Source organism: Miscanthus floridulus, chromosome 19 (genome assembly GCF_019320115.1).
Source record: "Miscanthus floridulus cultivar M001 chromosome 19, ASM1932011v1, whole genome shotgun sequence".
NCBI classification, from domain to species: Eukaryota; Viridiplantae; Streptophyta; class Magnoliopsida; order Poales; family Poaceae; genus Miscanthus; species Miscanthus floridulus.
Genome location: NC_089598.1, coordinates 18990436 through 19061736, shown reverse-complemented (window position 1 = coordinate 19061736; position 71301 = coordinate 18990436). Strand labels below are relative to the sequence as shown.

At 44.5% G+C, this 71301-nt stretch overlaps 4 protein-coding genes and 3 pseudogenes across 4 annotated transcripts; 4 read left to right on the top strand and 3 right to left on the bottom strand.

The window, feature by feature from the left end:
* The first annotated feature begins 14184 nt into the window (after positions 1 to 14184).
* On the top strand, positions 14185 to 16854 carry LOC136528641 (GDSL esterase/lipase At5g45910-like). The gene is made up of 4 exons (XM_066521597.1): positions 14185 to 14538; positions 14690 to 14899; positions 15055 to 15477; positions 16455 to 16854. The coding sequence occupies exons 1-4, from the start codon at positions 14277 to 14279 to the stop codon at positions 16670 to 16672; spliced, it is 1113 nt and encodes a 370-aa protein (XP_066377694.1). The 5' UTR covers positions 14185 to 14276; the 3' UTR covers positions 16673 to 16854.
* Positions 16855 to 17531: 677 nt separating this feature from the next.
* LOC136528642 (probable beta-1,3-galactosyltransferase 14) lies at positions 17532 to 23718 on the bottom strand. Its single transcript, XM_066521598.1, has 7 exons — positions 23252 to 23718; positions 22083 to 22235; positions 21924 to 22006; positions 21750 to 21849; positions 19296 to 19409; positions 18417 to 18559; positions 17532 to 18068 (listed from the first exon to the last, which is right to left on the bottom strand). The coding sequence occupies exons 1-7, from the start codon at positions 23650 to 23652 to the stop codon at positions 17968 to 17970; spliced, it is 1095 nt and encodes a 364-aa protein (XP_066377695.1). The 5' UTR covers positions 23653 to 23718; the 3' UTR covers positions 17532 to 17967.
* A 3585-nt stretch (positions 23719 to 27303) lies between these two features.
* LOC136525660 (putative 1-phosphatidylinositol-3-phosphate 5-kinase FAB1C) lies at positions 27304 to 32215 on the top strand (annotated as a pseudogene).
* A 4510-nt stretch (positions 32216 to 36725) lies between these two features.
* Positions 36726 to 40961, bottom strand: LOC136525659 (signal peptide peptidase 1-like; annotated as a pseudogene).
* A 68-nt stretch (positions 40962 to 41029) lies between these two features.
* Positions 41030 to 43699, bottom strand: LOC136525658 (26S proteasome non-ATPase regulatory subunit 12 homolog A-like; annotated as a pseudogene).
* A 444-nt stretch (positions 43700 to 44143) lies between these two features.
* LOC136528418 (uncharacterized) lies at positions 44144 to 48560 on the top strand. The gene is made up of 8 exons (XM_066521374.1): positions 44144 to 44485; positions 44862 to 45080; positions 46811 to 46877; positions 46995 to 47149; positions 47373 to 47418; positions 47664 to 47745; positions 47823 to 47902; positions 48149 to 48560. The coding sequence occupies exons 1-8, from the start codon at positions 44451 to 44453 to the stop codon at positions 48308 to 48310; spliced, it is 846 nt and encodes a 281-aa protein (XP_066377471.1). The 5' UTR covers positions 44144 to 44450; the 3' UTR covers positions 48311 to 48560.
* Positions 48561 to 49291: 731 nt separating this feature from the next.
* On the top strand, positions 49292 to 51614 carry LOC136528869 (exocyst complex component EXO70B2-like). The gene has a single exon (XM_066521867.1). The coding sequence runs from the start codon at positions 49523 to 49525 to the stop codon at positions 51320 to 51322; it is 1800 nt and encodes a 599-aa protein (XP_066377964.1). The 5' UTR covers positions 49292 to 49522; the 3' UTR covers positions 51323 to 51614.
* The last annotated feature ends 19687 nt before the right edge of the window (positions 51615 to 71301 follow it).

Here is a 71301-nt window from a genome sequence, read left to right as displayed (position 1 = left end):
GTAACCTCATTCGAAAGCTAAGAAATCACCCCTCACTTCAAGAGTTCACTCTCTTGATTTGAGAACGAGGGTAAGGCAAGCCTTTGTGGCAAGCTCAAGCCTTTTGTGACTTCCTCAACAACGTGGACTTAGGCAAACCTTAGTGGTGAGCTGAACTATAGGATAAATCTTGTGTCTTGCATGCTTCATCTTGATTATACTTGCTGTTTACTTTGTTGCTAGCTGTTGTTAGGGTTTAGTTGCTCGATTTACATTTGTATGAAGTTTTTGTGGTACCTAGTCTTTGAACTGGATCTTGAAGTTATATTGCAGGATTAAGCAGCTAGTGGGGTCAGGTTCATATCTGTTAAATCTCAACTGTGTTAGATTAATTTCTGCAGAGCGGTAGTGCCGCCCTGTAAGGCCGGTAGTGTCGCCCTCTGTTCTAACAGAGTGTTGAGTTAAATTTTTATAGGCCTATTCACCTCCCCCTCTAGGCCTTCTTTATCTTCCTGAAGATCCTACAGAAGGATCTCATTAAACTTGTCATCAAGAACGGCACGAAGCTTATTCTTAGAAACACAGTCATTGAAATCTATAGGTGTGTCCTTGTTTCCTTGGCCGCTGCCTCCGGCTTTTCCTGACATGGTTAGTAGAAAGGAAAAGACAACACAAATAGTATTATCCCTACCAACTACTTAGGTTGTGGACAAGAAAAAATAAGGCACTCAACTCTCAAGCGTCTTACCACAGTCTTACAAGTGTTCTTACCAAAGCAACAGGCGGTGCAATCGGTCGATGACTGTGATACCATTGTAGCTTGAGTGTAACAGTTGCAAGGCGAATATGTACTTGGTTAGAAGAAAGTGGAGCTTGAACGGGCATAATATAGTAGCAAGGAATAGCAAAATTTACAACTAAATAGCAAAGCTGAATAAGTATCCCAAGTACTTGTCTTAGTTACTGGCCTACTCACGTTCCAAGTACCAGATGTTTCAAGTGATGTGAACAGCAAGAATATGATTAGGAACAAGGTAGAAATCAGCACACGCAAACACAGCTCAAATGACGCTCTCTATGTGCTCCTCTAGATATTGTTCTACTTTTGCCCCTCTCTTTTTTCTCTATTTTTGGGTTGTCGTTGTTTTTTGGGGATTCTTTGACTTTTTATTTTTTTTGATATTTTTTCTTCACTTAGGAGCACAAAAGAAGTAACCACAAAAAATATGAGCTTAAACAAGTGAAAGACGTGGCCTGTGAAATTTTTAGAAGACGTGCTCGAAATCGACAAAGACCTTATGACCACGAAAAGAGGATCTTGTGACCACTTTTTAACCAAAATAAAAATCTCTGGGAATGGACGGATCTGAAATTTTTTTCTGATCGATTTTGATATATGGAACGTTGAAATCCGAGTTCGTATGCGAAAACTAGATCGGTTTTACGAACGCACTCCGAATTAGAGGATAAAACGGGAACAATGCGCGTAAAATTAGTCACGACAGCAAGAATTTGATGGAAACAGTGAAGACAAGTGTAACAAATAAGATGGCGTAGACTAGGATTTGATGAATACAAAGGAAATTCAACAAGACTTGAAGATGTTCATGGATTATGATGAAAAACAAAGGGAAAAACACAAACTGGACTAAAAACGATCTAAAACCAGCAACAAGAACTTGACCTAGGGCACAAACTCAACAACACGAAACAGAGACGAAATTGCACGGCACAATGAGACTATAGGATAGGGAATATATGACGATGTTTTTTTTTTGCTTTTTGTGGATTATAGGAATGCAAAAACAGTAACAATCTAAAGAGAAAAACAAAGTTATACCTAACAGGCAACAAGGTCTTTGATACCACTTGATATAGACTAGACCCGATCTTCTGAAAGGTATGATAGCGTCGATTGGTGAAGACTCGACGTTCACGATCTAGGCTTCGAACCAAGACTGATTCGGACCCCCGCAACTGTTACACCACTGCTCCGTTGGTTATCAACCACGCGAACGCGATTGATCTCGCCGAGAAGGCTTTCCTGCAAGTGAATCGAGAACACAAGCAAGAACGGGATGAACGCAATCTGAAATTGCAAATAAATATGAGGCTTTTGATAACGAGAAAGAGTTCAAGTCTTTATTCGAAAAGACTAATCGCCACAGGCGAACAAGATCGAGAACTAGGGCCCTGGTTCACAGCAAGCGGCCTTGGCGGCGACAGTTGCAGCAAAACGACGTCTGTTTTATGAGAAAATCAAGAAATAAACAAAACCCAAACCCTAAGGAGAGCGACGGCTAGTATTTATAGAGTCTTGGGCGTCACCCCCCTAGACGCGCCCCCTAATGGGCCCAAACACGATACACGGTCCAACGGACCAAAAGACGGTGTCGCGGCACCCTGATAGATTCTGGACGCTGACTTGTTTCGATGATTTCCGTTGATTCCGAAGGACTTTTAACATGAAACCAATTGGGTTGGCTTCCTTATCCAATTAGCTTTCCATCCATATGTGGATCATCGAAAACGGAGTCCAGATACATCCTGGGTGACCAGTTTAAGGCAGACTAGTCCTGGAGCCCGAGCCGGACTCGAATTTGAGTTTGACTGGGCTTCCACCATGAAAAAGATGAATTGGACGCACTTGCTAGACCTCTTCCTCTCCTTGGCTTGTATGCGATGAAGTAGTGATATCCTCGTCACGTTCATCCTTCTTTACCATTTGTCGGCACTGCTGCGGTCTATGTTCTTGTCGTCGTGCGCGGTGCACCCGTTAATTCCTCGCCACGCGGCCGTGTGTCGTATGGACGTGTCGATTCAGAGGAACCCGGCCGGTTGCTAGCTGTGTCATCGTCGTGGTGGTGGTGGTCGTCTGGTCATTCCGCTAGGTAGGATCGTCGGAATTAATGCGGCCGTTCCCTCCGGGCAAATTGGGGATTGCTGGGCCGTCTTCCGTGCTGCTTCGACGACGACCTCGCATCGCATAGGAGTGAGGAGTGGTTAAAACAGGGTTCAGAATTCCCCGGCCCACTCATGTTCCACCTCCCAATTTTTCTGTGCTTGGAAAAAATAGACCGATCGCGGGGATATATCCACGCGTCTACCACGCATGTATCCATCGGTCAATCTAAAGGTGGAAGGACGTGGGAAAGAATGACGAGTAGGAAATGGTTCGTAATGCAAATATACAAGTGAGAAAGAATATACAAAAATGATTAGGATAATTTAGAAATAGTATAAGATTTCTAATGTAAAATCGTCTTCTTTATTTTAGGAGTGAATTATTGAAAACTGTTGGAGATGATCTTTTTAATTTCTTCTAATATTTTTTGGCGAGTTGGTAAACTCTATGATTTTGAGAAGAAATTATTGAGAACTCTTGGAGATGCTCTGATAAGCAACTTAAAATATTGGACTTAACATATAGCTCAAAACCACCTATCAACATATTTTCTAACTACAACCCCAGCCACAGAGAAGTTGCTTGATGCAGTTACTCGTATTCTCATGGGTACCACAAAATAAAATGGTCAAAATCTACAAAACCCCTTCGCCTCCATCAAAATACAGCCTGTTCGGGAGGCCGTATCGTATCGTGGATTATTTACTGCTGGCTGGTTTAATGTGAGAGAAAAACACTATTCCCGGCTGGAAATTTACGATCGTTTACGAGCAAGCGAACAGGCTGATAAGGTGATAAATAGTGCATCTAAAGCACCTCATATGTCTCTCTAGAGTACTTCATATGTCTCCAAATGTCACCTAGTGTCCTTCACTAGCTGACCATCAGTCGGACATGGCCGACAACCACAAACAATTATTGACACATCTAGCGATAAAAGACACTCCTTTGAGCAGTATTGATCTTCTTCCTTTCACCAAGCCCCATGTGCATCATCCCATCTTCTAGTAAATCAATAGGGCATACACTACTGGAAATGCAAATTGGCCTGTCTGTGAAAAGACCAATAGAAAAATAGCATATTGATAGAAAAATACAGACAGGGCTAGCTAAACATAGAAGTTTAATTTTTCTGTGGATTCACCTTCAAAAACAATTTCCTATCGGTAGCCAAGAAAGTTCCTAGTAGCAGAATGGACACAGGACGCAAAAGAATGGCCTCAAGAGAAGTGCCTGCAAGGAGGTCATAGTGTCAATTATATTCATCATTGTTGCCACCTGAGTTAGCCTTTTCACCTTGAGACCTAGGATCTGTTTGGCACAGCTCACAGCTCACAACATAAGTTGTTGTGAGCTGTTTTATTTGTCAAACACTTATTTTCAAAACAGCTTCATGGGTAAAGCTGTCTTTTTCCCCTTCTCACGAAAACATGAGTTGGGATGAAGTTGAAAAAAGTAGCTTATACCAGCTCTCTCCCTTATTTCTCTCTCATCCATGCATGAAGTTGTTGGTGAAGCTGTTTTGCCAAACAATTTTTCCAAAGCAGCTCAGCTTCACCTAGAAAGTTGCTCATGAAATTGTTAAAAAAAACAGCTTTACTAGTAAAGCTGAGCTGTGCCAAACGGAGCCCTAGTTGAGAAAGGCACTTTGGCAATGCCTCGAGAGATTTAAGTGTCACCCAAGGGCGCCACCATAACCAGCACCAGCATTAAGCCGAGCAAGGATCTCCTTTGATCCGTCCACTTAGATTGTAACCACCATACATCGGGGCTACTAGGCACAATTACAATGTATATGACCGCCACCCTCAATAGAGAGGAACAGGCCGATGATGAGTGTAGATCAAAGCTAAATCTTTGTCATGGATTCGCCTACCATGGAAAGGGCCAGTTGTCGCCAAAGTAGAGAAGCCAGATGCCATGAGTAGATCAACTCGCTATATGTCGTGTCCAATCAAACTCGACGATCATGAGAACAAATCAGATTGCCACGATGACAAGGGCTAGCTACTCCTAATTAGATTTTGCCAATCACGACGGTCGATGCCAAAGAATCAGCTCACCATGACATGCTTAGTCTCACCATTGACGTCTCCTCCACCACCAACGTCTTCTACACCACCATCAAGATATCGAGTGTGGGATAAGGAGGATGATGGAAGACGAGACTACACCAGATTTGGAGAGTAGGTGGGTCCCCAGTCCCCACTCCTTGCCACCGGCAAGGTTGCTAGAACGGAGGGAAAGAGGTTGCAACAATAAAAAAAAACACCCTATTACAAAAATCACAACTTTTTTTAAAAAAAAATATCTATAAAACATGCTTGGTGGTGTGTCATATATAGGTTAACCATAATTAAATCTAATTGATTAATTATGTATCAAGACCTAGATCCTTGCATAGCATTGCATATTTATATTTATAAATTTATACCCTACTCGAGTTGCTTCTTGCTTATGGATTCCTTGAATTATTTCACCTAGAAATATTTCCCCAAAACTACAACCGTATGTGTAAAAGTATGTGTGTACATGTATAGAATATTAGAAATGGAATGGAGAGGCGTAAGAAGGGAGAAGGAAGGAAAGAGAAGGGGGGTTAAAAGCCCAGCGGCCCAGTGAATCTGAGCTGAGCTGGCCCAGTGACCAAGTGTGGTCGGAGGGAAAGAGGTTGTAACAATCCAAAAAAAACACCCTATTACAAAAATCACAACTTTTAAAAAAAATCTATAAAACATGCTTGGTGGTGTCATATATAGGTTAACCATAATTAAATCTAATTTATTAATTATGGATCAAGACCTAGATCCTTGCATAGCATTGCATATTTATATTTATAAATTTATACCCTACTCGAGTCGCTTCTTGCTTATGGATTCCTTGAATTATTTCACCTAGAAATATTTCTCCAAAACTACAACCGGTATGTGTAAAAGTATGTGTGTACATGTATAGAATATTAGAAATGGAATGGAGAGGCGTAAGAAGGGAGAAGGAAGGAAAGAGAAGGGGGGTTAAAATCCCAGCGGCCCAGTGAATCTGAGCTGAGCTGGCCCAGTGACCAAGTGCGCTCGGTGGACTTGGACTTGCTTCGTAGCTGTGCCTGCGCTAAGCTATACGAAAATAATGGAACTCAACTTTTTTTTTTCATCCACTCAGAGTGACAGAATGTGTGGATTTATTTGAGTTCTCGTCACCCTTTTATAATTTCGAGTGTGACATGCAACGACAACGACGGGACGGAAGCTATAGGAATCAGAATAATTCGTTGGATCGGAACCAACTTTATTTGGCTTCCCCTGCTGCCAACAACCAGAATGATTTGTCTGCCAAAGGACCAATCACTACCCCTGCCATTTTTTTTTGGTGACGGCCATAACCGTCAGGGAAACGGTGAAAACCGTCAGGGAAGACTATCCGTGACGGTACCCATCAAGGTTGAGCCTTCAGGGATAGACTGACAGGGAAAGTGGACCTTCCCTGGCGGAAAACTGTCAGTAACTATTCCCTGACGGCTTAAACCGTCAGTAAAGACCTAGCCTGACGGTTTCCGGACACCGTCAGAAGCTATTTCCTGTCGGGTATGAAACCGGCAGGGATGCTTCCCACTTTTCGTGTCGGTTACTTTGAGCAATTAAAATTACTGTTAACAGCAACTAATTTAACCACTCAATGCAACAATATTATATAGCAAGTCATTCAACCATTCATCCATACTCAAGTAATATAAATATTACAGATGGTCTTAAAACATCGTTCAAGTTGATCATAACAAATACAACTCAATCCAAAGCTAAATTATAGTTACTGCTGGCTAGTTAGCCTTCTAGTTAGGTACCTGACAACTAGCACAATTTGATGTACAGTTCCTAGTTAGGTACCTAACAGCCATAGGTTCAAATGGCAATTTCCTAACAGACGCCTATGAAGGAAATATCTAGCTCCCAACACAACTTGCTGCTGCATAAACACACGTGCCTTCAATACGCAATCTGGCACCTATTGCTTCAAGATGACATGCCTTGACCCTTCAGGAGGCCATCTGTTGGTAGCTAGTAATCTGTTGGTACCACAATGCAGCTTTGATGGCAATATGTAGCTGTTTCTGCACAAGCATGCATAGGGTGCATAGACAATATGTAGCTGCTACTTCACAACTAGCAGTCTAGCACACATGCCTTGAGTAGCAGAAATGCAGAATCCACATTTGTTGCGCGACGACCAAAATACCTCTGTGCACATCACATGCCCTTCCAACTTGCTAGTAGTAGCCATAACCTGTAGTTCGATGAAGAAAAGACTACGGCCCACAAAATATTTTCTGCCATCACACAAATCAGGCCATCCCAGTTGTCCAGGTTAGCTAAAGCATGAGATGATCCATCTATAGCCCCTCCCTGGTTGTTGCCATAACCTGTAGTCCGATGAGCAAAAGACTACAGCTCCACAAAATACTTCCTGCCATCTCACAAATCAATGGCCATCACTGTTGTCCAGGGATTGAGAAGGCATGATCCAAAAACTCTTTTGTTTTGTCAATCCATTCATTTGATAGCCTACCACGCTTCCAACCACTATACATCCACCCACGATCTGTCATATCTTATCTGCCAACTTAAGTCAAAAAATAGGAGCTAACCAGTAGCTAGTAGAGTCACAGTAGTTGTCCAAGACTTCGAGGCCAGCTCACAGACAGAACCAAATAAAAACAGCAACAAGCAACCAGATCAAAGTGAGGAACCTGTTACCAATTCAGACATAACACAAATTACTTCAGTCAAACAAAATAAAAATTCATATACAGCTAGTAATAGAACATTAAAAGACATAATAACAAATTTCTATCCAGCTAGTACACCATAACTAGTGAATCACAATGCAAAAATAGAGCAGCAAAAGCAAAATTAGTCACTGAAATTTGTGTTATATCTAAATTTGCGCAAAATATAGCATATCACAACGGCTAGCAACCAAATAGCAACTAATTCACCACAGCAAGGCTATCACAAATGAAGAACATATATGCTAGATAATAATTCATGTAGGGAGAAAGGAAACCAGGAAGGAGAGACAAGGTGTGGTCTGACCTTGCTGTTCGACAGTGACAGGAGAGTTCTTCCAGATGAAGGTGCCAAATCTAAGTTGGTAGTCCAGGTTGCTCCCGCTAGACGTCTGCTGCTGCAAGAACAAATAAGCCCTGAAGCGAGCAGACGAAATGGGAGGCAAGATCAAGTCAGATGAGAGCTCAATCAGCAAGGGCGGAAGCAACTTAATTACAAGATGTAAAATTAATTTTCAATCTAAATAGGGAAAATCGAAGGAGGAAGAAATCGAAATCAAAATCGACACAGCACCTTTGTGGTGTTGGAGGGATCTGCTGCCTGAGGCCCACGGCGTGTGGTCGCGCTACTGGTTGAGGCGGACGGCGTGGTGGATGGGGCGGCGGCGGTGGCACTGCTGGTTGCTCAGTGCGGCGGGGTTGCTAGCCACTGGGCAGCAATGTCATGCGGCGCAGGTCGCTAGGGCGGCGGCGGTCGCTGGAGGCTTAGGCGGCACATGGCGCAGGTGGCTGGGCGGGCACATGGTTGGGCGGCGGCGCACGGCGCAGGTGGCTGGGCGGCGGTGCTGGAGACCGGCGGCGGCGCATGTGGTTGCATGAGGAGAGAGAGGATTTGGGGGAAGAATAGAAGTAAGGTCACGCCGTCGCGGGAGCGAAGCTGAGGGTCACGGGCGTCGGACGCGAGGTGAAATAATTTCGCTGCATGCGTCTCTCTCTGTTTGGTGGGCCAGACGAGTTCGTAGCAGCGCGCCAACCCAAATTCTGCGCACGAAAGGCACCGGCCAGGAAGCGCGCGCGAGTCCATTTGTTGCCTGCGAAAAGCACCAGAGCATCTGCGTGACGGTGCCCCACCGACGGGAGATACCTCTCTAGACGGTTTCGCTGCCACGCCAGGGATACTTCAATGCTGCTGACGGAGGACGCGGGGCCGAGGGGAAAGGGCTGGACCGACGGGAGAAAACGCAGCTGGGGTAGTGAATTGCCATGGCAAATAAAGAGGCGCACCCGGAGAACTTGCAACGGAAAGATTTATATAGCTAGCACTATGTATTATCGAGCTGCAGCCTGCAGCTGCATGTTGATCCAGCTAGCTTGCCTCTCTGTTAGGTATTCGGACACGTAGGTGAGGCTGACACCTATATGAAACAGATCCTAGCCTTTAATTCCTTTCTTCTTTATTTTATTTTATTATGATCCATCACTCTAACTTGCTTTTAATCAAGAGCGCGTTAAGTTGTTGCATAGGTTTACTTTCTCAACTTAGAAAAGCAACTCCACATGCATCATCGCCCCGGCTTTATTAATTAATGTAGCCAAAAGGTTTTGTTGTGACGTTGGATATACGTACGACGGGGATCGAAATTGCTCTCTCGATCGGCTGGACGACGCTCGTGTATTTTCGATTTTCATTAAGATAAGGCTTCTCAGGGTTGTCACTCATTCACTCACTACTCTCCCTCTTGCTGCCAATAGCTTGGAGCTAGCTATAGGCAGTGCGAGTAGCTTGCTAATGGCGCACGCGCGGTGACTCCTTTTCAGTTCATGTTCATTTCGCATTCAGTCAGTGATAGATAGCGATCCCCCCAAATGGTCCCCAAACGAGGGAAACTACAGCGTGGTATGTAGAATAAAAAACCATGACCGTTTTGTTGTAATCTTGGAACATTCTAAAACAGGGCCCTGTCGAGCCATGCCTGTCTTATGCTCCGCCGTAGCCACCCTCGAGCGCGCGCGGCCAAAGCAAGGCCGCCCTCCCGATCGCGATGAGCGGAAGAGGTGATTCAACTCGTGGAGAATGTGTGGACATCGTCCGAACTGTCGAGATCATGACAAGTCGAGGATGTATGTGACGCAAGTGGTGTATGCAAAGTTCACTCCGATCCTCGAACGACCGATCGAGCAGAGCTAGCTAGCTAGGTATCTAGCTCGCTAGTCACTCTTTTTGTAGCCATCGATGAGAGCTGGGAGCTAGGTCCGACGGATGGCGACGGAAATACGTACACACACGACGCCACATGGTCCAAGTGTGTTGACCGTACGTTCGTTGAGAGTTGCTGCCTTGTTGGACGATTGTCGATTGACGGATTGAGGACGTACGACTGTGGTTAGCAGCAGCACCGAGATCGATCAGCAATCGTCGTCGGTCGTCAATCAATTATTCAAAACCATATACATGGACCCTCCATCGCCGCTCCTTTTCTGTTTCCCGACTAGGTCTCTCGTGCCAAAGCGCAAAGCGGGCACGAAAGTGAGCTAGAGATCGGAACGGCATCTGGGCTAGTGCCGCCGGCCCTTTCCACACCGTGCGACGCACAAGTACGTAGTACACAGCGCAGGTCGACGAAGAGAAAGCTGGCTGGCGCACGGGTGCAGCACGCATTCTCACGCACTACAGGTCGCCAGAGAGAGCCGTGTAGCAGGTAGAGCGATGATCGAGCAAGTTGCAGGAGAAGAAGGATCCGGTTCCACCACCCATCCCGATCGGCTCGGCATCTTCTCGCGTTTCCCGTTGCATGGATGCATGCACGCAAGACTTGACAGCACAGGCCAACCACCACTCGAATGATACGCAAGCTAAGACGGCCATCGAGATATGTAGGCCGACCGCGAGGCGGCAGCGGCCGGGCGCGCACACAACACAGCAGCATGCGAGTAGGAGCTAGGAGTATTTAACAAGACCAACAGCTACGTGCACCAAACAACCTCCTCTCTGATCATGATCAATCAGCCACGTACGTCGTCGTCTGGCGGAGGTTATTAGGCCGCTGATGGCCCTGGAGGGACCCGTAACGACGTAGTGGCTTCCCATGCATAAAGCATAATGCATTCCACCACGTAGCCGATCCGAGCCGGGCGCTCTCCCGTCGCCACCCCAATCATGCGTGCGCGCGCCGGGCCATCGAGGTGGCGAGCTAGCTAGTGTGCCAGTGCCAGTCCGCGTCGATCGCCCGCCTTGCCTTGTGGATATTCCCAATAGGCTGGCCGCGGGCGCGCGCGGTAGAGAATAATGATCGGCGCGGCGCGGGCTGGGTGCGGTGGCGTCGTCGGCGTCGGCGTCGCGTTCGAAAGCAACGCCGGGCCGAACGGGAGCGTGCGCAGCGGTGCCGCTTGCGCTGCCGCCGCCTGCTGATCTGGCTGCTGCTATGTCTAGCCAGACCAGATGCATGCCCAGCTAGCCCAGCCGTGTGCCACTGGCTGCCGCCGCCGGCGGCGGATCGGATGCTAGCTAGCTTGATCCGTCGTGACTCCTCAGAGCGCGAGCGAGAGCGAGAGTGGTGGTGGACGCTGCTGCTGGGTGACAGGAACAGGGTGTGGAGTGGACGTGTGGTGTGGCGATGCCGCCACGCGGGCTTGGGTGGTGCGTGTCGCCGTCTCACACAGCTAGATGGCTTGCGACTTGTGATGACTTGGGTGCGCTGGCCGTCTCTCTCGCCCCGTTGTTGCCGCAGTGCCGCTGTCATCGTCTCCATCGGCTAATAACCGGCCCGGGATCATCAAGTTTTGCGGCCTTTTCGTCCGGCCGGCCAAAGTCGAGCGTCTTTCCACGGAGTTTACTACGAGGGAAGACGATGATGGTGGCGTTAGGATTAGTGGATCGATCACAGTGCAATGATTGATGTGATCGATGAGGGCAGTAGTGGAAACTACTAGCTAGGCTAGGATATGCCACTATGCTAGGATAGGTTCGTTTTCGCGGCAATGCTAGTATTAAGCACTTGATGATCTCCTTGCATGGGCCAAGCACTTTGGGCAGCGATTTGGCGCCGGATAACATGCATGGCCAAGCAAAAGTTAGTTATTTGTCTGCGTCCATTCCAGCTGGAGCTAACACACACTGCACAGTGCACAGTGCGAGTTCGTTACGGATGTTGGTGTGCTGGTAGTGGTAGATAGTGGCGAAGTTGCACGGGGGACTTCTCTTTATTCGACTGAGACAGAAAGCCTAATGCATATGGCTTCTGTTTAGTATCACCTTGTTAAAGTGTAATCACTGTGTTGCAAATAAATAGGCCCTAGTATATATTGTGGTGCTGCTAGCCATGCCCAAGTGGGTCTGGGTTGGGCCTGTTGTGTTCCATCGCTTTTCTCAGCTTTGGGAGCACAGACACAAAGCGTGCAGCGTATGCTAGTGCACCCTTGCTGTGTTGCAGATGATTCCTACACATGCTTGAATCAAAGCAGAGACACATTGGCAGGTTTGAGTTTAATGGTGTTGATCTTGGCCGTCCAGCAGGGCCCCCCTATCCCTCTCCTCCTCCATCATCATCATTCCATCGGTTAAGTTGTTTTGTGCTGATGCAGTGTCGGCACCGACCGGCACGACACAATAGTACTCGAGTTTAAGGCAGGTCCAGTGTACCTGTACGTCCACCTCTATATATACCGTCCTGTTCGTTTGGCTTATAAGCCATACTTTTTCAGCCAACGAACAATATTTTTCTCTCACAACAAATCAGCCAACAGTACTTTTAGCCATGGTTTATCAGCCAAACGAACAGGGCATACATCCATAGTGTGCTGCTGCTCTGTTTTGATTTGGAAACACTTGCAAGCATTTAACAAGGCTTAGCACTTAGCGACCATTCATTTGATCGGAAATTTAATGCTATGCATGGCTGGACATGGCTGTGCCGTGCGGTATAGAGAGAACGACAGGACGGGACTGGATTGGCTGAGTACAGCATCACAGCACTGTAGCACTTTGCTAGCTCTCTGGCATTTTCCGCCAATTGTTCATCTGCCGCAAGCGTCTTGCCTCCACCATGGCTCCATTCCATTGGCTAGTTTGGATAAGCACAACGAATGAATGAATGAAAAGGAAAAGAAAGAAACTAAAGATAGATAGATAGATAGAACCGGATAGAAACAAGCTGATCCAGTGTGCAGTAGATTTCAGTTGATTTCGGATGATTGAATAATGTTTTATGAGAGAGAATAAACTGAAAGAGAGCAGATCAGCCGAACACGCTGAAATTGTAGTCTACCGTACGTTCGTGTCTACCCACCGGGTCTCCGGAGGCAGAAAAACGGCGCAGGTGGAAGAGCGCGCACACACACTCCCCATTTTCAGAAACGAACACAACATTCTCGTGTCAGTTTCGTGGAACCGGCGCGGAATCACGCAAGGGATAGATAAAGAACAGCAGCAAGCATCGGTCGCAGACATCTATAGTACCATAAGCAGACGCAACTTGCTCATGTACGCGACACCACTACACCCAAAGTAGTAGTAGGTGCCGGTACCCTTTACAGGCGCAAAGAAAGTCACAAGGCGAGGTGGTGAAAAGTGAGGGCCAAGGAAGTAGACGACGAGTGCCGGTCACTCACGTCTGCCTCCAATTCTAGACCCCTATCGTGCCCTGAGAGACTGGAAACTGAAAGTAACCTACTACCAACCCAAAGTCGCGCGCGGCCGGCCAAGTTTTCAGAGAAAAAAGAAGAGGGGGGAGCAGAGCAAAGCCACCCGGGCACGGGACTGGGGCGCAGCCACGCACCGGTTAATCCTCGATTACCCGGCTGGAAAACGCCCGTGTCTCGCCATCGTTCGCCTGGGACCCGCGCCTGATTGGCCCTCCTCATCATTGCCCACCCGAAAGGCGCTTTAGAAAGCTCCCCGCGAAAAAATCACATGAAATAGGCAGTACTTTTTTTTTTAAGTCAACAAACAGTATTTTTCTCTCACTACAAATCAATCAACGGTATTTTCAGCCATAGCAGCCAAGCGAACAGGGCGTATCGCCGGTGGATCGCAAAGCGGTGGAGGAAAAGGGCAGCCACAGCGCACGAAATGTGCTGCTCATCCTCGCCGGAGGCCGGAGCGCGTGCCGGGGCTAAGTAACCACCGGAACGGACCCGTGTCGGGCGCCAGGTCCGTCGCGCTCGTTCGCTTATACTATTATTAAATTATTAAATCAAATGATGACATGTGATTAGCCCAGGTTGACAGAGCGCTAGCGGGGACGGTGGAGATGGTGTTGTAACGGGCGGATCACGTCCGGCGCGTGATCTGAACCGTCCGATGCCGATCGGGTGAGTGACCGAGTCCTGTGCCGTGGGACCCGGCTCTGCAGTCTGCACGGGACAGTGGTCGCCGGATACCGCCGGCGCAAAAGGTGAGGGCGCTGGTACATGCAGACACACCTGTATCTGCGCCAGGCAGACAGGCGAGACGCAAAAGTTTTGTTGGCGAAAGGCGCCGCGCCGCGGAGGCGTCACGAGGGCGACGCTATAAAAAGCTGCCCCAGGCCAACCGTCTCGTTCAAGCGCTCTGCTCGACTGCTCTGCTCTGCCGGTCTTCCCATTGCGTAGCGTAGCGCCGTAGGGTGAGGTGAGATGAGGAGCGGCAGGCGGATGGCGGCCAGCGCGCCTGCGGCGGCGGTGGTGGCGCTGGTGTGGTCGTCGCTGGCGCTCGCCGCAGCGGCGCAGAAGTACAATGCCATCTTCAACTTCGGCGACTCCATCACCGACACCGGGAACCTCTGCACCAACGGGAGGCCGTCGTCGATCACCTTCACGCAGCCGCCCTACGGCGAGACCTACTTCGGCACGCCGACGTGCCGCTGCTGCGACGGCCGCGTCATCCCGGACTTCCTCAGTACGACACGCCTGCTCGGCTGCCCCCTCGCTAATTAATTTCCCTCTGGCTCGATCGATCTCTTTCTCTCGCCTGGCTCCACTGTGCTGTGGGCCTGTCTGCGGGCTGTGGATGCTGATGTACGGTGGGTGGGTCCGCTCCCACGCTGCAGGCTCCAAGTTCGGGCTGCCGTTCCTGCCGCCGTCCAAGTCGACGACGGCCGACTTCAAGAAGGGCGCCAACATGGCCATCACCGGCGCCACGGCCATGGACGCGCCCTTCTTCAGCTCCCTCGGGCTCTCCGACAAGATCTGGAACAACGGGCCCATCAGCTTCCAGCTGCAGTGGTTCCAGCAGGTCTCCTCCGCCGTCTGCGGGAGCGGTGAGTACGCGCAGCCCATGCGTGCCAGGCCATGAACGACTTAACTCCTGAATGAATGAAATAAAGCCTGTCGATCTGTCATTTCTCTGCTCCCTTCCCTGGGTCTGTCTCTGACGATCGATCAATTGGCCATCACTGTCGTGGATCGAGCGCAGACTGCAAGAGCTACATGGGCAACTCCCTGTTCGTGTTCGGCGAGTTCGGCGGCAACGACTACAACGCGATGCTGTTCGGCAACTACAACGCGGACCAGGCCAGCACGTACACGCCGCAGATCGTGAGCACCATCGCCAACGGCGTGGAGAAGCTGATCGCGATGGGCGCCACGGACATCGTGGTGCCGGGCGTGCTCCCCATCGGCTGCTTCCCCATCTACCTCACCATCTACGGCACCTCCAACAGCGGCGACTACGACAGCCTCGGCTGCCTCAAGAAGTTCAACGACCTGTCCACGAACCACAACAACCAGCTACAGAGCCAGATCTCCAGCCTCCAGGCCAAGTACAAGTCGGCGCGCATCATGTACGCCGACTTCTACTCCGCCGTCTACGACATGGTCAAGAACCCCGGCAGCTACGGTACGTATATACATGCTCCTGTCATGCTCCCTCCTCCTCGTACTCGTCGTTGACGTCCTCGTCGTCCTCGACCTCGTGACCGCCCTGCCGACCGCCGGACGCACGCACATGTGGTCGGATAGGGGAGGGGACGGGACGGGACTACGGGAGTCAAGTGGTGACGAAACACGCTAGCAGTAAACGTACGTCGAGCATCCGTGACGACTGCCGGCTTGGCGGGTACTGCCCGGCGCAGGCCAGCTTTCAAACAGCGCGCTTGGCGCTTCCGGCGGCTCCCCGTGGCCCCGTCCGTCGCAGAGCGCCTCTTCAATGCGCCGTCCTGGCAGTCAGTCACCTCACCTACGCGTTTTGGCGTGCAAGCGCGTGAGAGGCCCCCGCCCGGCCGCCCGTTCGAGTAGCAATAGGAATAGGATAGGAATCCCGTCACGTGTGTAAAACCCCGTGAACTACGAAGGCATGTCGCGCCCGCAGCATGCATGTCTATCCATGTGCAGCACGACATGGTTCAGGCGGGCCTGCACTGCAGCGGCGAGACGGACGACATGCCCGTTGCTCGTGCGCTGCGGAAGCGTGGGCGTGTCGTGCGGCGGCGAATAGAAAAATGGCCAGGGCCGCGCTCGTGACGGCTGCCTGCGCGGACGCACCGGCTCGGCGTCGCGGTCGTGAGACGAGAACCTAAGCCGCCTGTGCGCGCATGTTCCCGAACTTGCCGAGACCGAGACCGGCCATGTTGCCCCCACCCAACACATGCGAATTGAACGCCGGCCGGGGCCGGGCACACTGCTCCTGCACGTTGCGCGAACGCCCACGCCCGCCGGAGCGCCGACGAGCCTTGGTAGTTCGTACGCTACGCGCCCGACGCTGGCGATGCGGCGAACAGGAGCAAGAAAACAAGACGCGGGGCTGCTGCCCGTGTGGTCTCCGTCTGCGTCTCACTCGGTTTTCTCTTTGCCCTCCTCTTGCTGCACTGCTTGCAGGGTTCAGCACGGTGTTCCAGACGTGCTGCGGGTCGGGCGGCGGCAAGTACAACTACCAGAACAGCGCGCGGTGCGGCATGTCGGGCGCCTCCGCGTGCTCCAACCCGGCGGCGCACCTCAGCTGGGACGGCATCCACCTCACCGAGGCCGCCTACAAGCAGATCACCGACGGCTGGCTCAACGGGCCCTACTGCCGCCCGGCCATCCTCCACAGCTAAGCTAAGCCCCGATCCTCAGGCAGGGGCAGCAGAGCGAGGGGGACCGATTAATTATTATTATTTATTTATTGTTGTTATTATTAATATCTGTGTTTATGTTGCCGGGGGAAAAAGTGCCTCGGCAACTGCATGCATGTGTTCCTTGTTCCTCCCTGTTGAAATATTATGTATACTGTTCTTCATTTACAAATCACGAAGGCATGTTCGCTTGAACTTATCAGCTAGAATCTACAGTATTTTTCTCTCACAACAAAACAGTTTCAGCCTTTAATACGAGCCGGGTATAGGTTTTCACGGAACAAAGGAACATTTTACTCTGGTCTGCCTGTGCGTCGCATGTGGTCGGGGCTTTTGAGAGAACTTTTGCAGCAGTCACTCTCCGACGGTAAATCCTGTCTCAGCAGTCAGGCTATCCATGTCACCCGTCAGGGCCCGTGAAGGCCGTGACAGGGGTCTTTGCGCAAAGGCTCCAACGCCGCAACGCACCGTCACGAAGGCATCAGAATGAGAATGCCACCAAAAGGAAACTGCAATACCTCGCTCCAAGTATCTGTTTCGTTTCATGATTCATCCATGTGCCGCTACCCGAGCACAGCTGCACAACAAACCTTTCAGTGCCCAGACAGCGAAAGCTGTCTGACTGATGAATATGAACACTGTTCCTTCCAAATGAAATTAAATGCATCTGAGAAAATTCGTCCAAGATGTTGGTTCAAGTGGCCTGAATTGTTGTGGACTATTCGACTTCACATCAGGAACAGCTAGAGTGACCAATCACTTTGGCTTCGCATTTAAATGTTTATCCAATCTCAGATCCATGCCACACAGCTGGAGAGAAACGCACAACGTTTCTCGCTAGTTATGAATCAGAGGAAGTAGACGACTCAGCGTTTACTCCAACAGGAGAATCTCAGGGAAATATCCCAAATTTCAGTCAGTCACAGCATCAGAAGGTGTACGTATGGTCTATCCGGCTATCAATTGCCAATGCATTCTTTCCTTCTACTTTCTATACAACAAAATTACCTTTTTGCTACGATACAGGATGAATGTTCCAAACATCGATCACGGTTCCATTGCAAAAAGAAGCAATGAAGGCTGCTGTGACAAGAATGCTGAATGAGAATGCCTTTGCTACAGTACTAGGTTATGACGCCAGCCAATATAGGTTCCTTGAGCAGTGCTCCCACAATGATTGCACCTGATGAATCAAATGAATACTCCAAACACATCTACTGAGTGAGGGCAGAGGTCAAGCTATCAGATCCGTAGTTTGTGCTCCAACCAAGAAAACATCAATCCTCAGACTCAGACACCTCAGCTGCCACAGTTGGACCACCTGGGCACTCTTTTCTTTGATGAAGCTCTAGCATTTTTACCTCTGGGTGGCATAGCCCTGTGTCACAGATTTGGACGTTAGCAAGGACCCAGCTTGGTCTTTAATGATTAAACTGTAGACATTTTGAACTGATAAAGGTCTAATAAGAAAGGGTATGAAGATCAGCTTCTATAATTCTCTAGTCTTATAAAAGCATCCCTCAAAATTATTTGTTCATAACACTAGTATCTGTCGAACCTATTTACAGGTTAGTTTAACTAATGCTTACTAATTTTGGTCTTCATATGTACATTTGATAAAAGATTCCAATGTACAATGTGAAAATATGCAGTTAGCCAAGTCATTACAAGGGAGCAAGAAAATGTACAAATGTCAATCTATCTAAGAAATAAGAAAGGAAAAGACCTGAACATTTTGGAATGTCCCAAACAGCAATTGAAGACTCCGTGCAGTCAGGTTCACAAAGGGCATGCGTGTTCTCATGGTTAACGTTCATAGCAAGCATCCACGATCCAATTGTAACATCCTCGTTGCTGAACATTCGGAAACTGGAGAAAACATATGCAGGAATATAGTTAACGGCAAATAAAATTACTCAGTCAGAGGTTTGACAGTGATGTAATAATGCTACAATGTGAGAAACTGAATCTCACAATATCTTCTGGTGTTTCTTAATCTAAATGTCAGTTTCCTTGCTATTCCTGTAGCAGTTCTACCCCATGCTCCAGGGTTTGTGACTTCAATATAGCATTAGCAACCAATGATACTTGTTTGTTGAAATAGTACATCTCCACCAGAGATAGGATTATACTGAAACAGAGAGTATAGCTTAATGCTACAACACAGATTTATACATTATAGATGAAAGAAGCATGACCACATGACATACTGATCACCAGGTACAGGTTCAGTTAAAATCACTCAAATAAATTTGAAGTAACAGAATGTTATCCTGCAGTCTTTCAGCATTAGGAGATCAAAATATTCAATCTTGCGTGAGCGATGTTTTCTCACCACGGTTTGTTTCTCAATTTCACAAAGAGACAATATAACCAAAGATGTTTCAAGTACATTTGGCAAGTAAAGAAAGTAAAGACATTTTATGTGGCAATCATTAATACAGGTATCCCAGTTATACCAGCCAGTACAGTTTCCCAGAAAATAGGACAAACAACCATATTTGCTTAGTACAATTAAGAAACATGTGTATGTAGAAAATAATTGCAAAACAAGGTAAGTTTTGTGTTTCATGATAAGATGTGCAGAACATTCACTGCAACTCACCTGTTGTTTCTCAATGCAACCAAGCTAGCCACCACATCAGCTGATAAAGCATAAATTGGCCCATATGCATGAAGGAAGTATTCCGATCCAAGTAAGAAGGATTGGGGCTCATACCTGCATCTCTCAAAAAAGTAGAATCAATCAACATAAGTAAATATTGTCTAACTGACGAATGCTTACACCTAATAGTTTTGCCATGTGTACAGCTTTAGCAAATTGCACTCAAGGCCCACAAAATTTGCTAGTTTCATCCCTGGATATATAAGTTACCACTATCAGCCTCAAGCTGCAGATTAACATACCAATTCAAATTGATGCCACCCAGGGGGCTTTATTTGCAAATTACAATGCAACTGTCGTGCCCTCAGGCACAACCTAAACACATTCAGTTGCATGTGCGTTTGTTCTCATTCATTTAAATCCTAAGTCATGCAGATTTTATTTGTCTCATAGAGTGCATGTTACCCAAATAGTTCTCTCATATTCGTTGACCATACTACCATAACATCAGCCATGCGGATAATACTTTACATTGCAACCACTAACACTTCAAGATGCTCAGGAAGAGCAATCAGGGGCAGACGAAGTATGTTTCTCATATGGCTAAGACAAAGGATTTGTAACTTGTAAGCATACCAACCCCTCCTACTATAAAATACTTAGCTCCCCTTGGATTTCACTTTTCTAATTGAACCAAACTTTCCTAATTACCTAACTTCTTACCAAATCCTTTTTCCTAATTTACTTGACTCCCAGGATGAGTACAACCCCCATCCAAGTATAAGACTTTCCTCTTGCACCAGAGACCACAGCAATTAGTAATGTTGAAAATCATGTAACCTCAAGTTGCAAGGTTAGATATCCAGAGACATAACCAATCAAATTATAGATTAAGATCCAAGAATACAACTATGGAAATTTAGAGACATGCCCATAAAAAGTTCGCAACTTGCAAGAATGACAATATGCAAGTTTAGGTACCTATTACACATTTACTGCAAAATAATGTTGGTTCCAGCAAGTTTGGCCACTTTGTCTACCTTCAATCAAATCATATTTGGCCGTTCATCCATCTGGCCCATGTGATCATTTTTTTCGTGTTTTATGGTGCGTCTGTATCTGATCTGGTTTTGACTGTGTGTGTGTGGGGGGGGGTGCCGGGCAAATTTTTTAAGGGAGTAAAGCGAGACAAGGTGACTGGTTACCGCTAGGAGACTTAAGCACTAAGGCATAAGGCGTGCCGACACCATACTAGTATGCCAGCCAAGGGATTGTGGGGGAGAACAGCACATCAAAAAGGAAAACGACAAAAGGGGAAAAGGAAAAAATGCAACCAGGCCCACAAATCTAACTGCCTAGACTAAATTCGCAAAAAAGGACAGCAGTCATCTGCTTCGTCACTGCTGGAGGGAGGCAGCCACCACCGCTGGAGTGTGGGCTGGAGGCAACAGTCCCTTTGTGCCTGGAGTGTGGACCAGAGGCAACACTGCGACGGCCCCTGCTACTGCAGCGCGAGGCAGCATCCCCTGCTGCTGGATCGACCAGAGGCGGCCTGGATCAAGGGAGGACGACAACAACTCCTGAGCGGTATCCTGCACTCCAGCACACTTTTCTCTCTGTCTCGCACTTTATTGTCCCCGCTCCCTATCTGTTTGTCTCCTGCCAGTAGTCGCCTGCTGTCCCTCCCCCCCCCCCCCCCCCCCCCCCCCACACACACACACACCTTTTCTTCTCCCGCCCCTGCCAATGACACCTCATATGGCTCCCGCCACAAGTGATTTCCCATGATTCGCATGCCAAAGCGATGATTATGGGACGCCACACCCATACGGCAGACGACATACATATGTAAGGCGAGTCATGGGGCATGGTGTCACTCCTAGATCAGCTCCTACACTCAAGCTTAAGCGACGCCTTAATAACCATGGTGCCTGGGAATGGGCATTTTGCCTATCTCCCATGTATTTTATTCTGTTCTTAATGTCAGTTTGAGAAAAAAAAAGAGAGACATTTTTGTTCCTTAACCACAGAAACGAGACTAAGAAGATGGAAATGTTAGTTTCGGTCTTTAGAATACTTGGAAAAGCTATATCTTGCCAGTGCGTAAAAACATATCATAACACTACTTTGGATGGCAAAATCCACCCTCTTGAATCATAGAACTTCTTGAAGTAAAGGTAGATAGATTAATACAATAAATGAAATGAACATTGTCAGATGTCAAAAAAGTAACGAGTGAAAGCAAAACTATTTCTAACATCCCTTAGGTTGTATTGAAGAAAGAAAGAAGATATATCTACACATCTGGGTCAATTATCACTTCAAGGCTACTTTCCACATAGCTAGCATTATACAGTATACATTTATTTTTCTCAAATAGACAACCATTTTAACTTTTCAATAAAAACAGTAAGTAGTTTGTTAAATCAAACAACACCAAATGACAAAACTAACCATTTCAACTTGGGATCAGTAAAAACAGGCCCCTTCTTCATGCATCCAATGTATGTTTGCGGATGTGACCGCTCTTTAGCCAAAAGCAAGGAAAGTCTATCTGCACAAAGAGTCAAAAGGAAGGATGCCTATTACTCAGACACTAAAAGGAGATCTTGGGCTGTTGTTACTCACCTGGTCTCAAGTAAATGTCATCATCCGCTTTAACATAGAAATCAGAATCATACAATGCATAGGCAGCCTTAAAGAAAGCTAACCTAAAACATAAGACGAAATCAGCATCCTGAATAGAGAGCATAATGATATGTAACTGTAAGTACCTCTATTCCTTACGTTTTGTATGGGAGCCTGCTATACTCCTCCTCGAGATCTAAAAGCACAAAATCATCATATTCTTCAACTTCTCTATTAAGAGTAGCCATCTTGTTCTTTGAATTGCTTTTCCCAATCACGAACCGGAATGCCAGACCAGTAGCTTCCTCTAATCTGCAATGCAGAGAACAAGTAGAACCATTGTAAGGGATATAGAAAGCATCACCAACAGACAGAAAACAATACTATAAAACCAAAGACAGTACTAATCACCAAGCATCATGATCAGAACAATTGGAAAACAAAGTGAAATTAGAGAAAATCCACGTTTCTTTTATCTTACAGCTGGTGTGGTGCTGATTTATCACAGGTAGGTGAGATTTGTCACTGAATGACTGAAATCATTACACGCTCGAAAGATCAGACATAACAACTATACCTCAAGATTCAAACTAATGAATTGCCAATGGAAGTGAGAACAAGTACGAACCAGTTCATGTGGAAGGACAGCATAGTCCATATCTGGAGAGCACTAAGCACTAGGGGGGCGTTGATGCAGTGCCTGCCTGCCTGGTGCCTAATCATAGCTAAGAAATAGACTACGCGCGCAAGCGGTAATTAAGGGCAAGTTGGAAGAGTGGCACCTATAGTGTAAGTGGCCGCTGTTTGGAAGTACCACTAAAACAATGCATATTTTAGCAAAATCATCAGATTCCATCACAAACAAAGAACATCATTGAATAAGCAGATATTTCAGAAATGCAGTTAAGGAGCAAATGATAGCATATAGTGATGTCTAAATTGCCAAATGTTTTATCCACATTGACCAATACAGTAATTCATTTACAGGTAGATCATCAGTAATTTTGGTGATGTGATCTGAGAACTAATTGGCAGTAGCAGAATATTTAGTGGATCACAGTTACGTCTAGATATAAGAAATATCGAAAATGGAAACTACCAAACAACTCTCCTATAATCAGTTTGCAACCAGTCTCACCATATTATATATTACTAATTTACTATAAACTAAGGGCAGCAAATAAGGCTACCAAATATCGAAAATGGCAAACTACCAAATAAGGCTAGCAGAAACAAAATACATCAACAGTCCGAACTCTAAAAGTCCAGTTAGATCTCGACCGGCAGAAGCGAAAACGAACTAGCAAGCCGTGATACCAGCGACTGACCGAAGTAGACCCTGGCGATCCGCGGGGAGCCACGTCCGGCGCAGCGCGCGGCGGCGGCCGATGGAGCCGAACCCGGTGAAGATCCCGACGAAGGCCATGACCTTGTGGCGGCCGCGCGATCCGGTGGCGAGCGAGGCCGGGAGCTCCGCGGAGCCCGCGGCGGAGCCATCCCCCGGGCGGCGGTCCCACGCGACGGAGACGGAGAGCGGGCGCGAGGAGTCGGGGCAGCGGCTGTGAGCGACGGACGGGGAGCGCGAGAGCGTGAGCGCGGCGGCGAGGAAGCCGGCGAGGCCGAAGAGGAGGCAGGCCGCGGAGAAGGCCGGCGTGGAGAGCAGCCGTAGCAGCGCCCCACCGCGGCGCGAGGCGGAGGAGGCGAAGAAGACCTTGGGCGAGCCCGTCATGGCGGCAGGCTGGCGGGCGGGTGGGCCGGCCGGCCGGTCCTCCTGCAGTCCTGCGCGCGCTGCCGGCACGACGGGTGGGCGGATCGGACGGAGCTCGGGAGGGAGCGGAGTGGTCTGAGGCCACGGCCGTTTGGAAGCCGAGCCGGAGGCCGGGGGGCCGCCGATTGGTGCGGCAACTTTTTTTTTTTTAAGACTTTTCCCTGTGCCATTATAAAATATCGTAATCCCATCTGTGCCTCTGGAAAAATTCACGGTTTTCAGCGCCACTACTTCAACTTTTTTGTGTCCTCCATGTCACTTCCGTCAGTTTGGGCTCTAACGCCGTCAAACTACAGGTGCGAAAAGATGAAAATACCCTTAAGTCTAAATATGTTATTATTTTTTTTTGAGCATCTTAACGACTTCAAATGAAAAAAAAACTCAAAACTAGAAAGTTGTAGATCTCGTCGAGATCTATAATTTTCATATAAAAACTATTTTCATTTAATTCTGAAAAAAAATATGATTTGATATGATTAATATATCTTAGAAAAATCATCATTTTTTGTGGAATTAAATGAAAATAAATTTTATATGAAAATTATAAATCTCGACGACATCTACAACTTTCTAGTTTTGAGTTTTTTCATTTGAAGTCATTAAGATGCTCAAAAAAATTAATAACATATTTAGATTTAAGGGTATTTTCGTCTTTTCACACCTGCAGTTTGACGGCGTTAGAGCCCAAACTGACGGAAGTGGCATGGAGGACACGAAAAAGTTAAAGTAGTAGCGCTGAAGACCGTTGAATTTTTTCAGAGACACACAAAAAAATTGCATCTTTTATAATGGCAGTCTCCTCTTTTTTCTCTTGGGGCCTGGCCTCGTGGGTTTGGCAAAGTGCCCAGGACAAAGAGGGCCATGGCCCATGTGGTGGATCATACTCCTAGTATTGAGCAGCCAGCTCAGCAGAAATTGGAATGGAGTAGGAGACTCGTATGAAGTGGTAGAGTACGGTTAGGCACGAGTAGTGGTACAAGGTCTACGAAGAGTTCATCAAGGTGTCCTTAATGAAAATTGGCTTATGAACGGACATTCATCAAGATTAATCTTCAAAGTTCGGGGGCCATGTGCTAGATTGAGGGACTCGAGGCTGACATGGCGCTACTCTTTGTTATCGACGCCTGATTTACCAAATTGTATTTTCACGATCCTTGGCTTGTTTCTGTTCCAACGACAACGAGACCATCAAGTCGGTTATTTCCCCTTTTACCTATCGCACGCTACTCCTTTTTTTTTTTTTTTTTGTCATCGTCGCTTTTCGAGTTTCCTTTCTTAGAGCAAGTACATTGGCGTTGTCTCATTGGTGGTATCACAGTGTCATATATTTTATAAGTGACTTAATAGACAACGTATATAATGGTTGTCTTTAAGTTATCTCATAATAACTCACAATATAATCCTTTAATTTATGTATAGAATAAAAATTAAAAATAAAATTGTGGGTTACACGACAACGCGACTCATACAATAGAACGATAGTTGTCTGATAGTCCTAAATTTTAGCTATGAGACAGTTGTTTCGTGAAACAACAACCTCTTTCTCTCTCCCCCTCTCTCTGCCCTCCATACCATAAAAAATCATAAATGGTACTGCATGAGACAAAGTATAAAATCGCTGATGTGTAGCGATGTACTTGTCCTTATCATCCATATGATAATATTGTTTGATTTTAAAATTAATCCCCTCGTCCCAAAAATCTTCGAGCAATGCCTAGCAAGAGACCAATTTGGACAATGTTTTTATTCTCACTCCCCTGTCTCTTCCTCTTCCCATCTACTTCCTTCATTCAAATGGTAAGTCGTTATGGCTTTTTCTTTAAATTGTGTTTGGGCTTTTGTAAATATATAGATATAGATACACATAGAAATAATGTATATTTAGATGTGTAGTAAACGTTACGCATCTAAAAAAAGACAACACGACTTATAGTTACAACAGAGAAAGTATCCACCAAGTCATTCTCCCATGACCATGAAAGGTCAATTCAAGGTTTGACCTCGATCTCTCTTTCTCCGTCCCGCTTCCTCTTCGCATGTTCATTTTGTCATCTTGTGTTAGGGAGATGTTCGGTGTACGGTCAATCTCTTGTACCTGTTCTACGTGGAGTTTTTAATTGAATTCGATTTGGTATGATGCAACTGTTCAATTTAATCTGATCCAAATGTTTTTATCACAGTTCGCTTAAACACAAGCTACACTTAGTGATCCGTCAAGCCACAACACTTGGCTCGTCGTGCACAGCAATGGGTGAAATATCAAGCTGACAAGCACCGTTCTAAGCCTTAGTTTAAGGTGGATGATGTTGCTTATGTCAAATTATAACCCTGTGCTCACAGTCAAGTCTAGCAGCTCCCGCAATTTTTTTTCTTTTGCCTTGTATATTGGTGTTGTGGTGTAGTAAAAGCTCGTCTTGCCACCATCACCACTAGCCATTGCTGCCCGTGCTTCGCTGCGGGTGATGTGCTTGTATAGGAAAAATCTTGAGAAATATGGCTCATATATTTAATATATTTTCTCATCGTGTTGGTATGGAAGATTGGTCTTAATACTATAAACGAACATAGGGGGGTCATGTGCCCAAAAGAAGAAAGAAGGGAGGGGGGTCTGGTACGGGGACGAGGACGAGGATCAAGAGCGGACCAGAGTCCGGGAAAAGGAGAAGCGTACAGTGCACGAGGACAGTGAGTGCAGCACGATATCGAGGCCATGCGAGGACAAGGTGCTAATGGGCTCGACACCGACGGCATCCGCGGGGCACGCGGTGACAGCGACCCGGCGCGCGTAGCGTGGTCGAGCTGGACACAGTGCATGGGACTTGACACCCACTCAGGCTTTTCTAAGCATTCCCTATTACCCAAGGCTAACTTTTTCCAGGTGTTCTTCTTTCCTTCCCTTCCTTGTCCACAATATGCGCCAAACTTTGTATGAAGTGAGATCGCAACAGACATGCTTCCTCCGAAACCACCTCCTCTTATTTACTTTGAGAGAATACTATTTCATCAACCCGTTGTGGGTTTCTCATTCAAACACCCAAATATTTGTATCGAAAGTGGTATGGCGGTGTAACTTGGTAAAGGTATTTGGTCAACAACCTCGATACCAGCGCGTGGCGAGCAGCATCACCATGTGGCAGCTGTTCCACAGGGAGCCCTCGGTTTCGTCACAACACCATAAGCTATTAACCAGGCAACTACTACCAACTTCATGATCGGAAGGCGGTGGGGTCATAGACCACAGAATGAGGAGAGTATTGCAAGGGAAGATTCAAACAACAAGGGTTCCCTTTACAATAAGGGACAACGAATTCAAATCCAGCGGCGGATTTGATTTAAAGAGATTCAAGTATTCTACTGGGACACCCACAATTAATCGATACAGCGTCCTATATTATTGAATCACGATTGGTTTGCTGGTATCTGAATGGAAACTTCTCTTGTAACCCACCTACCGTCGTCCTTGAAAACTCTAAGCACATTTAACGGGAATTAAGGAGATGGACGCAATAAACATAGGGAAATAAACCAAATGCATATTCTAATGGTCTTATACGGGTACATCATACTGGCATTCAGTCTCCCATTCACGACACAGCATTCACCTTTCCTACGATGGATGATCTCAATAGTACAGACGGAAACAACGGCAAGAGTACAATACCGAAAGGCAGCGAAGAACAACACTACTACTATGGGTACTGCATCTCAAGGCAACTAATCTACTTGGAACTACGCATCTTCATTCCCGGGCTTGGTAGATTCTTCAACCGCCTTGGCTATGGATCTGCATCTTCTCTTGGTGATGGCTGAGTGAGAGGAATCAAGGACGCTACTTCTAACACCTCCGAAGGTGGAGGTGCTGGCGGCACTGCAACACTGGGCCTCTTTCTTTCAGGCGGGTGGATAGGGATCCCTTCCAAGATCGGGGCATCCTGCTTTTCAGCAGCCAGCGTCCTTTGCTTGGCCCTAGTGATAAGATAGGCCTCTCGCAGCTGATGGACATGCTGATCTTCAGCCTCCTTCAGAGCTTCGGACATGGCAGCCTCCCGGCTCTCAGCAGCTGCAGCACTGGCATACGCCTCGGTGAGCTGCACCTAGAGGATTCAGGTGAAGATCTCAGCTTCCTTCGCCCGCCGGAGGCAGATCCTCAGTTCCAAGGCTTGTCGGTCATACTGCTCATCCAGGACAAGAAGGTACGCGGTCAAATGCACCACGGTAGGACTATCCTCTTGCGCATCCCGCCCTTGCAAAGCCTCTATGCGAGCCCTCCATGCCCTCTGATTCCTATCCAAAGGTGGAAAGAACCGCATGGGGGTACCAGTAATGGGCTCCTCATAGATCTGGTAGAGGTACCGTAAGCCTTTGCGGGCCACAACCTGGTAGGTGTCGATAAATCTAAACCCGGTTACGGTCACACTCCAGGCTCTAGTGAGGTCGGAGAACTCCTCACTCTTCCCGATGTAGATGATAACCTCACACCGCTCAGTGCCTTGCTCCTCATACTCACGGCCCTCATACTCAGGACGATCTTTGACTCTGAGCTTTTGTAGGGTGGCATGTAGGATTCTGGGAAAACCCTCAACGTTCAGGCAGTAACTACTAACCCAGGCTCCTGCCATTTTTGGCTGTGGTTGTGAGGAAGGTTGAGCGAAAAGATGGCTCAAAGGAAAAGCTAGGCGAGCTAAAGTGCGCCGAGTGGTGGTACCAATGGCTAAGCCAGGCTCTACTTATAAAGGCGGAGTGGTCTGTGGTCCTGATACGGTTCACTAGGGTTCCTATGCGGGATCACTACGAATGAATCAACCAAATTTCATGCGTTCGAGGCGAGCGACGTGCGGTGCCATTACTGAGTACTATGACTGCAGGGTAAGGGTCCGACAAGAGCGTAGAAAAGGGGTACGAGGAGACGTGGGTCAGTACAGGTGTGAACCACGGGCGAACGTGGAGGACAAAGCCACAGTGCGGACCTAACTCTGGAACAGGATCGAGTAGGTCATGCATAATAAGACACGCGTGACACCTATGGATGGCGTATCTGCTAGCAACGTGGCACTATAATGCACAAACAGGATATGCATGAATGCAGGTCCTATATGTCCCTGCACTGTTGCTAACATATAGGGAAACCGTTCTCAGCTTTTTGGCACATCGTTCTCTCCCTGTTGGCGACCAACCCCAACCACCGACCACCTCGGGAGCAATATGCACACAAACCAAGCTGTGTCTTAGATGCATGGTTGCATGTGTAAGTATAAATGTTCCTGCATGGTCGATGAATCATTTTTATCCGATGATAAGGAGGAGAGGCATTAAATGTGTCCACCTGCCCGACTTGTTTTTATCTGATGGTAGCATGGAGGGGAGGCATTGAATGTGTCCACCTGCTTTCGACCCATCCTGCGTAGGTGAAGATGTCAAGCACTTTTAAATTTACTGAGCGAATTTCTGGATAGCTTAGGGAATGGCCTCGGACACTGCTCGTCTCATGCGCGTAAAAATCTTGCCGGTTTCCTTTTATTGTTCTCTGCGCCAGACTAAATGGTGGATTGCGCTAGGCCCAATGACCGCTTCTCCATTACAAAAGGCCTAGCCTAGGCACTTGGTACCACCACTCGGTGAGTCTCAGCTCACCTAGCCTTTCTCCCGAGCAAGCTTCTCGCTCGATCCTTTCTTGTAAGCATCATCCACCAAGGATGGCAGGAGCAGTTTGCAGCTATTGCCTGAACACTGAGGGTTTTCCCAAAATCCTGTATGCCACCTTGCAAAAACTCAGAGTCAAGGATCGCCCTGAGTATGAGGGTCGTGAGTATGAGAAACATGGTACTAAGCGATGTGAGGTCACCATCTACATTGGGAAGAGCGAGGAGTTCCTCCATATCACTAAAGCCTGGATTGTGACCACAACCGGGTTTCGCTTCATCGACACCTACCAAGTTGTGGCCCGCAAAGCCTTGCGGCATCTTTGCTAGATCTATGAAGAGCCAATTGCTCGTACCCCCATGAAGTTCTTTCCACCTTCGAAAAAGAATCGACGAGTATGGAGGGCTCGCATGGAGGCTTTGCAAGGGCAGGACACGCAAGAAGACAACCCAACTATGGTACATCTGGCCACGTATTTGATTGCTCTGGATGAGCAGTATGACCGGTAGGCCTTGGAGCTGAGGAAGTGCCTCCACCGAGCCGAGGAAGCCGAGATCTTCTCTAGGATGCTCGAAGTGCAACTCGCTGAGGCGCACGCCAATGTGGCAGCCACAGAAAGTCATGAGACTGCCATGGTGGAAGCTCTAAAGGAGGCTGAAGATCGGCACACCCAGCAGCTGGAGGATGCTTATCTGGTCACAAGGGCCAAGCGTAGGACGCTTGACATAGAAAGGCAGGAACCCTTGGTCTTGAAGGGAATCCCTGTCCACCCGCCGGAAAGAAGGAGAACTAGTGTTGTAGTACCACCAGCACCTCTACCCTCGAAGGTATCAGAAGTAGAGTCCTTACTTCCCCTAACTCAGCCACCACCATAAGAGGAGATAGATCCTTAGCCAGTGCAGAAGAAGAACCAACCGAGGTCGGGAATGAAGCTATTTGGTCCGACGAAGTAGATGAGTTGTCCTAGGGGACATGTACCCGTAGTTAGTAGTGCTTTTCATCGCCATCCTCTAGTGGTGTAATCTCTCCATTGTATTTCATCCATAGATGTTAAGAATCATCGGGTCGTAGGAGCCAAACGATGTGTCGAGAATGGGAGAGGGAGTGCCTGTATGTTGTACTCGTATAAGGCGTTTTGGACGTGCATTTTGCTTTATCCGCTGCGTTTGTTATGTCGATTTACCCTTAGACCTCGTTAGACTTACTTAGGGTTTTCGAGGTAGAAAACAAACGGGTTACAAGAAAAGCAACCATTCAGATGCAAGTAGACCAGCTATGATCGGAAACGAATCGCAAAGGAGGTAACAAATTAAAGCCGCCTTTTCACAAACTAAAGACCTCCCACTAACATAGTGTAGGCTTTCATTTTCAAGCTGTATGTTTGACCTAAGACCGTATGCAAATTAAAGCCACGCGCACTGCCAGTGGCCACTCACCCGCGCTACAGTTAGAGCGATTTTATGTTGATTTATTGCCCCTTTTCTTGTAGATATTGCTTTTACCAGTCATGAGTGAAAGTAATCACCCCATGCAGACATCAATTGATATTCTGGAGCTCAACCGCTTGAGGCGTGGTCTTCTTCTTGATGCCTACATTTGGGATCGGAGGCTATGTCATGTAGACTCAATTCTTAAAACACATGGCCATGTTTCAAAAACCAATACAGACAACCTTGATGTTCTCTTATACACCAGACTGAAGGAATGGAAAGCTGATTTGCTTTATGGGGATACTGAGATTGGAAAATCTTTAGGAAGTCTAAGGAAATCTTTGTTATCCAGAGAGGGCCATTTGAATGATAATGAATACAGTGTTGCTGATACAAATTTAGAGATTTGTTTGGAGGGTCATCCTATGGATGATGTAGAGGATCTTGACAAAGTCTACAACAAATTCAATGGAGGGAAAAAGTGGCCTATATCTGAATCTACTGGTGGTTTGGAACCTGTTGAGAGGTTACCCTCACTTGTATCGATTTTTTCTGATAATATCAATTTGGCATGGACTGGGTCTTGTGATTTGCAGCATGGTCTTCCACAAGCTTTCACCAAAATTGATGGCAATGTATCCTTTAATTTGGACAGTCCAAACTACAACAATATAGTAACCCCTGTTAGAATTCACTCGTTTAATTCTACATTGGGGTTGTGGTAGAGAGAACGAACTGGATTAGCTCCAGCTTCTTTGCATCTACCATCATTCAAATCTGTTGAGTACTTTGGGGGTATGACAAGCATCCTGAAGGACCCAATGCCAAATATATGAAGGGCCTATTCTCAAAGGTCTCTTGGGGTGATAGAGAAATTAAATGTTGTTCTTGCATGCACACCCACATATATCTCATCTCATCTGCTTCAAATATGATTGATGATGGGGCACGGTTACTATTACCCAATTGGATATGAAGATGTTGGCGTGGCAGTATATGATGATGAGCCCACCAGTATTATATCATATGCCATGACATCAGAAGAATATGTGCAACAAGCAACACATAGACTGAATTCTAGTTTGAGTTTTTCTCATCTGCCAAATACTACTGAGATCAGCAGGCATGGACTTGAGGCGTCCTCACCCTCTCAACAAGACCATTTGCATTCGAAAGGAACTCATTTTAAGTTTTCCTTTGATGATGACTCACTGATTTCTCTAGATAAAACAAAGTTCTCTGTGATCTGCTATTTTGAAAAGCATTTTGCTGCGCTTAGAAATAAATGTTGTCCCAAAGATATTGATTACATACGTTCTCTAAGTCGCTGCAAGAGATGGAATGCGCAGGGTGGAAAAGGCAATGTTTACTTTGCAAAGACGATGGATGAAAGGTTCATAATCAAACAAGGCACGAGAACAGAGCTGGAGTCTTTTGTAGAATTGACAATTTAGACAGATAGGTTCTATGAAAGGCACATTAGCAGACCATCAAAGCAAGATTACATAGTAGGCATACGGATTCAACCAAAATCAAACACATAGAAAATAAGGCAAGGAAAAAAACAGATAACTATTCGAAGTAATTCTGGCCATTTCTAGTTATGAACAAATAATTTACACCAAATGTAAAATGAATCTACACCTAAACTAAAATAGTAAAAATAATACAATGAGATGTAATATGCTCTGTGTATATAGGAGCGAGTTGAGGTGGTGTGATGGCCACGAGTCCCTGCAGAAAGGGACATGCACCTGACGAAACCATAAGATTTTAAAATAGCTTCATCACTTGTATCAAGTAGTTTCCGTGCAATTGCGAGGCACTGCCAACAAAAAAACATAGTTATACATTGCAAGTTATATCCAAGACATCCCTAATAAAGTAAGAAATAATTTTCTCTTTCCAAAGAGAAGAGACTGTATAGACCTACCTCATAAAGCTATAGTAGTTTTCCATCCACCGTCTTGTTTATGACCTTTGGAGGTCCAATCATAAATTCATATCCTTCTCTCCACCTACAAAACTCGCATTGTTCTTAAGACAACCAAAAGTCACTGAATAAATGAAACTGCCAAATTTAAGTTCTTACATATTCTCTATCAATATTGTGAGATGCAGTGTGCCTCTGCCACTAACAAGAAATGTATCAGCAGTTTCCCCATCTTCTACTTTCATAGCCAAATTCCTTTCGAGCTCGCGATACAACCTGTCAGGGAGATTTCGGCTAGTAATGTATTTCCCCTATAATAAAGGGAATGAGAAGAAACAAATTTGTCAGTATTCTAGAAAGAGAATAAACCAAACTATTGCATTATATTTAACATGGTATAGTATTTCACAAGTGACGTAAGGACACTATCATGGAGGGCAATCATTTACACAATTCATTAAGACATAGAAGAAATTTAGCTTAACAATAACAACTGTCGATTATCAGCTTCCTTATTGTAGTTAACAAAAACTACTGAAGCATAACAATGCAAAGTACTTTTATGGCAAGCGTACAAAATACCATTCGAACACGAAAACTGAGAAAACCTTTTATCTATAATTATGGCTTCTAGAAGGTGACTGCACGAATTTAGAACAACGAATACAGAGTACAAGAGATCATATGGAGTAATGAGGGTATATTTTATGGATTTCCCAACTCCTTGACATAGAAAAGCATGTTAGAAAGCGATATAACATATTTTTTGTTACCATGGAGGATAGACATACCTCCCGTCCAACAAAAGGTGATGTATTGATGGACAAAGACATTCTGACTGTTGGCTCCGCCACTTTGATAGTGGGCAATGGTGTTCCTGTAACTTTATCAGCTATAGTTTCCCCAATATGGATAGTTCAAAGCATATAGAATCATGTTATAAGTATAAATATGAACTGGAAGATTGAATAATGAATATGAATGCACAGACACCTACCATGATACCATCCATTGCACATACATCACAAATAGCCATTGCTGCCCGCGCTTCGCTGCGGGTGATGTGCTTGGTATAGGTGACTCATATGTCTAATATGTTTTCTCATCGCGTCGGTACGAAAGGCTGGTCTATTTGGTACATTAAACGGGTAAATATGGGAAGGAAAGGTAACATGGCTTTTTTCATTACAATGTTGTAAATGAACATAGAGGTTGGCTGTCATTATATGGTGCCTATTGTAGGACAGCAAATCAATGACATGGTAGTTGAAAGAAGTATTTGATGGAGTTGAGCTCAAACAACTAAGACACTTAGATTCAAAACACAACATTGTCTAGGATTGCATTATAGGTGGAAAGAGCACAAAGTATAACACATGTATGTCTCTTAACGCGATGGTTTACAAAAGAGTAAATTAGGATCCACTCCTCTTAGGAGAAACCACAACACATTTCGTAAATCTGGAATCACACGGAAGATTACACGGCGTCGAACACTAAATTACACCGGGATTTAAAGTTACATGGTTAAGAGCAACCTAGTACAACCAAGGCTTACTCCAGAAGTTGGGATAGACGAGGGCAATGGAGAAACAACAAGATAATGATTATCCAAAACATGGCGTATGACCAACAGATCCAGAAACAGGAGACTGAGATGTAAAACATCGTTAACCCTAAGACCAAACTAACCAACGGTAGACTTGAGCTTCTTTGAAAACCAGATCCCTTCTTCTCAGATTACACCATCACCTCTGTCAGACGAACCTAGTTCCACAATGATGGCTGGATCTCTTAGCTCTACTTCGAATTCAAGAGGGACAAGGATGAAGGAGAAGAGCAAGGACCAAGGGCATCTTATAGTGGCGAACGTAGATAGGGCGCAGCACACCGGAAGTGGAGACAACATGGATGGGATACACTGCTGGTTCACGCTGTGGGGATACAGCCAGCCATGGCGTGCTTCCTACACAAGCGAGCGGAGGGGGGGATAAAGGAGAGGAGAGAGGGTTCGCTCGATTAGGGAGGCGTGCGGGCGGCCTTGTCCCCAAAAGAAGAAAGAAGGGAGGGGGTCCAGTATGAGGACGAGGGCGAGTATCAAAAGCAGACCGGAGGCTAGGAAAAGTAGAGGCGCACAGTGCATGAGGACGGCGAGTGCGGCATGATGTCGTGGCCATGCGAGGACAAGGTGCTAATGGGCTCGACACCGACAGCGTCTACGGGGCACGTAGTGACAGCGACCCGACGTGCGTACTGTGGTGGAGCTGGGCACAGTGCCTGGGACTTGTTTGTAGTGTAAGTTCGGGCCCTATGCTTTTTTGCAGTCCTTACGCTGAGACAATCTGGCCGCCGCTGCTTTTTTGCTGTGTAAGTTTGGGCCCTCTACAGGATACTTGCGAAATTAGGTTACTACAACTGTCCAGTTGTGTTTGCGTCACTAGCATTTCTCTTCGTCGTGCTTACCTAATAATTAGATTATGCCATATATGCAGTGATGCTTCGGTTTCATTTGTTTGCTATAACTAGGTCTGTCTTTTCATATACATTAGGAGAGGCATTAAATGTGCCCACCTGCTTTCGAGCTAACAGGTTTCAAATTTACTGAGTGAATTTCTGCATGTAAATACCTTTTGTTCATTTATCTGTCCACTTGATTACTGATAGTAAACTCTTGTATACAAAGAGAATAAGGCATTACATGTGTTGCTAATACTATGGTTCTGGATGTGGCATCATGTCTCCAAATTTACTGGTAGTGAATTCCTATATGTAAATACCTGTTGTCCATTGATCTATCCACATGTGTTGTTAATACTATGGTCCTAGACGTGGCGATATGTTTTCAAATTTACTGAGTGAAGTTCTGCATGTGAATACCTTCTGTTCATTTATGTATGTACTTATTTACTGATAGTTAATTCTTGCATGTAAAGAGAAAAGGCTGATAGTCAATTCTTGTATACAATGGGAAAAGGGCATTGCATGTTCTGGACGTGGCGTCCTATTTTCAAATTTACTGGTAGTAAATTGCTGCATGTAAATACCTATTGTTCAATTATCTGCCCACTTGCTCCATTCAATGTCAGTGGCGGGTGGACGGTGGGGGTAGAAATTAGTGACATGACCGCTTACAGCCTAGTAGATGGCTTCAGTACATGCTGTTCATTTATTCATCTGCTGCATTCAATGTGCATGCACCTACTTGGTTGAGTTGGTTCTGCATGGATGGATAACATGGTCATGCATCTAGGCCGTGCAGTTTTTATCCAACGTACCACTCAAATGAAGTTTACGTGGACACGCTGGGAGGCCGCCGATTCGGCGTGCCTTCGTATCTTTAATGGATGGGATTGGGAGAAGAGACAGGAGGGACAGCTCGTTTGCTGAGTTACCACTAGTCCCGGCCCTCGTGGCGCTCCTGGTTTCCCCTGTTCGTGTACCTCCAGGCTCCGGTGGTCCACCATCACCCTACTACCCTACCTCATGGTGACAGTTCGTTTGAAACTTGTAAATTTTGAAAAGTTATTAAATTGCCCTCCATTTCTTTTCTTTACAGAAACAAAAATGGTGCGAAGTTTTTAAAACTGTCACCGTGAAAGATAAAAGTTAGCTGGATTTGAATTAGCTTGACCTGCACGCTCGAACCGTAGGCTTGCAAGCTACTGCTAAGCCCAATTAATCGCCACGTATGGACCACTAAATCAACCGGCAAAGTGATCCTACTTTGTACGTAATCAATGCGATCTGATCTGCTACGATGTAACGGACTAACGGATCATGTCATTAATGCGTCGGCCCAATCAGAGTTCTGGTGAATTCCTTAACGAATCAGGAGCACGTCAGGACATCGCAAGTAAGATCTTTTTTCCCTCATTTTCCACTCTCCAGTCCAGGCCAAATAATCCGCAAAGTGAAAAAAAACTTGTATCATGTTGAACCATTTCTAAGTTCTTAAGTAAGCCGACCCGGTACTAGAGGTCATCAAGCCCGTTTAGCTGTCAGACGACCTTACACGTAAACTGTTTGTCCTGTCCTTTTACCTCCGGAACTAAATCCTGCTAGAATGCTAGTCCACCTTTTTGTTGCCTTTGGAACTATCATCATCTTGCTCTTCTTCCGCACCGCCTTCCTCTGCCTCAACTTTTGACTCGTCAAACTCCAGCAGCTGCATTTGTAAGAAATGTGGTCAGAACTCAGAAGGGCCTGCATTCTGATACATATTTTATGACAGGCCTACTTTTGTGGGAAACAAAAAGGATAAAACTTTGCAAAGCCCCCCCCACACACAAAAGATGGTACAAAAATGGAACAAACGACCAAGAGATGGAAGTACAGACCGCCATCAACATTCTTGAGTTCAACCATCAACAAATGTAATAGTAATAGTTAATACCAACTCAGCATAAGGACAAGTTCTCCATGACTAACAGCAGTTCTGATAAGTACAGGTACCCAAATGTACAAATGAAAGGGCCATACGGTGCCTGAGTAAGTCAGATAGTCCAAGTGAAGCAATCAGATTGCGAAACAAGAGCTATTTGTATTCTTTAAAAGACACTAGTTTTACACACAATACCAATCTGTAGTAACTGTTCTAAGAAGTTTATTTTTGCCATGAGATCCTTTTCTTGCATGCGCAGCACTAGTTTTTAAGATGTGACATTGTTTTGTAGTAACAGCTAAGAGACAAGCATCAACCAAGTAGAAAATTCAGGAACACAATTAGGCCCATCCAAAGAAACATATTTACTGTGTCTAATAGGACATCTTTTATTGAACTTTTATGCTACTCGGTGTCTAAGAGGACATCTTTTATTTAACTTTTATGCTACTCAAAGTTCAAGGCAAAGGATGAGTTAAGAGGCTAAACAAAACTTTTTCTTTGGAATGGTAGCCGCAGTAAGTATTTAGAATCTGACCTGTTTCACTTCTCCATACCATAGACTGGGAACAGCGATGAAACCGATCACACCAGGAACGAGGTATAGTAGAGCAGGCTGCAATAAACCCCAAAAATAATCGTAGTACTAATATTGGCGGGATGACAGAAACAAGGGGAAACAAGATAATGTAAACCTGAGTAACAGAACTCACCTGTGCAGCTTAAAGCCAGTTCATTACAATGATGGTCACCAGCACACCGACAGCATATCCCAAAAATGAACTGCTGAAGTAACGGTTCTTGATACCTCTTGAGACATCAAAGCGCAAGGCAAGTGCAACAAATATACCTGGAAGCAAAAGCACAAACACATATTATTTGCTTAATGACTTGGAAACTGTCTAAATTCATATTCAAATATCACCTTTTTTGTATGCAACTTGAATCAATTGAAATTATAGTTTCTGTTGATACATATTGTGTGGTTCTCCAGAGGCCAGGAATGGACACAAATATTGGTTATATTGGCTAACCTAAGGCTACATGCAACAAGATGGTCTAAAAGTATATCTGAGCATGGACCTAGCAGTATGGTTCAGAGCAGGATCTCAATCCAGCAGAACCAATTCGTCGCAACATTGATTCTCTATCAAGTGCTATAAAGAATACATAGATACCAAAAGTAACCCATATCACAAATATAAAATTCTAATCAATCCCCATGAATCAACAAAAGCAAGAGCTCCATTGATACAACATATCAGTAAATGCCACTTATAGACATTCTAACAATGTTCCAACATATAATAGTTTAGTACAGATAATCAATCATGTAGAACAAATTTGGCACTTGACACTCCTACAGAGGCTGATATTACCGTTCAATAGGGGGGATCCGCATCACTGAAAAGTAGAATATAACATAGCATAAGGAAAGAAATTTTTATTACTAACCAAGTATTACAATGTCACCAAGGCCAAGCATGGAGAACGGTCGTGCAGCATCTGCAGTTGGAAGCAGAAGCTGTACATAACCAAGAAAAGCTAGATCAGCTGAAGCATCAAGATGAGAAAATGGAACAAACTGACAATGGTATTAACAAAGACCAAGTTCAGTAGGAAAGAGCACCGACCTTTATCGGAGCATCAAAAGATTTAGCCACACTGACCATAACTGGAGTGAAGAACACCCAGAAAATATCATGCATAAAAAGTCCACCCTAGAAATGGAAAAGGAAAAATGCATTTACATATGAATAGATGAAAGAGAATGTTTCAGTGGCACTCAAAATGCAAGGGCCTAGCCCCAATTACTTCAGAACTATTAATCTACTAGACACCAGACAAAGGTTCCATATTTTAATATTCATTACATAATATGATCACCAATTCAAAGCTTGCTAAGAAAAACTATTTTTTCCCAAAGTTTAATAAATATATGACAAAGTGCATGCTAAAAAAACCCATCGAATTAAATTAAATTTACCAATATGGTGACACAGCTAGGACAGATATTGCAGTCAAACAAATGTTTTTTGTCAATACAGGGGAAGAAACAACAGATAGCATGATCTGAATTTTGATTATAAAGTATAATTATTGAAGTGTTAGAAAATATATTGAACTGTCATGAAGATAGGGGCACAATACAATTTGAAAAGAATAAGAAATTGTACACATTTAAATCCACATACGGACAACAAGCGATACTTTTAGCTTCCTATAGTGCATAGGAGGTAGCCCCTTTCATAGACAAATAAAGTAAAGATATGTTAAGGCCAGATGATCCGTAATAAATCATAGATATATAAAATGTTACAGTAGTGACTATGATAGTGCAGAGATAACAAAATAAGGATAGGTTTGTGACTGAAATAATGAGGATGTGTTTTTAGAAATTATAACAGAAAATAGAAATATATAGGGTTCAGGCCAAATCAAGAAAAAATTGGGAAAACCCTTACCAAGAGAATGGTTCTAGTTTTAAATGATCCCAATGACAGCATCTCAATCTCCTGCGAAATTGAAGTGTTAAGGTTCTGGGAAACTAAAAACTGATGGCGTACCCAGTGCAGAGAGCTCCTGCTCTGTGCGGGGTCTAGGAAAGGATGTTAGTGGCAAGCCTTACCCTCGCCTGTGCAATGCGAGGAGACCGCGACTCGAACCCGGGACCTTCCGGTCACAGGCGGTAAGACTCTACCGCTTGCACCAGGCCCGCCCTTCAGTAAACTAAAAACTGGTGCGTAAAACAAATCAAATGATTTTAGCTTTTATTCCATAATCTTTAGTAATGTATATTAATGTTAAACCATGCAAACAAACCTGAATATAGAAAGCCAATCCCAGAACATTGTTTGCAAGCCAATGCTTCTTTGACAAATACCACAAGCAAAAGAAAAATCCAGGTACTAAAGCAACAATCTGGGACTTTGTGAACTCCACCGAGAGCGCTGAATTAAGAAATTCATGGGCTTAAACCATCTTCAAGAATAAAGATTATAAAGGGAGGCTACTGGCATAGTTAAATCCAATGCCCCTTGTCCTTGTTCTGAATTAAGAGTCTAAGACTCATACGAAATCAAATATCAAATGCAAAGGTTGTATTAACAGTTAACACCATGACAGTCATTGTAATTGAAATTGAAATCTTGTAATAAGTCTATTTCTGAGGGAGAAATGGAAGCTTCTATATCCATAAAAATGCTGTAAACAAAGAATATACATCCATGCTAGTATTTAGAGTTTCTAATGTCACAAAAATGGAAGATTACATATCCACATGGAGAAATATCATTTTATTCATAGCAAGGTTTTTTCTTTTATAACCATTCATAGCAAGGTTGGAGTCAACGGTGAAAAAGCTCCAGTTCATTCAGTACACAAAATAATATAGAAACTCTTAGTCACCGGTCACCAAAATTTTTTAAATGTGCAGCAGTACCTAAAATACAATCAAATAGTGCTCTAAAATAGCACTGAAAACATAGGTGTAGTAATATTTCAAGATCTGCATAACTACATCAACAAGACTAAGCACCAAAGAAAGGGAGTCAGGATCATACAGTGGATAAATGGAGCCCAACGGATAAGTGGAACCCGCCAGACGATGAGATTATCATTCCACTCTTTTGGAAGAAAACGTTTTATAGAAGGAAGCAGTGTTGCACTGCATAAGAAGGGCCTCATAAGTACGGCACATAAACCCTTAACATGTCTGCAAAAGCTGTTCCAAGAAAAAATGGACTTACGAGAGAGCAACAATGCCTAGAATGAAAAAGTAGGCAGTGAGCATAGCGTTGACCACAATTACTGGATTTGTCCACCGATCCATCTTGATCTCAAACAGCAGCGGGATGTCCAGGATGATAACCTTGCATCCTTTCATCCATAGTTTTGCTATCTCCCATATTATGCCAAGACTGGGAAAAAACAAAACTAATTAGTCAAGATGGATTAGTTATCATGGTTATTATTGGTTATGACCACGTTGGTATTTTTTGATACGCAGTTATTATTGGTATACTTAGAGCCTATGACCACTTTAGGCATAGAAAGCCAAATCGTGATCAGGCACCTATGGCCCATGTCTAACCAATAATAAACAAAAATTGCGTGGATCCCTAAACTCAAAAATTGCATACTTAGAAAACCAAATCACGAATAAAAATTGTGTGGATGCAATAAAAGCTTTTCCCAATTTCAGATGACACCTGACAATCAAATAGCACGCCAGTAGTGCATTAAAGATTGAGAAGCATCACATACCGAATCATCAGTTCATAGTAGACGCGCTTCAATTCTAGTAGGGATGGAATGTCTGCAGGAGCATCCTAAACAATATTGTCCCCTTCCTTTGGTTTTTTTCCCCTTCAATGGGTCTGCTTCAAATACTCTAGCACTAATTTTCCTTGATAAAATTTGTGCTCTGACATAATCTTGCCGATCTAGGCATAGCCGGACCTGTGACAACAATAATAGAAAGTTTTGCATAAATCAGCATTTTAGTAAGAATACAAAGTGCTTAACATAATAGATTGCCATAATACCTGGTCAAGAATAAAAGCAATTTTTCCTGTCTTGGCCATGGAACCAAATGTTTCGACCTAATAAACAACTTGGTAGTAACAGTCATGGATGGTCAGAACCGACAAACAGTACTAAAGAATGATAGAAACATTGTCACATAATATGGAAGTACATGTCCTCAATTCTAGTGCAGTGCAAACTTACAGCAACTTCTTGCATCAAATCAGCAGCCTCGTCAATCTGTCCCTGCTCCTCTTTGATTTTAGTAAGTCTTTTGATCAATCTTGCTCTCTCTATCTCAATATAAATCTGCAGATGAACAACTGTCAGATTACACACATAAAAACAAGGAATCTTAAAAGGAATAAAAAATCATCAAGATGGAAAATTCTCACTTTGCCAGCAGAGACGCTGCTCAGTGTTTTGATTAGCTCGATGCGTGTGTCAATCTCTAGTGTCAAATCAATGTAGTCCATTGCTTTCTGAACCATAGCAGTTATGGCCTGCGATAAACAGAAGTGACAGCAATATAAGTGGATAGTAAACAAAACAGTAGCAAGTGGCATACATGGTTAGCGTTCCTTTCTATATGCTTATCAATTTATAGGTAAACAAATAGCCAAAGATGACTTATGAATCTGCAAAAACAAGATAAATAGTTAGAGTAATGCTTTGGTACAGCATAGGCTCCCATTTGAAAGCAAGTAATAAAGAACTACTTATATTATACTTAATAGATTGATCTAAAGTGTTCTGGTCATGGGCAAAACATTGCTCAAGATGATTGTGAATAAGACTCAAGAACTGGCAACTGTATATCCAAGCAACTAAAGGTCAAAGCAAAATGTTGCAGATAAAGATTTCACATTGTGGTTGTTCAACAATGAATAGGAACAATGCAAACTCCAGAAGTGCAATTATTCGCTGATGCTAAGAAAATAAGTACCCTAACGAACAACCAAATGGATAACAGTTCAAGCGAATTGCATCAACATACATCTAGACATCACTATGGCCATGGATGAGAGCATTCAGATTGCACACATAGTGCAATCTAAGGAATGTAAAGCAAAAAATAGTAAGCACATCATGCGCATGCTTCATAGTCAACGCGGAAGAATGGTGAGTGGCATTGCATTTAAAGGAAAACCAGTCAGCATTGTTAAATAGAACTAAATCATCAAAAAACAAAAACACAAAATGTTCTGAAAATCAATGGCCGCTGCAAGCAGAAAGAATGTATAAAAGTAAGAAATCATGTATTTCTAGCTTTCTTAATAATTACAACTGCATGAAATATTTATTGGATGGATAAACCATACTCCCACCAACCACTATATTAGTTTAAACAGGCAACTTCGATTCAGAAAGCTTTCTCAAGTACAGTTTCTTTTAACAGACAAGAGTTCAACAGATGTTTTGGGGTCAATACCTCGAACCAACACCAAAAGTACAACAAAGTTATAGTAGTAAAATACTTCAGTAGTGCGTTATGCAGCGAAAATTTGAAGCCTAAAGGCCGCTCTGCCTTCGTACAAGCAAACTAATTACTAAAGCACCTCCAAAGGGTCTCATACACATATACTAATTACAGAAACCAATCGAAGATGTAAGAGCAAGGCGGTGAATACTCGAGACCCGAACCTGCTTAAGCTGGCCTCTCCTCTTGGAGAGGAGAACGATCTGGTCATTGAGCGTCTTCCACGCGCCGGCCTTGTAGCAGAGCTCGACGATGTCGATGACGGCCTTCCGCGTGCTGGCGACATCGCCGGCCAGCCTCATCTGCTTCTCGACGTTTAGGAGCGACTCTATCGCCGCATCGAGGTTGGTGTTCCGTACCTTCGTTGCCACAGCGTCGGTGGGCGTCGCCTCCTATGCGCGGGCCTTCATCAGCGGCGGCCCGCGTCGGGGTAGGAGAGGAAGAGGGTGAGGTACCACCAGATCCAGGCGCCGAGTTTCGTCGCCGCCGCCGCCGACGGAGAGGAAGAGGCAGGTAGGGTTTCGTTGACCACACACGGACCGGCGGGACGAGGCAGCGCCGGGGGAGAACAGGGGCTCGGACGCGGCCGCGGACACTGGTGTTGGACGGCGCACCATGGCGCCGTGCCGGGGAACGCCGCTGCGCCGCGCACAGGGTGCGGGGAGCCTCGGCGGTGGCGACGAGGAGCGAGGGAGAGAGCGAGAGCGAGAGCGCGGAGAGGAGACAGAGCGCACGGAGAGGAGAGAGAGGAGGGGAGGAATGGAGGTGGGGACGGGGATGGGATGAGAACCGGAAATGAGGACTGGATGGGGCCATGGTGCACACAAATCGACGATGCATGCATGCAAAGCGAGGACGGCCCCAGCAGTATGGATGTACGCGTTAGGCACCGGCCATGCATGTCACCTGTTACTGCCTCACTTGACCAGTCGAGACGCGTTTCATATGAGCCGTAGAATTTCGATCTAACGTACTAAATTAAAAGAACTGACATGGACATCTAAAAGGCCGCCAATTCGGCGTGCCTTCGTATCTTTAATACTTGAGTCGTTGCACCCTGTCTTCCATATGGGCTTCAGGTTGGAGTTATTTACCCGCACCCTGCCATCCGATGACCAAACCGTCCACAGCCAACGGGCCCTGCCGTTTCTCTACTCTCGGGTCCGTTCCCGGCGCGACGCAGGACGCACACCGCCTCCCTCCTCCCGCTTCGTCCCGCGCTAGGGTCCCGCTCTCAGACGCCCTGGTGCTCGCCTCCGCCAGCGAGGCGTAGATCCCTCTTCCCTGCCCTCCTCGGCCGACGCAAGCGCTGGCCCGCCGGCGCCGGCCTCAACACCTGCTGGCCTACTGCCTGGCGCCGGGGTTCCGATGCCAGGACACCGCCCTGAAGCCCCCAAGCCTGGGTAACCTCTCTTCCTCCTGTATGGAGTACCTCAGGGCCGCATGCTGTGAAATTCATGTGTTCCAAACAGGCCCTAATAGGGCTACTCCCTTCGTGATGATTGCCCGTGCCGATTTTAGTTGCTGTTTACTGCCATCTCGGTGCCAGTTTAAATAAATTGATGCTAATCTGTTGTCCGATGGTTCGCAGCTGCTGTCAGTCTATTAGATATGATCACTGCATTGAACTAGATTTATTCTTTTAGAAAAGATTGAACTAGATTTATTACCTTTTCCACCACGAACTAGATTTATTACCTAATGTCATTGCTAATATACACTGCAGTGAATTGTTTTGAAGTTCCTTTGCAAAAATTGAATGGCAATTTCCTTCCACAGGCCACCTTCACCGGGGCATATTGTCAAATCAATGATGGGATCGGCAGACGAGTGGGCGTTTGGATGGGAGCCGTGGACAGCACCGGCATTGGAGGACCTGCTCCCGCAGCTCTCCTGTGAGGAGCAGGTACGGTTGCAGAACCGCTTGCGCGAACACGAGCGTGTCGTGAAGCGGTGGAACAAGAATTCTCCTCCATTATTTGACGTGTACACAGAAGGGTACGTCCTGCCCACCTGAAACAATCCCTCTCCCCCTTTCACCTCTGAAGCGGCTGCAGTCTGAAATAGGTTCACTCCCAAATTGAATTGAAGAGTTCAGGTACTCTTAAGTACAGATTTAGTTATGCTTCAACTTTAGCGGTCCCAGTCACTGAGTTACATCGAACAGGGTTAGATCCCTGCCATAGATGTTTTGACAATTGGAAATGCTTGCTATCAATTGGAAAACCCGAAGAGGAACTTGGTGCAGACAATTGGGAACGCTTACCAGTTCCTACATTAAGACTGTTGATTGAAAGTAGAACAAGCATATTCAGATACCTCTTATTGCAGCATATCGAAAGTTCGGAATACGAACCAAGTTATACAAGTCCAACTGAGGTATTGAACTTACGATTGGAAGTAAATTCAGTTACATGGTCCATGTGTGTGTTCTGTTAAGAAAATTGGAATGACACAAACTTTCCTGCGCCGTGTTATGTGCTTTGGAGCTTTAGGGATCGGGCCTGTAAAACCTGGAAGCAACAAAGTTGCAGACCAATACTAGACCTAGAAGAAAGCAGTAATTAACTTAAATATCTTATGCTATAGTGTGTTAAAGACTGCAGTTAAGTTTGATTATGCAATATCCGCTTGCACATAGCACAGATAGATCTATTTACAAGTCAATGAAAAGTTTCCTTAGAGTCGCAGCCCAAACAAAGTGTCATCCTGTTTAGTGCCCCTTTGGGTTCAAATGAAAAAAAAATCGTTCATATAACTCTGCTTTGTTGGGCTGTGTTGTAATGACAGCATGTGTCTGATGACAACTGCAGTTGAAGGGAAACCGATGTCCAGGGGCAGAACCAGGATTTAGAAATTTAGGGGTGGGGTGTTAATATTTGCCTAGAAAAAGTTATTCTTACCAATGACTTTGGAGCAGTGACTCATGATCTGTCTATCCAATAGTTAGGCACTCTTCATGAATTGAGCTTCTTCACCATTATATTCTAAAATGTGGAACTAAGGAATCCGGTCTAAAATAATGCCTTTTACATTCTATATGGGTTAGGGGATTGATTGAGAGTTATACCAGCCGCCGCAGCAGTGAGCATACGTTTCTTGAGAGCATATGGCTTTGTGCAATCACAAGGCCCTACGAGGTTGAGCAGCCGCTGGTGGCAAGAGCATGGTCATTGGGCTTCGCGGGAGGCGGCAGCAACATGTTGTACTCGACGAGAATAGAGGAAGTTGAAAAATGATGAAACAGCGAGATGCCGAGATGGCTGCCTGCTTGTATTTTGTTCAGTGTGGGAAAGGACCTGCCTAACACACTATTAGATTGGGCTTGTTAACATATTGTACTGAGAAATGTTTTTTCAAGACACAAACCTTATGTTTTTTCTTCCATGCATCAATTGAGGAAGTCCTAAGGAATAAGTTGTGAAACTATATATGATAGTCTCTGATGTGACTGAGTGAGTGACAGCCAATTGCCCTTATGATTCTTGCTCACCATCACAACATCCACAAGCTTGTTGTTACCAAATTCTGAAGCTTTCTTATTGTGTCTGGAGAATTGGGTTATGGAAAGGTGTGATATTACCCATCAGGTCCAGTTTTGTTGATAATATGGTTTACGGAGAAGATTTGTTTGCACTCAATAAGGGAGCACAGTGGATTTATTTATGTATTTTTGTGCGTACATTGAACACTAATTGATCAAATTTCTCCAATTGCGTTCGATGTAGGGAGCGTGGCAGCTTCATCATCCGCCATGTCCGCTATGCTCTCCACCATTACAATGCCAAACACCCAGTATGTCCATTTTACTTCATTCAAGTAGGAAGTCAATTATTCCTTATCAATTTCATTGCAATTTGTTCCAGTCCCAAGCTGCATGACATGACGTATATAATCGATCTTTGCCTGCAGGGTGAAGAGTTTGGTGCTGTGAAGCCTCTGATGGAATCTTGCGTGCGTTTCAAGGGCCAGATGTGGTACCATGTCAACTTCTGGGCTCGCTGCCGCAACAGCAAAAAGACCAAGCGCTTCTTTGCTGAGGTGCACTACAAGCCACCCGCCAGTCAGCCTGATCGGGAGGCCGTATCTTATCGTGGATTATTTACTGCTGGCTGGTTTGGTGTGAGAGAAAAACACTGTTCCCGGCTGGAAATTTACGATCGTTTACGAGCAAGCGAACAGGCTGAGTAACATTGTTCAACTCCCAGGAGCTAAGAAGCCACTCAGCAGCAGCTCTGTCTGCTCAGACCTGCCATTTCCAGCCCCAGAAGCTGAGAAGCCATCAAGCAGCAGCTCTGTCTGCTCAGACCTGCCATTTCCAGCCCCAGAAGCTGAGGTCCAGTTTAGTTCCAGAAAATTTTGCCAAATTTTTCAGATTCTCCGTCACATCGAATCTTTGGACGCATGCATGAAGCATTAAATATAAATAAAAAATAAAACTAATTACACAGTTTAGACGAAATTTACGAGACGAATCTTTTAAGCCTAATTAGACTATGATTGGACATTAATTATCCAATAACAACGAAACGTGCTACAGTGTATTTTGCAAAATTTTTCGCCAACTAAACAGGCCCTGAGAAGCCATCTAGCAGCAGCTCTGTCTGCTTGGACCTACCATTTCGAGTCCCCGTTCCCATAGTTGAAGCATGCATCATCATCGGTATGTGAATTTCTTTCTCTTTCCTGTTAACTGCTCTGTACGGTATGATTGATTTTAACCTGCATGCATGGTTTCAGAAGAGCCTCTTGGCCGGTACAGGAAGAGCTGCGCATTCTGTCGTGGGTACATGGACATTTTGCACCCCAAGGGTGATAAGGCTGTGTTTAGTTCGCAAAATTTAGGAATTTGGCTACGGTAGCACTTTCGTTTTTATTTGATAATTAGTGTTCAATCATAAACTAATTAGGCTCAAAACGTTGATCTCACGATTTCTAACCAAACTGTGCAATTAGTTTTTTTTTCGTCTATATTTAATGCTCCATGCACGTATCGTAAGATTCGATGTGATGACTACTGTAGCACTTTTTGGGAATTTGGTTGGGAACTAAACAAGCACTAAGAGTTTGTTTGTGGAAACGACAAGGACCGGATAGGACAACTCCTCTTGCCGGGCATGATTACAGGGGTTAAGATGCCATTCACTTGCTGCCTGGACCTGCCCACTCCCAACAGTCAAGAGAAGGAAGGGAATTTGGAACTGGCCCCTGGGCGCTGCTGTGACTAATCAAGCCTGATGATAGCAGAGATTAATTTTTGTTCGTAGATGTTGTGTAAATGTCCTGCCAAGTATGGATAGAGTCGTACCAATGTTTAAGAGCTTGGTAAAAACCCACGGTACAAATGGATTAGGATTAGAATTCCTCACTTTTCTTTTCATCGAGTCTTTTACAACAAATCTAACTCACAAGTGTGCTACGAGTATTATCGTACAAGATGAGTACGGATATAAAGTCTTGCGAGTACGGATATAAAGTCTGAAGACAGCCAACAGTGTAGGCTACTGGTTGCTGGCCGCCGCTGCAGCAGCCACCCAAAAAGCAGCTACGGCCACAGCACAGCCGCAATTTATGTACTCGCTGTCGAGAATTGTGTTTTTTTTTTTTTTTTTTTGACGGAGGGAGTATGGATATAGAAATTTTATCCAATGAAATTTACCGTACTCTACCTGTACCTTACTCAACCGTTGTCATCCACTCATCCCTACCTCGGTTCCCAGAGGCCAGAACCCCACAACCCACACTAGCGCGAAACTTCGGCAAACCACGTGCTATACCTTCAGTTTATTTTATTTTTTGACAACAACGTGCTTGACAAGGCGCTTGCACACTAGCGCGAAACTTCGGCAAACCACGCGTGCCACCTTTGTGCGTGTTCAGTTCGTGAAATTTGTGAATTTTGTTACTGTAGCACTTTTATTTTTATTTGACAATTAGTATTTAATCATGGACTAATTAGGCTCAAAACGTTCGTCTCATGATTTCTAATCAAACTATGTAATTAGTTTTTTTTTTACATTTAATGCTTCATACACGTATCATAAAATTCGATGTGATGACTACTATAGCACTTTTTGAAAAACTTTTTAGAAACTAAACGCAAAACGCAGCCCTGGTTGACAAGGCGCTTGAGATTTCGACGGTCTGCAAGACTTTGTTTATTTATTTATTTGCTACAAGTACGTCTCTCATCGATCCACGCGGAAGGTCGGAAGGACTATGCACAACGCGGTTCCTGCATTTGCTTGGCGTTTGCTAGGCCACAACTGCTACGCCATTGACCAGCCTCGCTGAGAAAATGACGCTCGCTCGATCGGCCACTAACTTGCTTCGCCTCACAAAAACGAAGTAACAATCGCCATTATTAGCAAAGTCATTATTAGCAAAGTTATCACTCGTAGCCGCGAGCTAGAGTCTGCTTACTGCAGACAGAATCGGAGATGGTGCAGTACGACGGCAGCACAGCGAGCATGCTGGCGGCGCCGGTGCCGGGGAGCCTCCCGCTGCGCACCTACCGCGATTCGATCCGTAGAGTCTCCGTCTCCGGCAGCCAGTGCAGGTCGGCGCTGCTGTTATTCACCTCGAGCAGCGACACTGAGGCGGGAGATGGAGCCTACTGCTGGTCGAGCGCGAGCTCCGCCTCCAGTCCGTGTCCGTCCTTGGATGCATGGGCCCGTTGCTCGCCCTTGTCCTCGTCCTTCTCCTCCGGCTGGGAGGCTGCAGAAGACCCTGATGGAGTCGAGGAGCTCCGCGCCATCGCGCTGCAGATGGTCCACGACGGCTACATGCAGGGCCTCATCCGAGCGTTCGGTGATGGTCGCTCCTCACCGGCACACCGCCGCGGTCTCGGCCCCGGCCTCAGAGAGAGCCTTTTGGGGAGCTGGTTCTCGGAGCTGGACGTGGAGTGGGTACTCAGTATCGGGAAAGGAGACCGGGAGCAGCTGCACCTGGAGGATGGATGCGCCTCCCTCCTGGATATGATGGAGAGGTGGATCAAAGCTCTCAAGACCATGGTGCAGGTGCTCTGCATCACGCAGCAGGAACTCCGCGCCAAGCGGCCGACCGTCGCCGTCGGCGGGGTCAGGAAGGCCATCTGGCACTTCATGCTGCTGGCCACCAGAAAAATGGACGAGCGCGAGCAGGAGGTGGCCCAGTTCGTGCGGTTCGCCGAGGCAAGCATCCTCAGGATGCTTGACTTCGTGGACGCCGTGGCTGACGCCGCTCTAAACGACGACCAGGCGCCGGAGACGCTCCCGGTGATGTTGCTGGTGTACACCTGCGTCGTGGATGACTCGCCGGCCGTCCTGGCCTTGTTCGAAGAGGCGTCCATGGCCAGCTCCATGTTCGACGCCATGAACTCTGTATTCCTACGGAAGATGAACAGGCTGAGCGATGCCATATGGAGCATGATGGAGAAGGTCAGATCTTCCTTCGTCACGGACGACAGCTGGAGAGTCTCATCGGCAGAGGCCGGTGGCGTCCACAAGACCACCAGGCTGATGATGAACTATATCATGCTGCTGTCGCGAAACGAACGTGCGCTCAGTCTCATCCTGCAGGACCAACAACAACACTTGTCTCATCAACCCGATTACTACTCAAGCTCGGTTGATATCCTCATCAAGGATATGATCTCTTGCTTGGAGAAGCAGCTGGAGAAGACATCAAATTTTATCTCCGACCCTGGATTGCGGTACATATTCTTGATGAACAACTGCAGCTTCATTTCGCAGAAGGTTTCGTCCTTGCTCCTGCCGTCCTGGACTCTGTTCGAAGATTACAAGATCGACAGGCCCAAAAAACGAGATCCCAGAGAAAGACCTCCCCCAATGGAAGATTACGTTAACCAGCCAGATCCAAATCTTCAGGAGCAAATAGAAACGGACTCAAATCTGGATGGCCTTCTCATGATCCAGAGCTTCATAGAAGCTTACCTCGACGCCTCTTGGGAGCCAGTGATGTCTTGCTTGTACCATGACATACCTCGCGGCTTCCTGAAGCTTGGCGGGAGGCTGGATAAATTCGAAGCAGAGTTCGATGAAACTTACAAGAAGCAAAAGCAGTGGAAGGTTCCAAACCCTGAGCTTAGGAAGAGATTGCGCAAAGCCATCGTTGAGAAAGTCATTCCAGGTTACAGCAAGTACTTTGCGGAGCGAACAGCCAAGGGGAAGAGCAATAGGCCACCCATCAACACTCCCCTTGAATTGGGGGAGCAGTTGGAAGAGCTGTTCGAAGGATGATTGGTGGTATTTTAATGGCGGATAATGGAACATGTTTTCATTGCTGTAGACTTGTGTAGTACATGTTGTTATTGTTTACTGTATTAAAAAAAAACAGGGGGCAATGTCTACTGTCAAATATTCTATAATCTTAGCAACTCCATTGATTGTAATCACTCGTTGGCATTATTGGCAAAACGATTATTTTGGGGGGAAGGCAGGCAGTGACAAAATGATTCATTTTCTGGTTGGTTCATTGAACTGGGCAAGGAATTGAACATTGGAATAAGAAAAGTTAACTGTCGCCCGGTAGAATTGGTACTGTAATTGAGATTCAAAGCTCATTTCTAGCTAAACTATTGTCAACTTTTTGTGACTTATTACAGATATAAACAAACCTTCCTAACTAGCGTTTCGTTCTACTTTACAATTTGGTGACTTATGGGTAAGCAAGCGGTACATCAACTGACGCGGAGCAGATCCCATTAATATTTGAGAGTAAAAAGAAGTCCCCACCCTCACTTTAAAAGTATGGAAATTACAAGAGTATCGAAAGAAATAATAAGATCAACAACATTGACTGTTAATGGTAATCTAATATCCTATATTAAATAAATTTTTGTGCAAAATACAATAGGTAGTTTGATTTAGGTGGGAAATGAAAAGGCAAAATACTTAAATAAAGAGTCAATGTAAAATACAATTAATACATATAAGCTGAGGATAATAACAAAGTTCAATTTTAATTTCCATTTCACCATTTGCATTTCATGTGGAACACCAAAATAGATAACCCATAGAAATGTAGTTAATTAATATATAGAATTATCAAAAAAATGAAAATTAATTAAAACATCAAGCACACAGTTGGGCAAGGAAAAATGTGGACGACCAATGATAGAAGCCGTGAACTCTATTAATGGTAAAGAATTAGTGAACAAAAATCTTGGGTTGGGTAATTTAGGTACCAGTTAATTCGGGTTCAGGTTTTACCGATATACCAGAAATTGATAAACTACCAATTATGACAAAATTCTAGCAACATTTTAAAGCAATAAGCTACGGTCCTTCAAATCACTTCACATCAATTATCAACAAATCGAGAGCCAAGCTAGGCTCGGGTGACTAGCGCAGTTAGGTGTGCTCGGTGTCGGCACGAGAATCGAACTCGTGTCTCTCACTGGGTTTTACCCATTAATAATTTGCAGCCTCTCCCACATGGAGCCACAAAGGGATTGCGACGCGCCCGTCGCCAACGAACCATGGATGGTCCTGGTGATCTCTAGAAGAGGACGAAGTGTAACACCCCGGGTGTTTAAATATTAAAAACAGGACATGTCATCATATGCATGGCAAGGCATTTTGTCATATTGCAAACTTTCATATGCATTCACTAAAATAAGTTTACATTTATGTTATGAGTGTTGAATTGAATTGTTTGAATCAAGTCAAAATTTGGTTTGGATTTGAATTTTCCAGAAAACCCTAATTTTCAGTATTTAAATCCTACCCTGAAAACTCATTTCAAAATCTAAGCATATTTTGGGGTTGAGCCCAAAAGCAAAAGTGTAGAGCTTATCAAGTTATACAAAGTTTGTTTTTGGAGATTTCAAAGTTGTTATGAAAAATTTGGAGTAATTCGAAAAGGCGTAATTCGTTAAATGTCACCTATTTGAATTCAAAAGTCCATTTCAAAATATAGACCGAATTAGGGGTTGGTTATAAAAGCAAAGTTGTAGAACTTTGAATTTTGAACAACTTTTATTTTTGGAAATTTTTGAGTTGTTCTACAAATTTGGGAGTAATTTGGGATTTAAGCAAATGGCAATCTTGTAAATACTGTGAACAGTGTTCACCGCCTAAGCTACATTGCCGGCGGGCCTTCTTCGGCGTTCCAGGCGCGTCGTGGCCGTCTTTGGCGTCGCGCTGGCGCGGGAACGGCTCCTACGTGGCTTCTCTTTACTGCCTGGTCGGTCTTTATAGCCAGAGCATCGTCGTCGTTCTTCTCTTCTCTTCCTCTGTTTTCTTCCGTCACCATCGTCCATCTCCGGTGAGCTTGTGCCGTCGTCTCAGCGCGTTTCAGTCGCCGCAAAAGCTTGCTACAGCTCTGCCTTATCCTTACGCGCCTAGCCAACCCACCAATTTAGCTTGATTTCGTCGGGAAACTGCTGTGCGCGCTCTTCTTCCTTGCGGCCGGGAGCGTCTCCGTCGAGCACGATTCGCCGTGGCTGGAGCTTCACGGTGCGTCTTTGTCATTGCTGAGCGTACCGTCAGCTTCGCCTTGTGCCCGTGATACTTTATCACTGGTTGATTGGTCCTTCTGTCCACAGCAGTCGCCGGAGCATCACCATCACCATCATTTGCACCGCCGTGGTTGCTGTACACGTCGACCCACCTCTCCGTTGCTCCTCCAGTCTCGATCTTTGCTCCAACGTGTTCGGGGTGAGCTGCTAATACTTCTCGTGCACTTTGTTCAATCGCTACCGGGCTCCTGTCGCTGGCGTAGCACAGCCGTGCCACCATGTCCGCCATGGCCGACGTTGAGTTAGTGTAGAGCCGTAATCGGTGCGACTAAGGACGTCTGTAGGTGCGCATAGCGTGGGGAGCACGTTGGTGCATTTGCCTTCGCCGGTAACCTCGTCGTCGGCGAGGAATCACCGGTCAGCGCGTGTGTCGCCGGAGTCAGCGCTGGAGGTTGAAGATGACAAGTGGGGTCCGTTTGTCAGTGACTCAGCGTTCAAATGGAATTTTTCTATTTTCAGATTTGAATGAATAGTGATGTAATTTGTTATTTTGTGTAGATTTATTTAGAGTTCCAAAAATTATGAAAATTTTTGTGTGATCTCTCTGTGATGTATATTATTTAAGAAAAATATGAGATGTTATTTTTCAGCACCTTTTGGATGTGATGAAAATTGCTCAATTTATTAATAAATGGATTTCCATGATTTTTCTAGGCTTATTTAATTGTCCAAAAATTATAAAATTTGTTTTGCCACTTACTTATCATGTAATGAACATTTACAAAAAATTTGAGGTCAATTGGAACAAGTTGATTTATTTCATAATTCTTAATTAATTAATTAATTCATAAAAGCAAATAGTAACCTTTAGTGATTTAGGTTTTGTTTGAATTTTTGATTGAGTGATGTCCTTGGGTCATTAGTTGGTAATGATCTTTGTCAATTGATGTTAGTATTCTGGAAAGGTTTAGTTAGTTTGACTTGTAACTGTACCGCGAAGGAAAGTTGTATTCCAGTTGTTAACTTTTGCATCCATCATCAAGCATCATGTTTCGTATTCCGCATCATGTTAAACATGGCATTGTTACTACGTGTAGTGAACGAAGGTGAACACATGATAGTTAATCAAGTTGCTGAGGAGGTTAGTCTATTTGTTTAGGTCGGATCGAATACTTGTGGAACGTAGCAGGAATCGGACTTTTCCGTCAACGAAGGCAAGCCTCGGATGCATATAACCCTACCTTGTGTTTTACAAATTAATTTCGCTTTTGCTTTTCTATACTACATTAAGTGATTAAGAGTTAAGTAAAAGCCTAATTGGTGCATTACCAACACTGTTTTTCCATATCTACCTTGATTACCTGTTTTATTCGTAAATGTCTAGATATGCTTAGTCATGCTTAGTCAGGTGATTACCTGTCGCCTAAGAATTTTAAATGGATCTTTGGTTACTTATGTGATCATAAAATATGAGCATGTGGAGTAATAAGTCTAGACCGGATGGACTAGGTGTGTGTGAGCCACAAGACATGGAGGTCTTGTGAGCGGGTCCTTTCCGCCTGTGTCGGTTAAGGTCCATCCGTTGTTGAACTGTGTGCGGTGAGACTTTGTAGTACTAACCACATACTCCGGTAAGCCTTAACTTGGCGATTCTATTACGAGAATGGCTACTCGCGCACTGGGAGTGGAGAGATGGTGAGAATAGCGTGTACCCACATGGCAATGGGCTGGAATGGTGGAGTACTATATTCTCGGGTGGCGCGGACCCATTCTTGTTATAGAGGATCCGAGGGTAGGTTGATATATGTAAGTTGGGGACCTGCATATGTCGTGTGGTCTGGAATTCCCAGCTGGGTTTATAATCGGTTCGAATCGTCGTTGCTCCTCGGTTATGGAGACTCACTTCTCTGTTCATCATCGTAGTTTAATAACTGGAACTTAAGGATGGTTTGAGAAGATGCTGGATATGAAGTTCATGATCTCATTACGGATTATGGCAGATTCATATGTGGTTCTTATAAAGTTTTATATGTTGAAATAAAGAATTTTGTTAAAGAGTTTTTACGCAAAAATAACTTTGGTCATTGCTAAAGCTATACCTTGAATCCTTGAGCCTGCATTCCTGAGTTTATCAGTTCTTATTTTGGTTAAGTCTTGTTGAGTACTTTTGTACTTAGGGTTCGTTAACCCTTGTTGCAGGTGAGCCTCATGAGCAGATCTGTTTTGGATCGTGCTGCATGACTATTGTTCGATCTGACGATGAGAAGTAAATGTGTGGCCCTTGGGCTGGGCAGTTTTATTGTGTGTTTTGTATTATATTATAATGCCACTCCACTATTTTATTTTGTAATAATCATCGAACTTAGTTGTGAGGTTTGAAACTACTGTTTTGTAAATTACGTTATTGTAAGACTTCCGCTGTTTTTACTCTGGTGTAGATATTTGAATAAATGTTATAATACTGCAATAACTCTGTAATGTGATCCTGCTCGGAAATCGTGGATGATTCGGGGTTCCCTAAGGACACCCGATAGTCTTCTTAAGTTACCGGGAACATATGCATAGATGTCAAAGGTTGTTGGACAGTGACAGGTGCATGTGGGCCCTATAATTTAGGAGGTTCTGCCATAGAATGGTATCAGAGCGATCGTTACAAAGTTTTTGTTGTATTGTTTTACAAAAACTTCAAAATGATTTGGGATGACTAAATTTAACTTGTTAATTTGGTCCAAATTGCTTCTGACTTATCTTATTTCTTTCTCACCATTCCTTATTTGATTAAAAAGGTTTTGTGTGGTGGAGTAGTAATCTTACTATGCCCTATATAAAAACAAACATTGTTTATGTGTATTATAAGCTTTGATGATTTTGTTTGTAAGAATGATTCATGCATCATGATTAATTCACTAGTTACTTCCTTCACCTTTGAGTCTAGAGTTGAGTAGTGAGTCTGGTTTGAGTAATGTAATCTATCCTAGCTGCTCTTTAGACTTTGATCAAATGATCTTACTTGGATTAAATTGGCTTCCTACAGTATGGCTCGTACCAAGATGACGCCCTATAAGTCCACTGGGCCCAAAGGAGTTCCTCGTCACCAACTTGCCCCTAGGAATGACGGTGCTAGCAGTAGCAGCTCTAGGCCTGATCCCTAGACAGAGATATAGAGGATTTCTGTAGAGTTAGCACAAGCTACTAGAGATAGGGCTTTGGATGCTATACAGGTAGGAGAATTACAGGATCAATTGAGGCGTCTCACCACCGCGCACAGGAACTGTGAACGTATGTTAGTTCATACGGTGGAAGGCAGGAATGAAGCTTGGCATAGGGAAAATGTAGCTAGAGCTAGAACTCATGAGCTAGAATTCTATGTAGAAGATTTAGAAGAACATAATACTTATCTGCATGAGGAAGTTCATAGGCTTAGCAATCTACTAAATCCAAATCATGAACCCCAAGCTGATGCCATGGACCCCGGTGTCATCCTTGCCGATGATGATGAATCAGAAGAAGAAGAAGATCCTGAAGAATTAGTAATGATTGATGAAAGTGATAATGAAGGCGGTAATATTTCCAGAATGGATACCGAGCCTAAAGTTTGAAGTGATCAAGGAAAGGAGTAGAGTTGTATAATAGTTAGTTCTAGTTAAGTTATGTAGCCTTGTTTTGGTACTTACAGGCTCTGGTGTTTATATTAGTAAACTCTATGTAAGGCGTCTGGAGTAAGCTTTGGTGCAATTCAATAAAGACTTGTAATAAAGTTTGGTTTGTTATGAGCAGATGCGTCGTACGCGGGGTTCGTATATTCCGGGAACTTCACAAGATGAGGACGGTATTCCAGATCTGCCACTAGTTCCAACAAATCTGGCTGATGCTATAACCGCACTTGTCAATGTGACGACCGAAAATTCTCGTTTGCTTTATGAGATAGCTCAGAGTAATCAGAATCAGATGCAAGGAAACTGTGGTCGCCACCATAACAGACAGGAGGCTACATATGTTGATTTTACCGACACAAGACCACTGGTGTTCACCAAGGCAGATGAACCATTAGAGGCTGATGACTGGCTTTGAACCATGGAGTAGAAATTTGATCTTATTCCATGCACGGAGTATCAGAAACCTACGTTTGCTGCCCAGCAACTTCGAGGAGCAGCAAGTGCTTGTTGGGCAAACTTAGTGGCTATGCAACCAGCTGGCATTCCAATAACTTGGGCTGAGTTCCGTACTGCCTTCAGAGCCCATTATATCCCTGAAGGAGTTATGGCTATGAAGCTGGATGAATTCCTTGCTTTGAAGCAAGGGGATCAAACCGTGATGCAGTATGTGGGAAGATTTAATCACCTATCACAATATGCACCTGAACATGTCAATACTGATGCCAAGAAGAAGAGGTGGTTTATGAGAGGCCTAAATACCAAGCTGCAAACAATGTTGACAACTTGTCCTAATGTTACTTATCATGAGGCTGTAAATACTGCAATTGCTTTAGAGACAAAGTATCGGCAGCATAAGGAGCTCAAAAAGAAAAAGAGTATGCCATCTGGATCTTTTGGGGAAAATCAGAAGATGCAGATGGTGATTTATCATCTAGTAAATCATAATCGTCCTTATCGTCCGCCACAGTTCCAAGCCGAGCAACAGTCAAATGTCCGTCCTACTATAACCCAACCGAATCCACAGCAGACCAATGCTCCTGGTGGCAATGCTCCAACGTTCTAGGGTCACAATTATGGAAGGACCGGTCATTTCTCTAGGGAATGTCCATATCCCAGGCAGGCTAATCAAAATTATCAGAAGGCCCCTACCAATCAACAACAGGGTCAGGCACCAAACAAGAACCCTAATCAGAATGCTCAGAAGGGCAAAGATGAGAGGAAGACAGGACGGGTGTTCTATATTCAAGCTGGAGAAATTCTGGAAGGGGAACCAGTGATGATGGGTATGTTTCCTGTTGCTAATCACTCTGCAGTTATACTTTTTGATTTGGATGCATCTCATTCATTCATCAATAGAACATTTGTGGTAAAGCATGAAATTTCAATTAGGGCAACAAAGGAAAATTTCTTTATACAGTCGCCCGGGGGACGTCTGTGTACTAAGGAAATGGTATACCAGATACCCGTAAACCTGGGTGGGTATATTTTTCCCACTACCATGATTATCCTTAAGGATCTGGATATAGATGTAATCTTGGAAATGAATTAGATGTATCAGCATAAGGCTGTTATAGATGCTTTGAATAGGACATTAAGGGTGAGTTTGCCTGATAGTAATTCTCAACTTCTCATCCAACTTCCAACCTTAAGAAGATCAGTGGGCAAGGTTTGTGCAACTGCTGTCAAAGAGATTAGAGATATCCCAGTAGTGTGTGAATTTTCAGATGTGTTTCCTGAAGATTTACCCGGTCTACCACCTGATAGAGATGTATAGTTTAACATAGAGTTGCAACCTAGAACAGCTCCGATTTCTCGGAGAGCTTATAGGATGCCACCAGGAATTGGCCGAGTTGAAGACTCCATTACAAGAATTGATTGAGAAGGGGTTTATCCAACCTAGTTCCTCACCTTGGGGATGTCCGGCAATTTTTGTGAAAAAGAAAGATGAGACCCTGAGGTTATGTGTTGACTATCGTCCATTAAATGAAGTGACCATCAAGAATAAGTATCCTTTACCTCGGATAGATTTGCTTTTTGATCAATTAAACGGAGCAAAAGTTTTCTCCAAGATAGATTTGAGGTCAGGATATCACCAAATCAAGATAAAGCCTGAAGATATTCCCAAAACGGCATTTACCACAAGATATGGATTATATGAATACTTGGTGATGTCTTTTGGTTTGACAAATGCTCCAGCTCATTTCATGTATCTGATGAATTCAGTATTCATGCCTGAGCTAGACAAGTTTGTAGTGGTGTTTATTGATGACATTCTAGTATATTCCAAGAATAAGGAAGAACATGCGAAACATCTCAGAATTGTTCTGACCCGCTTGAGAGAACATCAACTATATACCAAGTTCAGCAAGTGTGATTTCTGGCTTAAGGAAGTACAATTTCTTGGACATGTCTTGTCAGCTGAAGGCGTTGCAGTTGATCTAAGCAAAGTGAAGGATGTGCTTGATTAGAAACTGCCAACCACAGTTCATCAAGTTTGAAGTTTTCTGGGATTGGTGGAGTATTACCGTCGGTTTATTCTAGATTTCTCTAAAGTATCAAAGTCCATAACTGAATTGTTGAAGAACCAAGTCAAGTTTGTCTGGTCATCTGATTGTGAAGAGGCTTTCCAGACCTTGAAGAGACTGTTGACCACTGCACCAGTATTAGCCCAACCTGATATCGAGAAGCCATTTGATATTTATTGTGATGCTTTAGGTATTGGTATTGGATGTGTATTGATGCAAGAAGGCCGAGTCATTGCCTATGCATCCAGGCAACTTAAGCAACATGAAGAACACTATCCGACTCATGATCTAGAATTAGCAGCTGTGGTCCATGCTCTGAAGATTTGGCGGCATTACCTGCTTGGTAATACATGCCATATTTATACAGACCATAAGAGCTTAAAGTATATCTTTACTCAGTCAGAGTTGAACATGCAACAAAGAAGATGGTTAGAACTGATTAAAGATTATGACTTGGAAGTACATTATCACCCCGGTAAAGCAAATGTGGTTGCAGATGCCCTCAGTCGCAAAAGTTATTGTAATTGTCTGGCAGTGAGAACATTGGGTTTGACTTTATGTCAAGAGATGGAGAAGTTGAATGTAGAAATGATTCAACAAGGTTGTTTGACCAACATAATTATTGAAGCCACTATTCGAGATCAAGTTATTGTTGCTCAGAAAGAAAATAAGGGTATAGCCCATATCAAAGAAAGGGTCAGGAATGGAAAAGCAGAATGCTTCAGCATAGATGATGAAGGTGTGTTATGGTTCAAGGATCGCCTGGTGGTACCAAAGGTTCCTGAGTTGTGGCAGTCAATTCTAGATGAGGCACATGCTACTAGGTTATCTATCCATCTAGGAAGCAACAAGATGTACCATGACTTGAAGCAAAGTTTTTGGCGGACTAAAATGAAAATAGAGATTGCTAGATATATAGCAAAATGTGATACTTGTCAAAAGGTGAAAGCTATACGTTTGAGGTCTGCTAGTGAATTACAACCATTTCTTATTCCATCTTGGAAGTGGGAGGACATAAGTATGGATTTTATTGTTGGTCTACCCAAGACATCAAAGGGATTTGACTCAATATGGGTTATTGTAGATTGACTAACCAAATCAGCACATTTTCTTCTAGTTTAGAATACATATCCCACTATATGGTATGCCAAGATGTATTTAGAGCGAATTATGAGTCTCCATGGAGTACCCAAGACTATTGTGTCAGATAGGGGTACACAGTTTGTCTCTAGCTTTTGGAAACACTTGCATTCTTCATTGGGTACCAAGCTCCTGTATACTATAGCTTATCATCCGCAGACTGATGGACAAACTAAAAGAGTCAATCAAGTACTTGAAGATATGTTAAGGTGTTGTGTCCTTAACTATTCCAATAAGTGAGACGAATGCTTACCTTTGGCCGAGTTTTCATACAACAATAGTTATCAGGAAAGCATTAGAATGGCTCCATTTGAAGTACTATATGGTCGTAGATGCAGAACATCATTGAGTTGGTCTGAGCCTAGAGAAAGAAGGTTCTTTGGGGTTGACCTTGTGAAAGAAACAGAAGACAAGGTTAGACAAATACAAAGTAATTTGAAGATAGCACAGTCCCGATAAAAGAGTTATGCGGATAGACGACGTAGACCATTGGTGTTTAACAAAGGAGATTTTGTATATCTAAAAGTATCACCAATGAAAGGAGTTACCCGTTTTGGTGTTAAAGGCAAGTTGGCACCTCGATATATTGGACCATTTCAAATTTTGGAGAGGTATGGAAAAGTGGCATATCGCTTGAAATTACCAGAACATCTCGCAGTTGTGCATGATGTGTTCCATGTTTCTCAATTGAAGAAGTGTCTCCGAGTGCCTGAGCAGAATGTTGAGGTTGAAGGAGTGGAACTTGAACCAGATCTGACTTATTCTGAATATCCTATCCGAGTTTTGGATCAGAAAGATCATGTTACTCGAAGAAGGACAATCAAGTTCTACAAGATACAATGGAATCAACATTTAGAAGAAGAAGCTATATGGGAATCAGAAGATTACTTGCTAGAAAAATTTCCAGAGTTTCTTGCGTCAATATAGAATAGAGTAATGTTAGTTGAGCTCGGTTGTTACAAATTGTGTTTTGTAAAGAGACCTCAGCTGTTTTATGGACAGATTTTGTATGTGTTCTTGCGACACATTTCCTTTTCCATTACTTACCCTATGGCTTTGAATCTCGGGGCGAGATTTCTTTTAGGGGGAAGGATTGTAACACCCCGGGTGTTTAAATATTAAAAACAGGACATGTCATCATATGCATTGCAAGTCATTTGGTCATATTGCAAACTTTGATATGCATTCACTAAAACAAGTTTACATTTGTGTTATGAGTGTTGAATTGAATTATTTGAATCAAGTCAAAATTTGGTTTGGATTTGAATTTTCCAGAAAACCCTGATTTTTAGTATTTAAATCCTACCCTGAGAACTCATTTCAAAATCTAAGCATATTTTGGGGTTGAGCCCAAAAGCAAAAGTGTAGAGCTTGTCAAGTTATACAAAGTTTGTTTTTGGAGATTTCAATGTCGTTATGAAAAATTTGGAGTAATTCGAAAAGGCGTAATTCGTTAAATGTCACCTATTTGAATTCAAAAGTACATTTCAAAATGTAGACCGAATTAGGGGTTGGTTATAAAAGCAAAGTTGTAGAACTTTGAATTTTGAACAACTTTTAGTTTTGGAGATTTTTGAGTTGTTCTACAAATTTAGGAGTAACTTGGGATTTAAGTGAATGGCAATCTTGTAAATACTGTGAACAGTGTTCACAGCCGAAGCTACATTGCCGGCGGCCTTCTTCGGCGTTCCAGGTGCGTCGTGGCCGTCTTTGGCGTCGTGCTGGCATGGGAACGGCTCTTGCGTGGCTTCTCTTTGCTTCCTGGTTGGTCTTTATAGCCAGAGCATCGCCGTCGTTCTTCTCTTCTCTTCCTCTGTTTTCTTCCGTCGCCACCGTCCATCTCCAGTGAGCTTGTGCCATCGTCTCAGCGCGTTCTAGTCGCCGCAAAAGCTTGCTATAGCTCTGCCTTATCCTTACGCGCCCAGCCAACCCACCAATTTAGCTTGATTTCGTCGGGAAACTGCTGTGCGCGCTCTTCTTCCTCGTGGCCGGGAGCGCCTCCGTCGAGCATGATTCGCCGTGGCTGGAGCTTCACGGTGCGTCTTTGTCATTGCTGAGCGTACCGTTAGCTTCACCTTGTGCCCGTGATACTTTATCACCGGTTGATTGGTCCTTCTATCCACTGCAGTCGCCGGAGCATCACCATCACCATCGTTTGCGCCGCCGTGGTTGCTGTACACATCGACCCACCTCTCTGTTGCTCCTCTAGTCTCGATCTTTGCTCCAACGTGTTCGGGGTGAGCTGCTGATACTTCTCGTGCACTTTGTTCAATTGCTACCAGGCTCCTGTCACCGACGTAGCACACCCATGCCACCACGTCCGCCATGGCCGGCGTTGAGTTAGTGTAGAGCCGTAATCGGTGCGACTAAGGACGTCTGTAGGTGCGCATAGTCGTGGGGAGCACGTTGGTGCGTTTGCCTTCGCCGGTAACCTCATCGTCGGCGAGGAATTGCCGGTCAGCGCGCGTGTCGCCAGAGTCAGCGCTGGAGGTTGAAGATGACAAGTGGGGTCCGTTTGTCAGTGACTCAGCGTTCAAATGGAATTTTTCTATTTTTAGATTTGAATGAATAGTGATGTAATTTGTTATTTTTGTGTAGATTTATTTAGAGCTCCAAAAATTATGAAATTTTTTGTGTGACCTCTACATGATGTATATTATTTAAGAAAAATATGATGTGTTATTTTTCAGCACTTTTTGAATGTGATGAAAATTGCTCAATTTATTAATAAATGGATTTCCATGATTTTTCTAGGCTTATTTAATTGTCCAAAAATTATGAAATTTGTTTTGCCACTTACTTATCACGTAATGAACATTTACAAAAATTTTGAGGTCAATTGGAACAAGTTGATTTATTTCATAATTCTTAATTAATTAATTAATTCATAAAAGCAAATAGTAACCTTTAGTGATTTAGGTTTTGTTTGAATTTTTGATTGAGTGATGTCCTTGGGTCATTAGTTGGTAATGATCTTTGGTAATTGATGTTAGTACTCTAGAAAGGTTTAGTTAGTTTAACTTGTAACTGTACCGCGAAGGAAAGTTGTATTCCAGTTGTTAACTTTTGCATCCATCATCAAGCATCGTGTTTCGTATTCCGCATCGTGTTAAACATGGCATTGTTACTACGTGTAGTGAACGAGGGTGAACACGTGATAGTTAATCAAGTTGCTGAGGAGGTTAGTCCGTCTGTTGAGGTCGGATCGAATACTTGTGGAACGTCGCAGGAATCGGACTTTTCTGTCAATGAAGGCAAGCCCCGGATGCATACAACCCTACCTTGTGTTTTACAAATTAATTTTGCTTTTGCTTTTCTATACTGCATTAAGTGATTAAGAGTTAAGTAAAAGCCTAATTGGTGCATTACCAACATTGTTTTTCCATATCTACCTTGATTACCTGTTTTATTCGTAAATGTCTAGATATGCTTAGTCATGCTTAGTCAGGTGATTACCTGTCACCTAAGAATTTTAAATGGATCTTTGGTTACTTATGTGATCATAAAATATGAGCATGTGGAGTAATAAGTCTAGACCGGTGGACTAGGTGTGTGTGAGCCACAAGACATGGAGGTCTTGTGAGCGGGTTCTTTCCGCCTATGTCGGTTAAGGTCCGTCCGTTGTTGAATTGCGTGCGGTGAGACTTTGTAGTACTAACCACATACTCCAGTAAGCCTTAACTTGGTGATTCTATTACAAGAATGGCTACTTGCGCACTAGGAGTGGAGAGATAGCGAGAATAGCGTGTACCCACGTGGCAATGGGCTGGAATGGTGGAGTACTGTATTCTCGGGTGGCGTGGACCCATTCTTGTTTTAGAGGATCTGAGGGTAGGTTGATATATATAAGTTGGGGACCTGCATATGTCGTGTGGTCTGGAATTCCCAGCTGGGTTTATAATCAGTTCGAATCGTCGTTGCTCCTCGGTTATGGAGACTCACTTCTCTGTTCATCATCGTAGTTTAATAACTGGAACTTAAGGATGGTTTGAGAAGATGTTGGATATGAAGTTCATGATCTCATTACAGATTATGGCAGATTCATATGTGGTTCTTATAAAGTTTTATATGTTGAAATAAAGAATTTTGTTAAAGAGCTTTTATGCAAAAATAACTTTGGTCATTGCTAAAGCTATACCTTGAATCCCTGAGCCTGCATTCCTGAGTTTATTAGTTCTTATTTCGGTTAAGTCTTATCGAGTACTTTTGTACTCAGGGTTCGTTAACCCTTATTGCAGGTGAGCCTCATGAGCAGATCTATTTTGGATTGTGTTGCATGACTATTGTTCGATCTGACGATGAGAAGTAAATGTGTGGCCCTTGGGTAGGGCAGTTTCATTGTGTGTTTTGTATTATATTATAATGCCACTCCACTATTTTGTTTTGTAATAATCATCGAACTTAGTTGTGAGGTTTGAAACTACTATTTTGTAAATTATGTTATTGTAAGACTTCCGTTGTTTTTACTCTAGTGTAGATATTTGAATAAATGTTGTAATACTGCAATGACTCTGTAATGTGATCCTGCTCGGAAATTGTGGATGATTCAGGGTTCCCCGAGGACACCCGACAGTCTTCTTATGTTACCGGGAACATATGCATAGATGTTAAAGGTCGTTGGACAGTGACAGGTGTATGTGGGCCCTATAATTTAGGAGGTTCTGCCACACGAAGTCTTCTAATCTATGTATAGTTGTAGGTGTAGTTGTGCAAGTGGCTAGTGTGTGTGGGATGTGCATGTGTAGTGTAGGCGTGCGCCCGTGCATGAACATATACTACAACTGTACCAGATGAGAGGCTTTAGAAAAATATCAACAAATCAATTATCAAGCTAGCATAGATACATATTGAGCCATATCAAATAATAGATTTACACTACTCTAAACCACTTCATGTCTTCATATTAGAAATAGAAGAGACACATTAGTGGTGCATTGGGTATTCAGGTAGTTTTGGTATCAGGGAACAACATTACCTTAACTACTTGAACTAAATTTGGTTTTTGTTGTTGCTATCAAAATTATGATCGAGTATTTCAGGTTCGAGTTTGGGTAATTCATGTTTGGGTAACTTGGATGCGAGGATTGCGTATCGAAGATTTTGCCCACCTTTATTTGGCTCAACAAGGTAGAACACACTACTACTACTACTATAGAAAAGGACTTTACAAACAACACTTCACAAGGTTTGGCCTTCTCTCTGGAGGATGAAGTTAGTTATTGAGAATTGAGTCAAACTTGAATAAAAAGGAAGAAATTCAAGAACTTAAATCTTGGTAACCTTTGGGCCACCAATACTATGCTCATGCCTTGCTTCTTCTTGCTTCCAAGTGAGAGAGATGGATTTGAGTCGAATTAAGATTTTCTTGTAAAATTCCAGAACTCCAATTAGAGAGCAACAAGGGAAATCCATGAGGTGATTGAGTGAAAGGGGGATAGAGCTTACACTTGAAATGGATTAAGTAGCTAGCATCTTCATCTTCAACTCATGCGAGATGAAATCAAGAGTTAGGATTTGGGGATGGCATTTAAGAACAAAAAGGGGATATTTGTTGAGCTCACCCAAGGATGAAGATGGAGGTGAGGATCTTCATCTTTCCCTTGAGCTAGTGGTGCATTGATCTTGGCTTGATCTTCTTCCCTTCTTCTTTCTTTTCCTTCTCTTCCATTCTCTCTGTAGTTCTTGTTTTCTCCATTTGGTAGAGAGAGGGAGAGGGTTGAGAGTGAGTGAGATGGGAAGGGAGCTAGACTAGGCATCTTGAAGACTCTGCTTTGTGTTAACAGGTGGGGCTAAGAGAGAGGAGAGGAGGACAACTCATCTAAATTGGTTTTGCTGCATCAGTGCTCTAGTGGATGGTCAGCCGGATCACCGGACGGTCCAACAAAACATAAAATTTGGGATCTTTAACTTGGAGAGTGGAGGATTAGAAGTAGGGCCTTCAATACAACTCATAGGATTGTAGAAACCATTTGAGATTCATAGATCACTTCTCGGGTGATAGCCATGAGAATTTTGGCTAAGTCAACCATCATGGTTGACCAGGGTTGATGTGAGTTGATTTGGTTTGACTAGAGAAGGTTATGAGATTTAAGAGTCAAATTTTGGGGTGTTTGTCCTTTGAGATCTAGATTCAAATGTATCCATTAAGTTACTAAAGTGGTCCGTTGTTGGGAAAGAGCTAAAAAGCGACTATGGCCTTGTACCATCGTTGATGATCACTCGTAATTGAAGCATGTTGCGATGTGTAGCAGGGTTTTGGGTCAGGGTCCAAGGAGGAGTTGGTTTGGATTTTAAGTGTCTAAGGGTGTTTTTGGAAAGTTTCAATTGGAATGACCTTTGGGTCGTGACAAAGAGGCTCCGCTTCTTTAAAAAAAAATGGGCTCCGCCTGTCTACTTTGACGACGACTTCACCAATGTTGCAACGTCATGACCAGCTCAAGGGGCTCACCAACCGCTTTGGCAACAACTTCAACTACGCCTCATCATCAACAATAACTACAACTTTGCCCCACAAAACCTTTGGTTAGGGGCTTGCAACCATCTTCAGCAACAACTTCAACTCTGGCCTACTGCGCCTTCGGCTCAAGTGGCACGCCGACTACTTCAGCGATGCCAACAGCTTCACCTAGCCATACCATCGGCACGAACTACTTGCCCTCAACTTTAGCACCATCTACAAGCTCAAAGAAGCCACTCCCAAGATCCTTCATCGACACCTTTGTCAACTAGGCACCAGACCTTTGCTCGCTCATAAACACCAAGAGGGGCTAGGAAGTGTGCATTAGAGAACCAATCCAACTTAGAGGACCTACCTTGCCTAGTGCTCACAAGATGAAGGAGGCAAGACTCATCAACCACAACAACTACTCCACCTACATCCACCTTGACATATGCGTCATCATCAACCTTTGATGCCAATTTCTACATCTGGCATCCACTTCGACAACTGTGACATCTAGTATGACCACTTCCACTACTTCGACTACAAAGAGCTACCCCTAGAGAGGTGAAGACCCTCGCAATGGCTAGAACAAGTAGGAGTGAGATTGTCGACCTTTGCAAATGAAAAGTCATCGTCATGTGATCATGTCGTCCGACCTTCACCACCAAAGCATTTCCCGCACCAAGGACACACGCGGAGGTGGTTGCAAGGGAGTCTCTCATAACTAAAGGAATGTATTCTTGGGCTGTTTTCTATTATTGTAGCAACTATGTTTTGTTGTGCCGCCAAAAACAGTAGCTAAGGGGCTATTGTTTATGGGTAAGTGTGGTTGTGCCCACCTAGCTCCATCCATGTAAAAAGTCCCAAGGCCTAGGAGATCCAAGGACTCCCATAAAATTTGTAAAACAAAGGGAACAAGGAGAAAGATTGCATCCTTCCACCCCCTATAAATAGAGCCAAGTAGCAAGAGCTAGGGTGGTTCCCCCACTCATAGCAAAACTACTTCTCTCATCCCTCTCCCTGTCTCCTATTTAGGCTAGACCCAACAAATACCACATACTCATAAGATCTGCTTTAAGCCATGTTGCTAAAAACACCATTTATCAAATTTTACATAATTGATTAGTCAAAAATATAATTAAACATCAGCTAAGCATAGCACAAACTATATTGAGCTACTTATGCAATTGTTTTGTAGTTGCCAAATTGATATGCAATGAATAAATTAGTGAAAATGTTGCTGCACAATACATGCTCAATACATCGTAATAAGGTTTGGTGACTAGAATGAAGGATAAAACAATTTTGTTATTTCATCCATAGGATTAGATGTGACATTGGCGACAGCCTATCTGCTAATCGAGTTATGTAGTTGCTTGACTCAAGATGACCATTTGTACGGACAATTTGTGTTTTCCCATGTGAAAGCTCTAGTTTGGTTTTGGTGAATTGATGAAACTCTAAGTGCTAACCTAGTTTATCAAAGTGAGTATGAGATAGGTAGCACTACTTCAAGTAGTGAAGCAAATAAAGATCATGACATGATAATGGTGATGCCATGATGATGATCAAGTGCTTGGACTTGGAAAAGAAGAGAAAGAAAAACAAAAAGCTCAAGGCAAAGGTGAAATTGATAGGAGCTTTTTGGTTTAGTGATAGAGACACCTAGAAAGTGTGATCACATTTAGGATTGATAGTTGTACTATTAAGAAGAGTGAAACTCGTATCGAATTGCGATTATCAAAGTGCCACTAGATGTTCTAACTCATTGCATATGCATTTAGGATCTAGTGGAGTGCTAACACCCTTGAAAATATTTGTGAAAATATGCTAACAGACATGCACAAAGGTGATACACATTGTGTTTAGCACTTGGGAGCAAGGGTTCAAAACTTCACTGGCGGAGTGTCCGCTCGTAGAGTGTATCGGCGCCCTGTACAGAAAAGACAGGATTTCACAGAGTGCACCGAACGCTGGTCACGTGGTGATTGGACGCTAGGGAGCAGCATTCGGTCAATTATAAAAGAAGATGGTACTCTCGGTCTTTTGACCAGACGTAGGTGGAACACTGTTTAGCGTCCGGTCATGCTACTATGGCAGTGCACAGAGGAGACAGTGAGTGATCGGACACTGGGCGAGTCCAGTTAGTGGTGATCGGACGCGTCCGGTCGCGACTAGTACCTTACTGGAAACGACCGGACACTGGGGTCCTGTGTCCGGTCACTTTCAAGCAGCACGTCCAGTCATAACTTAAATGTACTGATGACCATTGAGATCAGGCAATCTGCATTTGAAGTAGGGAACACATGGCGTGTATCGCGTGACCAGACGCTAGGGTCCTGGTCCGGTCGATCTGACCGAGGCGTCCGGTTACCTTGAATTTTTAGAGAATGGAGAGCCAACGACTCTATTCGTGGGGGCTCTCTATTTAAGTCCTGTGGCCGGCTCAACCTCACTATTGGGTACCATAAAAAGGGGTCCCCTAAGCAAAAACCAAAAAATCGCTTATACCCTATCAAAATCAAAGCCAAGAGACAACTATTGGCTAACCCTCGGCCTTGTCCGTGGCCACCGACTCTCCGCCTCGCTTGAGGCCTTGCATGAAAGGCCTCGGACAGCCTACCGAATCTCTGCCTCGCTCGAGAGGCCTCGGACGGTCTACCGATTCTCCGCCTCGCCCGAGGCCTCGCACGAAAGGCCTCGGACGAGGAACCGATTCTCCGTCTCGCTCGAGGCCCCGCGTGTAAAGCCTCGGACGAGGTGCCAATTCTCCGCCTCGCTCGAGGCCGGCTCGACAACAACCCCGTCGCCTCCGCCTCGACCGATCTCCCTGCCAGAACGTCACGTCTAATTAATGCGACCAGCCACTCCCGCGACATCAGCCGGACGATGGCTCGACACAGCAGAGCGGCCGACGAGACGGGAAGTCGCATCAACACCATGCCGTCCAGGACAGGACAGGGCAGGTGTTAACACTAGATTTTGGTCGATTCTGGAAGATGACAGGTAGACCCGCATGCAGGAAGAAGGGTGTTCGGCAAACAAAACAAGCGGTCGGCTAAATGATTATGCGGTCGGTTACCCCAGAAGGCGGTAACTCCATTCGGGAAAAACAGAAGATGGCAGGCAAGACCGATCGGAAAGATGAAAGTTGTAATAATAAAGGAATCTAGAAGTTTAGGGTAAGGAATCGGGTTCACAACCAAATCAATACAACCGGCCCCGTGCCAACTTTCGAGTCCTTTTGTCGTGTCGTCGAGTTCTTCGAGAGGAGTCATCGATCCGTCGACCTCCATAAGTTCCGACAACCTTGTTATCATGTTTAGTATCATGCGGTGGATTTAGACGTGATGCAAGTAGTCTTGTTTGTTTTCAATGGTCGTGCGACGGATCTTTGCTTGACAATCAAGAAGTCTTTGCTTATGCTTTGTTTATGAGTAGATACCGTGCGGCAGGCGTTTGCTTAATATGCTTAGTGAAAGCGAGATAGTTATCGGCTCTATATTAGATATGGCAAATCTAAATAGATTCATTAAGTTATCCAGTGTTGCATGTTTTGAATCTTTTATATATTTGTAACACACTTCTGCCCAATCTAGATTGATATTGTTCGGCTCTTTCTCTCTCTCTTATGGTTTTATTCGTGCTTCAACGACCATTGCTTTTTCATACTACCTTTGCAGATAGATAACACGCTCATAATGGCTGAATTATTTTAATCTAGATTGTCACATGTTGTGGGTTCATGCATGTTAATCACGTTTAAGCTTTAACGAAACTAGGTGTCGTGCGGCAGATGCAGGTTTTGGATTAGTTTTAATCGTTTCTTTTATTTGCACGTTCCTTCTTTGTGGACCCCAATTCAGCTGGACTGCCGAACTTGGTTATGCATTAACTCATAATTAATTTTCACTTGTTCAAACATGTCTTTCCATGCACATGCATTCGGCAACTAGGTCTTTACGTGCATTCATCTTATGGTTAGCTGAATGGT

Bases quoted from the DNA above. Each gene is read 5' to 3' on its own strand.
- LOC136528641 (XM_066521597.1), top strand. From the start codon at position 14,277: ATGAGGAGCGGCAGGCGGATGGCGGCCAGCGCGCCTGCGGCGGCGGTG. The intron at 14,539-14,689 runs GTACGACACGCC...CCCACGCTGCAG, and splicing joins CGTCATCCCGGACTTCCTCA to GCTCCAAGTTCGGGCTGCCG. The intron at 14,900-15,054 runs GTGAGTACGCGC...GATCGAGCGCAG, and splicing joins CTCCGCCGTCTGCGGGAGCG to ACTGCAAGAGCTACATGGGC.
- LOC136528869 (XM_066521867.1), top strand. From the start codon at position 49,523: ATGGTGCAGTACGACGGCAGCACAGCGAGCATGCTGGCGGCGCCGGTG.
- LOC136528642 (XM_066521598.1), bottom strand. From the start codon at position 23,652: ATGACGGGCTCGCCCAAGGTCTTCTTCGCCTCCTCCGCCTCGCGCCGC. The intron at 21,850-21,923 runs GTGAGTAACAAC...CTCTTTGTGCAG, and splicing joins TGACATTTACTTGAGACCAG to ATAGACTTTCCTTGCTTTTG. The intron at 19,410-21,749 runs GTTAGTTTTGTC...TGAGAGATGCAG, and splicing joins ACTGATCCCAAGTTGAAATG to GTATGAGCCCCAATCCTTCT.
- LOC136528418 (XM_066521374.1), top strand. From the start codon at position 44,451: ATGCCAGGACACCGCCCTGAAGCCCCCAAGCCTGG. The intron at 44,486-44,861 runs GTAACCTCTCTT...TTCCTTCCACAG, and splicing joins CCTGAAGCCCCCAAGCCTGG to GCCACCTTCACCGGGGCATA. The intron at 47,903-48,148 runs GCTGTGTTTAGT...AAGCACTAAGAG, and splicing joins TGCACCCCAAGGGTGATAAG to TTTGTTTGTGGAAACGACAA.